General features: G+C 37.1%; 3 protein-coding genes across 3 annotated transcripts in view; 1 reads left to right on the top strand and 2 right to left on the bottom strand.

Annotated features, from left to right (window-relative positions):
- Positions 1-8226, bottom strand: part of LOC134853713 (interaptin-like) — a 9793-nt gene extending 1567 nt beyond the window's left edge. The window contains exons 1-6 of the mRNA XM_063869713.1: positions 7996-8226; positions 7551-7688; positions 7016-7172; positions 6576-6729; positions 2076-5117; positions 1-1894 (exon numbers count right to left, since the gene is read on the bottom strand). The exon at positions 1-1894 is cut by the window's left edge and continues 160 nt beyond it. Of these exons, the coding sequence (XP_063725783.1) occupies positions 1-1894; positions 2076-5117; positions 6576-6729; positions 7016-7172; positions 7551-7688; positions 7996-8074 (5464 nt within the window). The 5' untranslated portion in view covers positions 8075-8226. The remainder of the gene's footprint in view (positions 1895-2075; positions 5118-6575; positions 6730-7015; positions 7173-7550; positions 7689-7995) is intronic.
- Positions 8227-22927: 14701 nt separating this feature from the next.
- LOC134852857 (alpha-1-antiproteinase-like) lies at positions 22928-25200 on the top strand. The gene is made up of 2 exons (XM_063868691.1): positions 22928-24210; positions 24437-25200. The coding sequence occupies exons 1-2, from the start codon at positions 23275-23277 to the stop codon at positions 24623-24625; spliced, it is 1125 nt and encodes a 374-aa protein (XP_063724761.1). The 5' UTR covers positions 22928-23274; the 3' UTR covers positions 24626-25200.
- A 4069-nt stretch (positions 25201-29269) lies between these two features.
- LOC134853228 (lactosylceramide 4-alpha-galactosyltransferase-like) lies at positions 29270-44760 on the bottom strand. The gene is made up of 6 exons (XM_063869189.1): positions 44658-44760; positions 39594-39729; positions 39064-39205; positions 30326-30452; positions 29808-29993; positions 29270-29520 (listed from the first exon to the last, which is right to left on the bottom strand). The coding sequence occupies exons 1-6, from the start codon at positions 44758-44760 to the stop codon at positions 29381-29383; spliced, it is 834 nt and encodes a 277-aa protein (XP_063725259.1). The 3' UTR covers positions 29270-29380.
- Between the last annotated feature and the right edge of the window lie 27329 nt (positions 44761-72089).

The raw sequence follows: 72089 nt of genomic DNA, 5'->3' as shown, positions 1-72089 counted from the left end.
TGGCTATCTGTGCGTCTCTAAGTGCGTTTTTCACGTTATCAATCTCGTCTTCAAGGTCGTTGAGTTTATCGTTCAACATTTTATTTTTCTCAACCAAATCTTCGTTTTGAGACAGCAATCTATCCTGGCTTTTTTCGGTTTCTTTTTCTTGGTGTAGCAATGACTTTTTCAAGTCCAAAACATCGCGATCACGCTCAAATTTCACTTTCTCGATTTCCTCGCGAAGTTTATCGACTAACTCGTCGCGCTCGGCTTTCGTGTTTCGGATCTCGTCTCTTGCCGAGTTCAAGTCGTCTCGGATTTTACTCAGGAGTTCGTCGCCGTCGGATTTCGTTCGTTCAATGTCACCGCGAAGTCGTTCGGTTTCCATCTCTCGCTCCTTCTTTATCAACCTGTTATCTTCTTTTTGTTGTTCCAAATCGTGTGAAATACTTTCCAGTTTCATAGAATTTTCCGCTTTAATTGCGTCCATTTCCGATAGTAACTTTTCTCGTTCGGTTTCAAGCCGGTCGTGTAAATCAACTCTGTCGGCCCGAAGTTTATCCAGCTCAATTCTTTGCTCGTCAATTTCATGTCGGTTACTTTGAACTTCGTTCGACAACATTTCAACCTCTTTCGCTCGGTCGTCTAACTGTCGTTTCGCTTCGGCTTTCAACTCTTCCAATTCGTTTTTCAGTCGATCTTTCTCGTCTTTGAGCTCATTTTTTGTCATTTCAAGCTCGGCCTTGCGGATTTTTATTTCTTCGTTCGCTTCGGTTAAACTTTTCTCGTTTCGGTCGCGTTCGGAGCTCATTTCGTTTTTCAATACGCCGAGCTCGTCTCGCATTTCTGCGATGATTCGAGATTTTTCATCGGAAAGTTCCGAGAACGATTTTCTTTCTCCATTTATTTCTTCTGTAAGTTCTTTAATCATAGCGCTGTGATCTTTTTGAAGTGCGCTAATTTGATCCTTCAACATAAAATTTCCTTTTTCGAGATTATTGATTCTGGATTTCGCCAAAGCTCTTTCTGTTTCCAGCTCGTTATGAAGATTATTGATTTGTTTATTCTTATTTTCTCCGTCTTGTAGCGCGTTTTCTCGGTTATTTTCCAGTTCGGTTTGCAAAGCATCAACTTGATTTTGCAACGAGTCTCGTTGCGAGTCGTAAGTTTTCAGCAAGTTGTCGCGCTCTTCTTGGTTCGCCTTTTTCAACTCAGAAATTTCCTTTCGCGAAGTTTCTTCCGATCTTTCTAAAGTGTTTCTCAAATTTTTAGCTTCTTGTTTTGTGTTTAATAGTTCGCTATGCATTGCTTTCGCTTTTGTGTCCGCTTCTTGTTTTGATGATTTCAGTTCATCTTTGAGCCTTTGTTGGTCTTGAATCCGAGAATCTTCAATTCTATGACATTCGTCTCTGAGTTTCGAAATTTCGTCATTCAAATTAGTTTTCACAATTTCGTTTTCTTCTTTTGCGTTTCGAATTTCATTATGAGCGTCTTTCAGTCGATTTGTCAAAATTTCAGCATTTTTTCGATCTTCTTCTTTAGCATGGCGAATTTCTTCTAAAAACTGACGCCTCTCATCGATAAGTTGATTTTTAGCTTTTTCAATATCGCCTCTCAATTTCGAAGTTTCAGTATCGTAGCTTTTGCGTACATCTTTGTTTTCAGTTCTAAGCGACTCCAAATTCGAAGCTAGAGAGTCGTTTTCTTTTTGAAGCCGATTGATGACTTCTCGGCTTTCGTTGATGTTATCTTCACATTGTTTTTGGAGGAGTTCGATCGATTTGGCTTTCTCGTTTCGTGTGTTTTCCAGTTCCTGGTAGAGATCTTCTAGTTCGTTTTGTTTCTGTTCCAGGTCATTTTCTTTTTCAGTTCGCAGTTGTCGCAAGTCTTCTTTCAAACGAGACCTCTCGTCCTGAAAATATAAAAAATATTATAAAAAATATAAAAAACAGTTTTTTGAGGGTGAACAGAACTCTTCGTAAATGGAAAATGATTAAAATTGTAAATAAATTTTGCTAGATTCAAAAAAGGTTATTTCAAAAACCGAAGATCATAATTAACAGTGAAAAAATTAAGAATGTGAAAAAGCTCACCTCATTGTCGTGTTGCATCTGTTCATGTTTTCGATTCAAGTCGTTCAAATCGGCGAGAGCCGACTTCAATTCCGACTGCAAGTCGCCTTTCGCATCTTCCAGTTTTCTCGTGTCCCGCACTAGCTCTTCGTTCTCGATTTTCAACTCTTTTTCTCGTTCGTTGGCTTCCTGTCGGAACTTATCCGACTCAAATTTGTGATTCTTAAGTTCTTCATTCAAGTCGTTCTGCATTCGTTCGTGAAACTCTTTCAAGTTCAAGATTTCGTCTTTGAGCTCTTTTATTTCTTCATTTTTGACATCTTCGATCATTTTTGACCTTTCTTGGCTCTCTTTCAGATCAGTTTTCAAATCTCGAACTTCTTTTTCATAATCGGTTTTTTGATTTTTTAGTGAGTCTTGAAGCAATTTAATATCTTTATCTGCTTCTTTTTTCAGCTCTCGAAAAGCCGAGTCTTTTTCTTTAACATCTTCCAAAGCGGCTTGTAATTGTCTTTCGTAAGTATCGCTCAAGCTTTCCAGTTCTTTCAAGTGAAGTTCATTTGAACTCAGCATATCGTCACTATTTTGCTTCAGAAGTGAGTCTTTGTAGGCCATTTGGTCATGGAAATCGGCTTTCAATTTACCCATATCCTGGTTTTGTGTTTTCTTCAAGTTTTCAACCTCTTTTTGATGTTTCGTTTTCGAGGTATCAATTTCGTGTTTGAGACCTGAAATCTCATGTTGAAGTTGATCTTTTTCATTTTGAGACGCTTTTTTGAGCTTATCAAAGTCTTCGGACATTTTAGCAAATTGATTGTCCCGTTCTTCTTTCAACCTTTGGATTTCGTCACTCAAGCCTGATTTTTGCTCGTCTCTTTCCAATTTTAGAGCTCTGACTTCATCTTGAAGCGCCAATTTTTCCTTTTTATTTTCTGCAGTTTCCTTTTGCAGCAACTTTTTCAACTTTTCAATTTCTGCTTTCAGACTTTCGATTTCTTTTAAGAGTTCTGAAATGAAATCTTGCTTTTGTCCAATTTCTGCGATCAAATTTTTCTTGATTTTATCGACTTCGCTTTCGTGTTTATCCATCAAATCTTGGATTTCATGGTTTTTCTTGTTTTCTAGATTTATCAAATCTTTTCGAAGTTGTTCGATGGTTTTATCACGTGCCTCTTTTGCCAAAACTGCTTCGTCCATCATTCTTTCCAAGTTTTCACGCAGTTGTTTTAATTCTTCGTCTTTGGCCATAAACTGTTTTTTCAACTCTTCATTCAGTCTTTCAACCTCCCGCCTTTTTTCAGCCTCGACCTTTTCAAGTTTTTGCTTGTGATCTTCAGTCACTTTTTGAAGTTTTTCACGAAGTTGTGAAATCTCTTCGTTGAGTTCGTTTTCACATTTCGCTTTATCGGCTTTGAGTTTTCCAAACGTGATCTCCGAATCAGTTTGCTGCTGCTCGAGTTTTGATTGGGCATCTTTAATCTCTGCGTTCTTATTGGTCGTTATTCGGTAAATCTCATTGGTCAATCTTTCCGTATTAGCTGAAGAATCATTTCTTAGCTCGCTATTTTCTTCCTTCAAACTAGCGATTTCATTTTTCAAATTTTCGATATCGGTGTCCGATCTAGTTTTCAGTTTTTCCATTGCTCTATTTTGATCGTCAATTGTTTTTTGAAGTCCGTTTTTGACACTTTGCAGCTCTTGTTGATGATTTTTGGCTATCTGTTTATTTTCGTTAGTCAACACTCGAATTTCAGAATTTGCCTCTTCTAACTTTGCCTTCAAATCTTTTTGAAGATTTGAAACTTCAGATGCGTGTTCAACTTTCATTTTCTTAATTTCGTCTTTCAAAGATTGGATTTCTTTAATCAGATTACCTTTTTCATTGTTTGTCATTCTTTTCATCTCATCGAGTTTTTCTTTATTCGAATTTTCCGCTTCGTGAAGTTTTTCCTGCAACTCTTTCATTTCGTTCTGTCGAGCAGTTTCAGAACTTTCTAGTTTTTTGGTCAGATCAGCTATACTTTGATGTTTTTCATTCAAACATTGGTCATATTCAGCGTTGATTTTGTCACACGCTGATTTAAGAGAAGCTATTTCGTAGTCTTTTGTTTTTTTCAACCTTTCGAGCTGAGCGTCAAAGTCTTCGTGAAGTTTTTCTTTCTCAAGCTTCAGTTTTGTAGTTTCAGCAGCGCGCTGATCTTTCGAAGTTTTAAGCTCTGCTTTCAACCGATCTAAATCTTCGTTGTAGTTATTTTTGTTTGTTTCGTGGTCGAGTCTCAATTTTTCGAGATAAGCTTCGTTTTTCCTTTCGGAATCTATCATCTCACTTTTAACTCGCGCGTAATCCTCTTTCCAGTTTTTAATTTTAATTTCGTAATCCGAAACTAACTTTTCGATTTCTGATTTTTGTTTGCTCGTACCTAAATGCAGCTCATCTTTCAGACTATCTCGCTCGCGTTTCACCTTCTGTAGTTCTTCGTTTAGCTTTGAAATATCACGATTTTGAGCCGAATTCGCTTTATCTACTTTTTGTTTCAGTGAATCAACTTCATACCGGTGGTCGGACTCCTGTTGCAAGTTTTTTGCGTTAAGTGACTCAATTTTTGCCTCTAAAACTTTTTGAGCATCTTTCGCCTTTTCTGTTTCCTGGTCTATCGAGCGCTTCAAATCAGCCAATTTCGCCCCATTTTCAGCCAAAATTCTGTCTTTTTGACCGGTTAAATCTTTCAATTCACGATTTAACTTGTCAATTTTACTGTTCAATTCTTGTTGTGTTTTGAGCATTTCGTTGCGGTTGCGTTCGTTTTCATCTTCCAAATCTCTGATTTTTTGGTCTTTTTGGTCCGCATTTTTTCCTAATTGAGTTTTCAGTTTTTCGTTTTCCTTCTTCTTCTGATCCAGATAGTCGTGCAAACCCTGCACTTCGTTTTTCATCTTTCGTGCTTCTTCGGCTTGGTTTTGCAGTCGTTTGTGTAAGTCATCCAAGTCTCGTTGCATCTCGGCTTTTTCCTTTTCGGCATCGCGTGTTTTCTGTGCCAATTGTCGCAATTCATCATTTTGGTCCTAAAAATCCAACTCATATGTCATGAAAAAATAGTTGAAGCTTGCCATCGAATTGGAAATTTGCACAAGAATTACACTTTAGTTTCATGTCTGGCTCGGAAAAGCCGCAAAAAAATTCTGAAAAAATAGAAATTTGGTTCCACGGAAAACTTTCATGAAAATTGCAAAAAATTTGATTATTTGCCACTTCTTATGCATGTCAGATAAAAAACTTCCTCCCATTGCATTTTTGTTCCGACTTTTGTACGGAAAGTAACGGAATATTTGTGCTCGTGTGTTTTTTTTTATTACTTCAGACAAATTTCAACTATTTAGCTAGCCATTTTTGACAATGTTTTTTTTATCATTCAAGAAATCTTGTTGTCCTAAGCTTAATTTTGAAAAGCCATTTCACCTGTGATCTTTTTTTGTAAAGTTATGGGAGTTTAATGATTGCCATTTTGGCCAATTTGGGACAAATAAATCGCGATATATTTTGAGCTAATAACGCGTAAGCGGAGATTTATTAAGCTTACGATATGCAAGCGATATCAAGTCGGAAGATAGACTTTTTCGGGTTATTAACATCTTTAACAGAATCACTTGAATGACTTGGTATCTTGGCTTATAATAAATTCAAACTTCTATGCCACTCCGGCCCACTTAGTCTGGAGGCAACGAATACGCCTGGGACGGCAAAGGTCCTGGGTTGAATCTCACCAGGACCTGTTTTTTTTATAACTGGAAATTCTCCGTCTCAAAAAAATTGTCGGTTTAATATTTGTTTGCTTATGTTTTGTCGGCTTAATTGCCATTTCTCGGAATTTTTTGCTGTATGCAAAATTCTTTGAGTTGCTTTTTTATGTTTTCATTTACTCCTGCAATTTATAATTCTTTTAAATATCTCAGAATAAAGTTTATAGTTGAAAGTTTCTTATGACAAAAACTTTTCTTTTGCTCCAAAACATGTTTTCGAATTTTCCTTAAACGCCGTCAAATGTGTTTCTGGACGTGTTTTTCGCAACTTGAACATCATTATAAACAACTTGACAAAATTTTGAAGTTTTCTTGCTGTGGTTTCTTCGAGAATTTTTCCGTTTTCTTTGGACTCAGTGGCTCTCTTATCCTTTCCTGTCTGCTAGCTTGCAATGCTATTTTTGTGGTATCGCAAAGGTTGCAAAGCTCCGCTTGGCCTCTGTGTCATAAATTAAAATCTACTCTGGAAAGTAAGAAAGTGGAAATAAAACTATTCTTGAGAAGGCTTTATGAAAAAAAAAGTTTTCTTCAGATTTCATTTTTTACTGGATTTACTTTTTTGTGGATAAACATGACGAAAAAGAGCAGAAAAAATAGACTAGTCCCGCTAAAACTTATACATAAGCAAGTGGCGGTCGAAAAGGACAAAGCTTTTCTTTACATTTTTCAATTGAGAAATGCCTCAACTCCGGTGAACACCAAGTCCATCAAACTTAAATTTACCTTTTCATTTTTGCCGTTCTGGCTGCTGCTTCCGACCAGATCGTCAAAACTTCCCATTGCCCCCGCTTCCAACTGGGGTCGGGAGTCCGATCCCAGAACCACAAAATCATCTCCCTCTTCCTCCTGATTTCCATTCGAAGATCCAATTGGCGGCCTGCTCAAAAGTTAAAACTAAGTTTTTTTTGGGAGATTAATCTAGAATACAGTTTTTCTGAAACAATATCCTGTTGAAAACTGATCTGGGAATGTGTTAAGGGCCAGTCGGCCAAACTGTTGTCGGAAAAGAAGGAGTAGCAGAGCGGGTAAATTAATGGTATCAAATTTCCGAAGAATGTTTTTTAAAAAACCCGCCCTGCACTCTAAATCCACACTGTGTGTTTTTCATTAGTATAATTTAATTTTTCGGCTATTGACATGGTGATAATAAGCCTGTTATTAACCTGCTGATGACAGGCGGTGATGATTGTTGTCTGGGTGATCCGGGAATTGTGCTAAGGGGGGTTTCTGCTGATGTCTTGGGTCTCGGCGAGAGGGAAGTTAGTTTGGGTCCTTTCTTTCGCTTGTCTTTGGGATGTAGTACTGCACTCAGAACTCGAGCTAAACACAGTCGTAATTTTAAAATCGCCTATAGGACCTTAACACAGAGTTCGCTGAAAAATTTGTTTTTAAGTGAAAGGAAGCTGGAATTTAACATCTAATTTGAGACTCGCTCGTGATAAAAAAAGTTGTTTGTTTTTCGGTTGGAACATTCAATCTTACTAATAATTCTATGAAGTAAACAAAGTTAAAAATTCTAAGTTTCTGCAAAACGCAGAGAATTTACCAGAAACTGTTCAGCCTGTCCAAGGAAAGGATCATCCGTTTGTACTATTCCCGAATTTTAAAAGTGAGTTATGTTGTTGAGCGAAGCTCTTTTCTTGCGACTCAAGGCCGTTTGCGTCTAAAATTTTCAACTCGTAGCGTTTAAAAACATACCTCGCATGGCCAAGTCTTTGTACTTGTCTCCTGTTACAGATGCACTGGTCGGGTCCGTCATGTTGGCAGTGTCGGCAGAATCTTCCGTCGCCGTGCCCCCCGTTGCCCCGGCCGAAGAGCCTTCATCGCTCTTTGCATCTTCAAGAAAAAACGATGATCAACTTTTCAAACTATAGCAGATCAAAAATACTTATGAGCTTCAAAATCGGAGAATAACAAAACTTTGATTCAATTTCAAGCGATAAACCGCAAAAGATGTAAAATATAAGCTAACTAGATTGATTACTGATTTGAAACATTTCCAAAATGAAAGAAAAATCTGGCTGACCATCACTCTGGAAATATTTGGTTTTGCGCAAAGAAATTTAAGCTACTTGTGAACGTTATGAGCTCAATTATAGGTTTTCTAGCAAAAAAAAATAAGTATTTTTAATAAAAAACTTACCCTTTGAACCAGTTTTGCCCTTATCTGGACCTCTGTAGTAGGGCTTCTGCTGGAGAAGTTTCTCTAAGTTATTACTCATAGTCTATCATTTATAACTAATTGATAACTACACAAAATGCTAAATCTGAATCAAATCTGGTCTATACAATATAACTTAATCAGGTGTGAAAAGATGCGGTACATGAAAAAATTAATCAAACCACGTTTTTTGAAACTAAAACATTGTCGGCGTAGATTGAAAAGTTGGCTTTTGAAAACGCGTAAGTTGACTAAAGATATTTTCAACTCTGTTGTTTATTGCCAAAAGCTTCTTAAGTACACGTTTTTATCGATTTGAACATTACTTATTCGACTTGTTCTACAAAAGTCAACAAAAAACTAAATTTTAAACAGCAACACCATTTAATACTGCGCTAAAATTATTACACAATTGGTTAAATAACTCGCATTTTGTTACCAAAAGCAGAAAAAGGTCCCGCCTTTCAAAAAAGTTAGGTGTACTTCTGCTTCGAAAAGTACTAGAAAAGATCAGTTGCGTATGATTAGTATTGTTCTGACGGGAACACAAATTCGTAAAAATCCAGCCTGAGTATGAAAATAAGAAGTTAATAGCAAAGAAAAACTAATTTCTAGACCAGGGATGGATATAGGAGGGGCGGATCTAGGATTTTCTCGAGGGGGGGGGAGCGGATTTTCAGAAAACTTTGACGACCTTTTTTTTAGGCCGACCAAATTGATTTTCCAAGCTGTTCTAAAGCAGTAAAAAGACCCTGTTTTGACCAAATTTTCTGCGCCGTAAGCAAATTTTTGAAAAAACTGGTCAAAAAGGCGGTTTTTGGGCACTCTTTTGAAAATTTTTAACAAAAAATTGCGTTTTTTTTTGGCGCGCGTTTCCCCTCAAAGTTAGTGTATATTGGCGCCTTTAGAAAAATTTTAATGTCGGTCGGCCAAAAATGGATTTCTTAAAAAGTATCAAAGGAGGGACCCTTTGGGTTGGCGGGGGGTCGAAAATCCCTGAAAAGGGGCCTCCGCCCCACGCCCCCACCCTCCTTCCCCTAAATCCGCGCTCCTGATATAGGATATTCTTGAAGAGAAGAGGGGTCTGGTCATAAAAATTTCAATTTTTTTTTCGACATTTCTTAGGTCGACCAAACTGATTTTCTGAGCTACCCCAAATGCTATAATGACCCCATATTGACCAAATTATTTGCGCTTATAAAAAATAGGTCAAAGAGCAATTTTAGGCGTTTTTGGAAAAGTTTGACCAAAAATGTTTTTTTTTTCGGTGCGCGCTTCCCGCTAAAATGGAGGTCTTGAAACTAATAAACCCCCTCCTCACTCTAAATCCGCAGCTGATGTAGATCATCTAATGTTGTAACAGCCAAACGGTCGACGAATTATAAACCGGTCATCAAATCTCAACAATATTGTTTGAGAGAAAACTAAACTATTCGACATAGGAGAACCATTTTTGCAAAACTTCAATTTCAGAGTCACTTTTTTCTAATCAGTGAGGGTTACAAGTCACTGATTTTGCCATACGTTTCACATGTAGTGCCCGCATCCAAGTTTAGGCGTAAGTATTCGATTATAACAGATTATTATGATGATTTTTTGACAATTATAATTAATTATAATTACCAAAATTAGGTCTTTAAGAGATTTATAAGTGATTATAATCGTGATTTTTTCCAAGAGATTATAATCTCTTATAATCGATTATAATTGATTATAATTGATTATAGTTCTTACTAAAAACCCTTAAAACCAATTATGATCGATTATAATTGATTATAATTGATTATAATCTCTTATTTTGCCGAAGTTTTCCTATACTCGAATTATATCTTATGGGTTACTATTTTTAATTCAATAAGAAAATCTCTAAAGGAGAGATCTCTTGAACACTTTGGCTCATCTGAACACAAATTTTTACCACGAGACAAAAACTTACCACGAGATCCTTTCATATGAGTGGAAAGGTTCCCGCGGTAGATGAAAAATAAATTTTCCGAATCAATCATGAAACTAAATCAATTTGCTGATGTTTTGGTATGTAAAAGAGCTTAAATTATGCATCACAAAACAACTCTAATGGGGAAGAAATGAAAAAAAAACTCATAAATTTGAAATAATTGGAAAACTTTAAAAATATTTTTCTCATTTTTTATAGGAACCAACGTCCACAAAAGCAAAAAATATAGGCAATGTAGATGCAATTTCGAAGACAAAAATGGACAAACAAAAGGGATTATAATCAATTATAATCGATTATAATGGATTTTTCTGCAAAACTAATGAAATAGAAATTTGAATAAAAATAATTGATTATAATCAATTATAATCGATTATAATTGTAATGAAAAATAGACCACTAAATAATCTTTTATAATCGATTATAATGGATTATAGTTAATTAAAATTTGATTTTTTAAAAAAAAGATTATAATCGATTATTAATTGATTAAAATCGATTGTTTCTCAATTTTAGTAAGACTGGTACTAGATTCGTAATATAATCGATTATTAACGCTTGAAACTGGATGCGGGTGACGTTGCACTGAACAGAATGAACCAAGAGTAGAAGACGTCTAATAACTAATGCAAAAAATAAAACTGGATAATTGAAAAAACAAAAACTGTTTCCAATCGCCCGGAGACCGGCGGGAAGTGTCGTCCGGCTGGATAATGGCAAACCTCTAATATATTCAATAAGAAATATTGAATATATATATTTCGTCATACATTTATACTGATCCAATGACCTGATATATTATGATGGTTTTTACGCATATCTGAGTGCTTTGGCTTTCACATCCTGAGAATTGACAATTACTTTTCAGTAGTTTCTGCGCACACATGAATTTATTCAGTTTGCTATTCCGCTCGGATTCGAAAAATTAGCTTATTCAATCCTTGCGGTATGACAGGGCGCAGCCAACAGGATCTAAAAACCCACTAAGCAAAAGGGCGTCAGAATATGAAAACACTCTGAGAACTTGGCAAAGGGCGAGAACTGAGCCACCATTGCAAAGGTCAGGGGGCGGTCATCATGTAGATGGTTATTTTCGCAAAAGATGGAATCGAAGTGAGAACCTGTTATGAGGCAAACTTGTACTACTAAAACAAACATCAACTTATGAAAAAAAATCACGGGAGAAACCACAACATCAAATAAAACCGAGACACACAAAATCAGGAGAAAAAAAGGGGTTGGGAAAATAAAGTCATTGAAGCGAGAGAATTTTTTTTGTGAAGTTCATTGGTTTGGGAGTAAGCAGACGCCAAGGTCAAAAATTACACAAATTCGTGTCTGAATTAAAGCAGAAAAGGCCTGGGCTACACCTACAATCAATTCAACGAATGAAACCTTGAGAATACTTTTATCATCACGAGGATAATTGCAAAGATAATTGCAACAGTGAAATATATAATTTTATGAGCCTTGAACAGAAAAAAAATCGCTAAACCATGTTTACGCAGATTTTATAGAAATTTAGTCACGTGCAGGTTGAGAAGATCGTGAAAAAAAGTGGGCCATGGACATTTTCACCGCTTTCGTTAACAGCGAAAAAAGCAGAGGAACTATTGGCACAGACGAGTTCCTCACAAGTTGCTTGCAAATACCGACCAGAAAAGAGAAACGCTTCAAATATAGCAGACTGACAAAAACAACCCAATTGACCCATAGGCCTCCACACCAATCAAACAACAACCCATGGGATATATTCTGCAGCGAGGACGGGGTTGTTAAAATAATTATCGAAACAGAAGTTCGACCGACGAAATTTCTAATATGGAATCGTAATTTAAGAGGACAACAAAATCTTAAAATGAATTTGGTCAATTTTTTGGACCAAACCACTTGCAATCATGTCGCGCGAAAGTTAAAAATTCTGCAAAATGCTCCAAATAGGGACAATTTACGAAAATGTGCAAATGAGCAATCTTTAACTATCTGTAAGAAGTAAAAGAACAGCCAAACAACGCAAAAGAAAACACTATTAAAAGACAGCTAAAATTCGATCAATTACACATATTCAAGTCTCTCATTTATTTTGTAGATCAATCAAGGTATTATAAAGTTACTATTTACACCAGTAGACGACCATTGTCAATAAGATAATTGAGGGTATGACTCAATCACTAAACAATAGTCTACAAAATAACATCAGGCTTAGCTGAAATCACAAAAACACTCACCTTTTCAAACCCACTTGAGACGAAAAACAGCACACCATTATCCAACATAGCAACAACAAGTTCACCAAACAACGATAGTTGGGAAACCGCAAAACACTGATCTCTAGAGCGAAAAAAAAGATGCACCCCCGTCACTGCCTCGGAAGTGATGCGCAATCTATAGAGAAGGTCATATGACAAAGTTGTGGTGAAATAAAGATCAGGGAGAAATTCCAAGAACTGATTAACACAGCTACTACATCAAAAACGTCAAGACAACAAGGGACATTTGTGAAAACTAGACAAGCTTTAGCTAATGAACGAGAATCACTCAATATAGCATACAAAAGGAAACAAACAAAAGTATCAAAAAATAAACGAATGTAAATAGAACATGTTGAGAGAAAAACAGTACGCATTGCTGCAAAGGTACAAGATCCAAAGACTTTCGAACAAAAATACAAAACAACAGATGGAAAAAATCTATCATATATTCCTCAATTGGCTTGGGTACAAACACTTGTTACTCGGCTATTGAAAAACAGCGGACTGGCTTTTGTCCCAGCCCAAAAAAAAATACAAATCATGTAGGTCATCATTAAGAGGTTAAAATGCATGTTAATCTGCAGGAGAGCAGGACCATAATTGCGTTTTTAGACATCGAGAAACCAAACGCAAGTGAACATTATATGTTCAAAAAGGATAAGCGAACAAGCTTTTCAAAGAAGCTGACCAAAATTAAGGTCTAAATTGCAGGTAAGTCCAAAAATAGGACAGGAAAGACACCAGGAGGAAAACGAAAAGGAGAGAAACCAGTCACGGATACTCCAGTCACGAATGGTTCACGGAAAAAGACATATCAGAATCGGAATCAGAGCAGTCAATATCATCAAGTGACGATTGTTCATCAACCTTAGAGGACACCAAACACCAAACTACCTTCAAAACGGATGGAAACCAAGAAGACGCCACCACAAGTATCGAGAATTTCGGTATAAGCGACTAGGATGTCTCTGAGAAATCGTCAATCGGCCCTAGCGGTTGCCCTAGGTAACCCGGTTTTGGTTGATCTGATTGGAAACAAAACAGATCAGTCGAAGCAGTAAGGTAATTTTGAGACACAAGAAAGGCACGAAGGCAACAACGCGATCAATAAAAGCCTCTTTTTGATTGAAAAATAGATTCAACAAAATATCGCCAAAATTTCAAGCATGCGCGAAATTCTTTGAAGCCATAAAATCAAAACAACCGAACAGGATTTTTGACATAGTTGAGCTTGTTTTGTCAATCAACAGCTCAAATAGAGAAGTGCTCCTTGTGATAGATACAGGAAACAAATACAAACTCAATAAAATTAAAGGAAAAAGACAGATAAAAATGAGAATGACCAGAAAAAGTTTATTAGCAACAAAAAACACAGAAAAAGACTCGATTGATGCGACCGAAGAACATGAGAAAAACTAGGAAGAAGAAAAAAAACAACAGACAAATGCCTAAGCTGTTTTTCTGAACAAAGGGGCAAACAAGATGAAGCCAAATTCCTTAACTTTAACGGGGACTACTATACTCATGTCCCAAGGAGACTATAAAACTCAAATCCTAAGGGGAATTTAAACATCAGAAGTTTGAAAGAAGGGAGAATGTCATCCGGCCGGATAATGGCACTCCTCTAAACGGTAACTTCCCAAATGGCATAAATTTCAAGTTTTCATTGTAAATTAAACGTTTTCTATCAATTTATAATTCTAACATTTTGTCAGGAACAAAAAAATGTTAACAAGATTTGGAACTAATTGCTTCCAAACAAACGTAAAGCGACAAATTTGTTTTAAAAATTGACCATAAGAAGCTTATTAGTAACCGCAAGCGTTTGCTTTTCGCTTTTGATAAAAAATTCTACGAATCTTTCAAGATTAAATGTCAATCAACATTCGAATTAACAAGTTGACTAACTTTCTCACATTGCTCACGAAAAAAGTTTTCTCTCGATGTTTTCAAAGCAACTGTTGCATGAAAAATGTGCCGTTTGGAAAACTTTTCATTTTTATGCCATTTGGGAATTATGCCATTTGAGACGTAATCCTCTAAACTACAATTGTTTTCCCATACATTTATACCGAATGACCTTGATTTCAAAAGAAAATATTGTGCACATGTCTGAGAGCTATGGAGAGCTTTCAGAATGCGAGAATTAGCGACAACCTTTCCGTTGATTGTGCGCACGCATGAGTTTATTTGGTTAACCAATCCGTTCCGATTCGAGAATATAGTTTACTCATGCCTTATTGCTTGATAATAGGCTTGCTGGCAGTCTAAAGTTCAATTTTCTCAACTGGCAAGCACACGCAAACAGTGTTTTAGCTTAGAAAGCAAATTAAAACAGCTGGTAAAAATCTATAAACTTTCAGATGACCACCTTCGAAATTTTTCGGCAACCTATGTCTTTTCCCTACCAAAATGAAAGAAACAAACTCTTTTTTCTGAAATGATGCTTCATGAATACGACTTATGAAATAAATTGGTGAAGATAATGGAACCTGATCTAAACTACATTTTATAATTGGAAAAACTGGATATTTTACCACTGTAAAATATTTAATATTAACCAATCATAGTCCATCTAACTAACAACCCACTTATTTGTAAGTGCTGAAATTACTTGTAATTTCAGCACCAGAGAGATTTGAATTTAACTTAGAAATTAATTGCCTCTCCAAGAGAACTTCAGCAGTTGCAATAAGCCAGTATACTGTAGATCTATTGAGCCTAGCAGAGACTAGTTAAACACCCTGAGACTAGTAGATATAAGAGTAAGATTAGGATCGGTATTAGACTAAGAAGTTGCACGAATCTATCCGGCCGAAAATAAGATAGCGTGACGAGCAGACGGTGTACCCTATCCGAAATTACTCTATGAGTTAACCAAAAACAACTTAACTCATCTGGTGCGACCATAAGTCTCGAATAAGACCTTAATAGCTTAGAATTAACCAAAAATAGATTAGAAATTAGACAAAACATTTTCAAAACGTTACACGATATTAACTTAATTGAAATGTCTCTACGACTCAATAGATCAGAGCCGATATTCCGCACAATACTAGAACTACCTGGTATTGGAAGAAGGCCTCGGACAAGAGACGATATACGACTAAGTAGAAACTTACCATTTAGTTTTATGGTTGTACGGCAAAAGCCAACACAAACTTTTATATTTAGAATCTTATTAGCAATGAATTTAGATTTTCATTTGCAAACATAAAATTTTGAAGTAAATCTTCATGATCATTTCAGGCGCTAAACAAAATTATTAATGTACAATAACGATTGATAAAAAGATCTCAGATTGTTTTCTTAATTTCTGCAGTATTATATAAAACATATTTGAAAAATATTTATTGAAAATTAAAATAAAAATTAGTAGCATGACAATAAATTGTTAGTAATCATAAATCATCCTGTTGTTCCAGCTCCATCACCTAAACATAACAGCAATCATAAGCTCACTAGTATCATTGAAAAACTAAATCCTTTTATTAAATAAATTTAAACCATTTTAAACTTAAAGATTCACTTAATTTTAAAAATCAGATCATCAAGGCTTATCCTTGGATCTTAATAAATTTTCTATCTCACTCAATTTAAAATCTGATCATCAAGGCCTATCCTTGGATCAAAAAGAACAATTTTGTTCTCCCCCACCCACTTAGCAAGTGTCTAACGACCTCAAACGTCGATTCACTATCCAACCTTTCCAAAAGACCCAGGACTAATAGAAATTTTTAAATAAAACTAACCATTCAAATTAAGATAAACAGTGAAGAACTTCGGTTATTCATCTTTCACTTGAACCCTCCTCTTAACAGACCCAGGATAGATCTTAGACTTAGTAAGTTTAAAATAGTATCCAACGAACTACTTGCGTTCTAATTATACCTGAACCTTGTGGATCGATTTACTATTCTCCAACCCTTGAACACAATCACTACCCCTAAGTAAGATTAAGTAAGTTAACACCTTAACTTAGACTAGCCACGAGAAAGTAAAAAATCATTCTTCGGAATCAATATACTTTTCTCTCCAACCCTGAACAAAAAGACCCAGGTTAAGCTAACCAAAAAATCGTAAGGACTAACAGTCTAAGGAAATAGAAATAACTAACAACTTCTTGCATCCCTCATCCTAAACCTTATGTCATTCAAAAATGTAGGAAATAAACAAACAATCGTTTTACACAACTGTGAAGTAGATAACAAAAAATACGATCTTGTAATCACACCTAATACACAAATAGTTGGATACATTAGAACAAAACGACTAACAATAAAAAGGAAAATTATAAACAAAAAAAGAAAAAGACAAATCACACGAAAAAAATTTTCAAAAAATAGAAACGCATTTTCTGAATCAGAAGTCAATAGTTTAGACGAACTATACAAATTAAAAGAATCAATAGATAAAAATTGTCCCATCCATGATCAATTATATTTTTCCGACTCAGAAACATCTTCAAATTCATCAAAAAGAGGAAAAAGAAGAATAAAAAAGCAATGCAAACACAAACCAGTACACTTGTATAATTGGAATCAACCAATTAGACACATCGATAGTTATATATTAACAGTCATCAAACGAAAAAATGAGCCACACTCAAAGTGACAACTTAACTCAATAAGCAGCAATTGTTCTAACAAATTTCTTTTTCTTCAATATATAGAGAACAAACAATCTCAAGTTATTATAATTGTTTTCAAAAAGCAAAATATGTATTTCAACACCAATTTGATTAAAAAAACTGAACTTTCAGTTAAAATTCAATTTTCAGAATTGAGGAATCCATGCAAAACTTGAGTCAATATTGATCAGGTTTGTTTGTTCCAATTTTTTTAGGTTATAGTTTCTAACAACATTGAGGGAAAAGGCTACATAGTTTTAGACAACTGATAAGGTTGCTCTTTGCTCTTTACAAACTTTGATAACAACTTTTCAAGCCGTGACTGTAAGCAAACAGTGATGAATTGCATATCGTTTTTTCTTTCTGCAACGGCGATTTTTTCTTTTTTGTTGTAAAAATTATGCCTTGTGATGATTCAAAATTGAGAAACCAGGCCAAAAAAGATTAGTTCAAAAGCAGTGATTAAGATGCAGCTCAGAAGGCGTAGAAAGACACCGATAAAGCAGCTGGCTGATAAGTGCGGCAGGTAATTCCCGTTTAAGAGTTTACAAAGTGAATAAAATTAGCCCTAATAGTTGTTCGAACCGAGCACCGCACTGATGCGCATGAAGTGCGTCCAACGTCAGGCCAATTGTAGAGAGTCTTCAAAGGTACAGTTTTTCAGTTATAATTTTCAGTTGCATTTACTTTCAGAAACTTGTTTTGTAGGATTTTGTTGATTCCGAATTGATGACAAAACTGAGGAACATGAAGATTTTTTGCTCAACAAAATGTGCCGTTTAGAGTGATTAGAACTTCGGCAAGGCTTTCAAGTCCTCAAAATAGCGTACAGTGCTGATTTAAATTATCCGGACAAAACGAACAAAACTTGAATTTTCAAACGCGTTTTTTCTCAAGTTGGGTTAAGATTAGACAAAAAGCGAACAGAACAAAAGTTGCTTAGAATTTCATCAGAATTAATATGGTGTAATTTTTTCTCCGAAATTCTCAACCAAAATTTTACCTCAAAAAAAGTTCATTTTGGTTTTTTTCCAATTAATCAAAAAATACGCTGAACCTACTTTTTTTAATTGAAAAAAAAAATTATATCACAAGAAGCCTCTTACGCAGCACAACAAAGTTTAAGAAGGGTTAAATCTCCAAAAAATTGTGCAAATTGTTTAAAATTTGTTTTTAAACAGTGGTTCTGGGTTTTATATAGTAAAAATCACATTTATTGACTATCAAATAAAAATGTTTTCTCTTATACTAGTTTTTAGAGATTTAACCCTTCTTAAACTTTGTTGTGCTGAGTAAAAGGCTTCTTGCGATATAATTTTTTTTTCAATTAAAAAAGTTTTTTTCAGCGTATTTTTTGATTAATTGAAAAAAACCAAATTGACCCATTTTTGGGATAAAATTTTGGTTGAGAATTTTGGAGAAAAAAAGCACGATAATAAGTCTGATGAAATTCTAAGCAATTTTTGTCTTCACTTTTTGTCTAATCGTAACCCAATTTGAGAAAAACGTGTTTGAAAACTGAGGTTTTGTTCATTTTGTCCGGATAATTTAAATCAGCACTGTGCAAAGATCAATGTTAAAATAAGCAGCGTCAGTTTTAATGATTTTGCTCAGGATCCATAAGCAAAAAAAAACAGAAAAATGACAACTAGTTTAGTTTGGTTTTGAAAACTTAAATCAGATATACTTTTGAGTCAAAAAATTTTAACAAAAATACTAACTACAGCTGCACACTTTGAAGCCGGATATGTATTTTGCACTCTTTTAAAAAAAATCACAAGACTGCTCGTATATCAGGGCGAACTCCTAAATGTTCTAACTGCACTTTAAGGACAAGTAAAAAGTTTTTTGGTGGAAAAATAAACAACAGTAACACAACGTTTTTCCCGCACAGGCTATCAAGGGATGTATTTAGCGTCTTTTATCAAAATAATGCGACTCGGATGACTCTCTTCAATTGAATTTGGAACGCATCATGAATTTATTACGCATGTTATAAGAAAGCAATATATCGCGCGTTAGTTTTCCCAAATTGGCATTTTTCAAACCCATAACTTTAGCGAAAATAGTCACAGCTAAAATATTGATTTTTTTGAGCCCAAAACAACAGAATCTTTCAGATGGTATAAAAAGTTTTGGCAAAAGTGGCCAATGAAAAACGCAAAACTTGACAGAAGAAAACAGGACTGCTTGAATCAGGGCGAAGCCCTGAGTATTCCGACTGCCTTTAAAGGTCTATGGAGCAGTAAAAACAAGAAAAAATTAATTGTAATAAAGTAACATGAAACAGAATGAAAATTTGAGATTTTTTTGAGAAAATCATCCCCCCGCACGCCATTTGAAATACAACAAGATAGATTTTGCTCCTTAATTAATTAAGGCAATAAAGCTTCCGTCAAACAATTTGGAACAATTTTTGAGACTGATTAAATCTCTGCTTACGCATAAATATCGCGAAATGTGTTGCGCGTTAATTGTCCCAAATTGGTCAAAATGTCAAAATGGTAGTCTGAAAACCCCCATGACTTTACAAAAAACAATCACAGGTGAAATATTTTTTCAAATTTAAGCTCAAGACAACAAAATCAGTCAAAAATGGCCAGTTAAAAAGTCGAAATTTATCCGAAGAAAAACAACCACCCCGAGCACAAGTATACCGTTACTTTCGAAAGTCGGAAAAAAATTACAGCAGGCATGAATATTTCGCTTGTTATTCGAAAGTCGGAACAATATGAGAGGAACCTTAAACACACCGCATTTCAGCAATTGCGGCGCACAGGCTTATTAATATTGCCTACAGCTTGGTCTCTTTTTAACAATAAGAAGCTAAGGCTGGAACTTGCAAATTTAAAAGAGCAATCAGACAATTTCGAAAGCTCTTTTGATTAGGACCATGAATCAAAACTAGAACAATCAAAACTAGAACATAGAAAAATTTGTCAAAACATGAGCATTGCAGTTTATTATATTCTTTCTGTTTATAGTCTAGTTTATTAAAATTGAGTTTCAAAAAAGTATTCGTATTGACTTTTATGAAGGCGAACTTCTTCTTTAATGGCATGAATCAACTTTTGCTGGTAATATTCTTAGTTTGATGTGTTACAAAATCAGCAGCCTCAATTATGTCAACAATTTAGTCTTAAGTTGGTGACAAATTTACTCTTTAGTTACTTATAAAAAAATTTCTGCTGCACCACCACTTTTTGGATTGATTTGTTTTTTATTGTTAAAGCCAAGTTATTGGTAATATCGGCGACCTTGCTCAATTTAGTATTTAAGGTTTAATTAGTTTTTTTGAACTTGGTTTTTTACCTGAGGAAATCAGTGATAAATTGAAAATCGGCTTCAAAATGATCAGTTTTAGTTTAAATATCTGTCTTCATATTCGTTGACCGAAAAAGATAGCGCCAAAAATTTGGCAGGCGATATATATTTTCGAATGAGTAACAATTTGATTTCCTGAGTCAAAATAAGCAGTTTTTGGTTATTTAACTTCATTCAAACTCATTGATGGAAAAATTTTGTCAACCATTTGATCTCAACCGTATAATTTCAATTGAGCAAAAATTAGACATCCCTCGTCAAAATGAGCAGTTTTATCTATTTCAGACATTTTTTGCATGCAAAAGCTAGTTTTTCAGAGAAAAAAGATGTCTCAAGACAACTACATTTACTGTTCTTAATTAATTCTGCTAGATCAAAATTTTTGCAATTCTCTATATAGTTATTTTTAACAAATTTATCTGACAACTTCTTAATTATTTGGAAGATAAATTGTGCCAAATTGTTGGCAATATTGGTCATCTTGACCAATTTTTTTGGTCAAAAACTAAAGCATTTAGGTAAATTAGTTTTTGTAAACAGTTTTTATCGATGAGAATCAGTGCCAAAACAGTCCGACGTCAAAATGAGCAGTTTTTAGGTTAATTAACTTCGTTCTAATTTGTTGGTCGAAAAGTCTATTGCCAAAAATTTGGCAATTACAAAAATTCTGACCTTTAAGTTAAAATTATTTCGAACAATATCTCTGAAGTTTCTAGTGTGCATTTTTGTGGCGTTTCGTGATTTTGTTTTCATTAAGAAATTGCGTGACCGATAGCTGATCAATGAAAACTGTTTGATAGTTTTGGGCTTCAAGTGGTTCAACAGATTGACGACTCTGAAAAGCGCAATAATTTTGAACTGCTCTTTTGATAATTCAAATGTGCAACTTTGAAGTTTCTTTTTCAATTTTAACCCCATTTTTGTCTGAAGGTCAGAGTCGTTTCAAAAATTTAAGATATTGTCCGATTTTTTTTGCCTAAAAAATTATATTTAGTTAATGCCGAATTTTTTGGTCAAATAAATTCCACACGTAAAAACCGTTTACAAAAATTAATTTACCTAAAATGCTATAGTTTTGATCGGTTAAATTGCGCATGGTCAAGGATTTAACCAACATTTCGGTTGTAACTATATTTCTGATAGCAATTTAGAATATCAACGCTCAAAATTTATGAGCTAATTTTGACCTTGCGGCAATGAATGAAACAAGTTGTGAAAAAAGCAAGGAAAATTAATTGCGCTTCTTCAAATATTTCAATTTTTTGAATAATTTCATTCAACAATGATTTGTCATGCAATTTGTTAGAAAAAAAACATGAAACACCGAAGAAAAGCAATCATAAAAGTTCAAAGAACTATTTCGAATTCGTTTGTAGCTTGAAGGTTAAAACTGTTTCAAAAAATGAAAATTTGATCCAATAAATTTGTTATAACTATAAAAACTTTTTTTTTTTAGTTATAGTATAACTTTTTTATTATAACTTAAAGTTATATATCAAAAACCATTCTCAATCAGATTCAAGTTATTTTTGTTCCGATTTTCGGAGAAAGTAAGGAATATACTTGCTTGGTGTGTTTTTTTTGGCTCTTTTCCAGCTTCCCACCCCCCTCGTAAAATAACAAAATAAAGCTGTTTAAAGATTGTTCACAGGTAATTTTGCTTGTAAGAAATGTTGTAAAAATTTGTTCACCTGTTCATGCTGACATGATTTAATGCAATTTATTACTTGAAAAGTTCAAGGAGGGAACTGGAAAAGAGCCGTTTTTTTTATTCAGACCAATTCTCAAAAATACTTGCCTCGGAGGATCGATCCATGGGTCTTCGCAATCCCAGAAGGGGCGCGCTCACCAATAGACTTTCCTGCCTAGAATAATGCTGTGAAACGCTTACTAATAGACTAATGTGATAAAAAAATGGGCTCTTTTTCCTTCCCCCCCCCCCCCACCTTCAAATTTTTACATGTATATTTGTTGACCACATTGTCCGATTGTTATGAAATATTACATACAGACTAATAAGGCCACGACAAACATATTTGGTCCTCATACTCATTTTCATAAAACCACTCGTTACACTAATATATTGAAGCTCGTGTGAGGTGGGGGGGGGGTTGTTGTAAAGGAAAAAGAGCCAAAAAGCGCTGTGATATTTGGATGCCGAAAGTTTAATGCGCATTATTTATGCGTGGCGAATTATCCTTCAGCACAAAATCGCTCCAAATTTAATTGAGGCAGGCTAATTGGTCTTTTAATTCCATTCACGATTCCTAATGTTCAGCTTAAACTTCATTGTTTGTCAATATTTCTTTAACCAAAAACTATTCGAGACCAGTTTAGGGACAGTCGGAACATTCAGGGCTCTCCCCTGATACGAGCAGTCTTGTATCTTTTTATATTTAATTCCAAATTTTTGGAATCACCTTTTCGGCGGTAAAATCTAGTGAACCTGATGGAGGATAATTTTGACGCTGTAAACCAATTTTTACCCATTTCACATCTTCCATTTCAAAGTTACTAAGTAACCTGAAAATCTTTGATTGTTGACAGATTATTTATTTGCTCAAGGTCCTCGACATTTTCATAGCATTTTGTCATTAATTCTACTTGATTCTCCCTGATTCAAGTGGTTTCAACTCTCTTTTCAACTGATGTGCACCAATGATTACTTGACCTTCCTGAAACTACTTGTAATTTGAAGGTCAAATTGAATGCCAATGAGACAACAAACGCGGTTTAGGCTTGAGCATATTTGCCATAGCTATTGGTTAAACTACAACCATAGACTTGTGTGGTTTGGCGATAGTGACGTAAGCTTTTTGTTGTTGATTTGCTCGAAGTTCAAGCAAATCAACTCAATTTGCTTGAGCTTCGAGATAATACAAATCTAATCTAATATTGTTGAATACATATTTGAACTTGTTGATCTCGGAAACCTTATTTGAAAGCTGACTAATATCAATAACCTAGTTTTTAATATTATCATCCGCCCTAATTTCATTTTGGTAAAGCTAAATTGAGTATAAGCTTAGCTCAAAATTGTTAATTTTTCAAAAATTTTCGGAAAAATACAAATTTCCAAAATCTTAGGTAACAATTTCATGGATTTCTTTGCGTCTTTGAATTTTACCCAAATTCTGTTGAGTACATACTTCAGCAACTTAGGCGAAGATGCTAATTCGAACTTCGTCTTATCGCCCGTTAGTGCTTTTATAACCATGTGTATGGTTAGCCATGGAGCACATGGAGCCACTAGAGTTGAAATCCACAAAGGGTTGCAATTTACCGAAACGAGCAATTATTGCCAGGAAGCCGAAAATTTGCTCAAGCTCTATAAAAACGAAAGCAATTCTGATTTTACATTGAATATAACAAACGGCGTTTTCGTGAATGAGAAGCTTGAAGTTTTACAGCCTTTTCAAAATATTCTGACTGAAAATTATGAAGCGGGTTTCGAAGCTGTTAAATTTGGAACTCACGAGGGCGAAAAAATAGTCAACGATTGGATTTCGGAGCAAACGAATGGAAAAATCACAGATGTTCTGAAAAACTCAGAACCTGAAGACTTGATGGCTCTGATAAATACAATCTACATGAGGGGGTTTTGGTTCAATCCTTTCGTTAAAACATATAGAATCAACGGAACTTTCTACTCTCCACAAGGCGAAAAACAAATAAAATATATGACAACTACTGACTTTTTCAAAGTTTCCAAATCAAAACTTGACTGTGGAAGCAAGTTTACGACTTTCTTCATGCCTTACCGACAGAATAAAACCGAACTAGACTGGGGTATGTTTATAATTCACCCTCAAGATAAGAAAAACCCCGTCGAGTTCAAAGAGGTTATTTCCGAGAAACTCTTCGACATTCATGAGAAAAGTTACCAAAGGTACGTGAACTTTCGTTTGCCGGAGAGCAGAGTGGAAAGTGAAGTTGACCTTATTCCCCTTTTGGAGAAAATGGGGATCAAGTTGGCCTTCTCGGATGCGGCTGATTTCTCGGACATCAGTGATGTGCCTTCAAAAATATCACAAGTATAAATTTAAGAGTTTTCAATTCATGCTGCCAAGAAAAATTAAATTAATTAGGATGGTTTTCGTCAAATTTTTTCTAATACATTCTGAAGAAATGACTCAGTAAATTTTATCAAGGAGCTGAAGTTGTATTTGAAGGCGTTTGAGTTTTTAATTTAACCAAATAGTACCATGAGACAAAGCTTCCACTAATTGAAATAGAATTGAATCTTTCTTGCGCTCTTAGGTTATTCAGAAGACGTTCGTAACAGTTGACGAAGATGGGACCGAAGCAGCTGCAGCCACCCTGGCCAAAGTAGCCCCAAGAATGATGCCCCCGAAATATATGGTGGACTCGCCGTATCTATTCGCCATTGCCAACCCCAAGTTGAGGGTGATTTTGTTTGCAGGAATAGTGGCTGATCCCATGGTTTGAGAGAGAAATGGCGGCGGAGTATATAATGAACGAACTTATATTATTTTCGCAAAAAAAATGTTGAACTTGTTTAACTTGACTCTATAGTACTATGCTAAATGTGTCAATTATTCCTAGTATACAGTTCCAGACTTATGACTCGGATAATTACAGCCCACTTTTAAAAGTGTCATAATTGCTCGGTCTTTCGGAGAAAAGACAGAATAGTAGTGCTCGGGGTGTTTTCTTCTTTAAACAAGTTTTGCTTTTTCAACAAGTTGGTTTTGCAGGGAACTTTAAAATTTATTTGAAAAGCACTTATCTTCTGAGCTGACAATTGAATATTTTTGAGATATATATTTCACATGCGATTTTTCTTTGAAAAATTTCCGGTGTTGTTTAAAAACTGCAAATGTAGCAAAAATGAAAGGGTAACGGGCGACATAATTCATCTTATGAAAGTGCAAGCGGCTAATTAAATCAATCCAGTTGAATTGTAGGAATAATTGAATTGATTTGAATAGAACTTCAAAGCAATTTACTCTTATTAGTACGTTACCAGACGCAAAATATGTCACTTTTCACTTTTACAAAGCGTACAGAGAAGGTAAGACTATAAATCAAAACGTTAACAATTTTTTTTTCAAATTTTGAACTCAGAAAATTGATAAACTCATATCCGATATATCGCAATACAATATATCTCGAAATATTTATTGACAAGCTTTTAAATATCGCGATAATCTATCGACTGGAAACTCGATGTTTTCGATAAATTCCAATCTTTATTTTGTGAAATATGTTTGCTAACTGTCCTAACTTTGAATAAGAGCCGCGACATTGACAAATGCTACGAGTTTGCATTGGGGTACCATAAAGTTGTAAATGTGTGGCTTCTTGGATGGACGACCACTAATACAGATGTATATAGAATTCCGATAATAGTTTCTCAGATAAGCTATCGAGAGGATTCAATGTATCACGATAATCTATCGACACCAAAGTATCTATCGACGTTACGATTCTTCACACTCCTGTTTGAACTATTTTCTGAAACCATTTTTTTTATTGTTATTGAAGAGCAGTTGAAGCAGTTTTCGCCTAATCTGTTTGCTGAGATTTTTTTCAGGCTATTTATGGCAATTGAATTAGAAGTTAATCAGAAAATTTTTCTGTCTTAGTGATAATCCATTTCGAAAAATTGATTGAAAAATTGACTGTCACCAATAGCCCAATTTCCCAAATAAATCACCAAGGCACAATTATTCTTACCTAAAAGTGCTAAAATTGACAAAAAAAAACAAAATTTGGGGTTTATTAAATTAAAATTGTCATAAGTAAACGGAAAATAGCATGTTTAGATGGGCATCAATTTTCAACTCAATGTCAGCTGTGATACAGACAATTTATTTACGGAATTTGCGCTCCAAATTAATGACTGTATTGATGTATCGTTTTGAGAAGTTCTTAAAGGAGCTTAAAAACAGCTTATACAATCTCAGTTTCACGTAAACTCAAATCCTCACAGAAAAAAAAGATGAAGAGCATGAGAGCATAGCTAACAAAATTTGCTTTCAATTCTGATTTTAAACATTGATTCGAACTATCAACAGCAGGAGATAAATTGCTTGAATTATTGAAATTTTGAGCAATCTTATGCATTGGACATAACCTTACCCAAATTTTGGAAAACTGCATTGAGTCCAAGTTATGGTAAGTCAATAAAAAATCTTTTTTTTAAAATTTCGTTTCATTTTTTCTGTTTTTGGTCTCTCAAATAACAACAAACTTCAAAAAAAAACTATATTTGCGGACAAACAAACGGAAGTTTTTAGAGTAACATATTCTCGTAGATTACATAAAGATGTTAGTCTTCAATTCACAGATAGTAGTGCAACCTCTAGTTCAGCTTCGTGTTAATTTTTCTCAGTCATCGACAAGAAATTGTCGAAATAATTTAAATTGTTATTCTGAACAAGCCTGTTTGTATCAAAAAACTCTGATATAAACCGGAAAACTGAGAGCATCAACTGCAAAACTGATTAAATTGTCCAAAAATACTTGATTCCTTCATAGTTTCATAGTCTTTGTTTTTATAGTTCAATTATGAAGTATTGCCAAAAAAAATGTGAGCTTAACAAGGAATACTTCCTTACTGAAAATTACCAATTTTTTTTTTTGATGCTGTTCTTAAAGCAGCTAAAATATTTACAAGCGCTCTCCTTGATAAATCAAGACCCTGTGCTGTCAAAAACTGTTTTATCGACATCGAAGTCATTTCTAAATTAGCTCTAATTTGACTTTTCACCAACCAAAAAAAGAACAATTATACAAGCTAATCAGTCTCAGAAAACATCTGCTGTAAAGCTCCTGCTCAAATGTTAAGTATTTTTTTCAATAGCTATTTTTTGAACATCGGTGGTGAATTTTTACCTCAACCTCAGCCAAAAAGCATGGAATATGATGATCCTTGAGCTGACTTTCCAATTGATGAGCAAACCGTTTGACTAATTTTTTGCTTCTAAATCGAACATGATCATCTATCAACTTTATTTTGCCTACAAAATTTCAAGGTACAAATATAGTCAGTTTGTTTATGTGATCAGTTTTCAGAATGAAGTGAGAAGATCAAATATATAGACGGTTTTTTGCTACACGTAATTCGTTGATAGAAATATCACTTACTTGTGTTATAACCAAAGATATCCACCAAATAGTCGGTAAACTGTCAATGAAGGGAAGGAAACCTACTTTAAAAACTAAATAGGTTTCAAAGGAAAATGTTTTTTAAAGAAGACAATCACTTTTTGATTTACATGAGTTATTTTTTAACAAATCGATCTGATAAAAACATTATTTAATTGAATTTTTATGAGCTGAAGTTAATTTGAAATCGGATTAAAACCGGATCAATAGGTGTTTTTTACTCCGCTTTTAAATCTAAAAATTAAAATAGAAGAGCGTCAATTTTTTTTTCACCGCTTACACTTTTGGTATTGTTTTTCTTTTCACAAATTAGATCTCAAAAAGAAATCAAAAAGCAAATCCCAAAAAAATCATACTCGAGTGTAACAAAATTATAAAAAAGTTTTCTTGAAAAATAGAAAAAAATCAACACGGCCTATATAGATGTCTTCATAACGCTCATCGACCTTTTCAAAAAAATTTAAAACTTAATCTCCCCCTCTTTTTTCAGCTAAACACTTTGCTAAATAATGATTAATTAATTACCACTCTATTGTCCTTTTACAGAAATTTTTAGAACTTTTAGATATACATTTTTCCATTAACTAAAATGTGTTTATTTAAAATAATTTTTTCAAAAAGTTTCTGGGGTGTGTTCGTAATTGAACACAAGTGACAGAGGACCTAATTACAAACAGCTTGAATCACCACAGATCGAGTCATCTTGCGTGTACAATTCAATATAAACGATCTCAATAAGGATGTCTTACACAAGCAACATTACGAAAAAAAATATATCAATAATTAAATAGGGGCAAACGCTCTAAAAGAATCTCATAATTTAGTCCGTTTCTAAACTTGAAAATTTGATTTACTCTATCATCACCCAAGGGCATACCAACATTTGCAATACAAAAATAGTATATTTGAGCGTATTCGAACAAGTTTTTCAGAGAAACGGAAAAGTTATCAACTTTTGTGTATCCAGGACTAAATTATGAGCCCAAAGAAGTTGCATGCAAAACAAAATGAAATCTGCTAAACGTTTGTCTTATCACAAATTTCGTTTTTCGCTTGAAAAAGCTGTTTTTTTTTCAATTTCGAAAGTATTGTATAAAATTTTTGGTGTCGCCATCAAAAAAAAGTTAGTCTTACAGTTTCCATTTATGCAAATTGTATAACTTGCGATTTTTGCCAAAAATTTTTTAGTTTTTATTCTTAACAATAGAACAAATTTGATGCGAAAACAAGAAAAATGTTTTCTTATTAAGACTAGCAAACTGTATGAAACCTGAATGACTAGCATTTTGTCAAAGACTTAATTTGGAATTTTATGATTAGTAATTAAATAATTAGACAAAAAAACTTCGTTTATATATCCTGAAAACACATTAGAATATCATATGTTCTTAATTGCTCTACCAAAAACATTATTAACGTAAATTTGAATTGAATGAATTTATACTTTAGTGTAACGGTTAAATTACTCAATACCGTACTCAATGCAAAACAAGAGTTCTCGTCTATTAGGGCGAGGTCTTGAATGTTCCGACAGCCCTTTTAAGCCTATAAAAAGTTTTTTGCCTGAATAATTGACAAAATTATTGAAAAAAAAACAATCTTTCTTTTTTTCTTCATTTTGTCTCCCCGCACGCTATGTAAAATGTAAATGATGCATTTAGCGTCTCGTATTGTTTTATTATTATTAATATGCTGGCGCCAATTCAATTTGAAGCGCAATAATTTGCCGCCGCGTACGCATTTTAAAGAACTCAATATATTGCGCAATAATTATCCCAAGTTGACCAAAGTAACAATTTTCATTCCCCGGTAACTTCACAAAAACAATCACAGGTAAAGTATCTTTTTAAGTTTGAGCTCAAGACAACCATGTCCTTCAGTTGGTGTAGAAAAAATCCGTCAAAAACGCTTAGTTAATAAGCCAAAAATTGACTGAATTAAAAAAAAAAATACCCCACGCATAATTATTCCGCACTTTCTTCAAAAGTCGGAACAATTGCATTCCAACCTCATGTGTTTGAATGAGAAAAAAGTTTTTTAACCAGAAAAAACTAATGTTGTAAGCTTGAATTAGACGAACTCATATTTGAGTGTAATGAATGGGCAGTGTTTCCTGAACATCCTGGCAAAAAGAGAGTCGCTTTCCCTCACGTTCATCTTGGTTCTGTAGTGGCCTTTCGAGTTCCCAGCATAGTGCAGCACCGTCGGATCTTAAAATGGGTTACAAAAAGTTAAAATGATTTGAAACAACAATGATTTCAAGAACTTGATAGCATTTTGAATTTAAATTGAAAAAAAAATATCTTCAAAAAAATTGCAAACTATTCTTGAAATTTCACAAAAAAAAACATTGTTAGAAAAGTTTGTCAAGTTTCGTGTTAGGTTCTAAATGGGATGCTGCGACAATAACCACAAACATTATTTATTCAATTACCTTTTACTTTGAATTGTATAAAATTTAAATTCAGTGAGCCTTGTATTTCGGATGCTATTTTACCTTTTGCTTTGAGAATAGACTCGAATACTTCCCCGTGTGTCTCGTTGAATATGGTGTCGGATGCTTCTGTGGTCTTGAAGGGTTCAAACAGTCCCGCATTCACCCCGAATATGTTCACACCGTCACAGAACTCCACCACGCCTTGGGTCTGCTTACCATATGCGTCTTCAGGTATAATATTGATTCCTAGTAACATTATTACAAATAGCTTTTCACATAAGTACTACAGGAAAAAATATTCCGATTTTTTAAAATTAATTTTAATAATATTAAGCTTTCAAATAAGTTCTGGAAAAAATATTGATTTTTTCCTAAAAACTCAATAAAAACTGTTTTTAATCTATCAAATAGTCTGTCGAATGTTGTGAAACAAAATACATGAATAATAAAAACTCTGCCAGGATCAAAAGTTAATTGTCGTGCCCTTAAGACACCCATTTCCATATTTCGACGATCCACATATACTGAGGGGTGCACAAGCATTGCAAACTGCATGTTGTTAGACAATGTAAGACAACCTTTTCTCAGGCAATGATTGTGAACTGTTTCCAGTAGGACGTAGAACAGTCTGGAGTACTGGTCGGGGTTGTAGTCTGTCCAAATGTTAGACAGATATCTCATCAACATGGGGCTGTGTGCGTGGAACTACCAGCAAGTTGCGGACTCTTTTTCATTCTGTGTTTTAAATAGTATTCTATTCAATTCGTTTTTAGTTAAAACTTTTTTCTCCAAAAATCGTAGAATTAAAAAATGCCAGAAGTTAAGATGTCTGTATTTGTGATAACTGACAAAACCTCTGAGGTTTATAATGAAAATAGACTTGGTTTCGAAGAGTTAATTTAATGATTGAAACCGTGTTGTTTTTCTAATAGTTTTCTTATCTGTGTTCAACTGTGCACCGAGCCACAGATCTGAGAGTCAATCTCTCTTCTTTTCTCTCAATAAAGGTCACACATTATTGACCTTGATTTACATAATAAGATAATATAATTTATAGATAATAATATGACCAACTGAGTCAAGGCCACAACATGGTTACTGCAAATGCAGTAGCAGTTGCGGTACCACATACCCGGCTCAGCCAACAAAATTTTACAATACTTTATCAAATTTTAATAATATTGAATAGGAGTTTTGATACTCAGTTTAAGGAGTTTTGGTTTTCTTGTTGCATTTGAATTTCTAATTCATTTTCCGTCTTTTTCTTCGTGTTCCTCATCAATTGTAGAGGAACCCGCCACTCAGCGTTCCAAGATCGATTAATGTCGAGGGCCTCGCTGCCGAACTTCCTTCTGAAGAGATGTTTTTCTAGCAGTCCAAATTTCGTTTCCACCGAATTCGACGCATCTGGTTTGAAATTTGCTAATTTTATTCGGTATGCTTCAAGTGCGGCCTGATTTAAATCTAAGAGATCGTTATGATACGAAATTGATCTTACCGAATGTTTAATCGGATTACCGTATCTAGTCGGACCTCTCTTCGACCTCCCGCTTTTTCTAACCGATGTTTCTTCTACTTCGGATTCGTCCGAAAACCCCGGAGGATTATTACATTCTTCCCCCTCTTCTACAATTTCTTTAAGAGTGCAAGATATCCGCCGCCGTGCGCTGTACTCCTCTCTCCAGGACCTGATATTACATTCTTCCTTAATGCGGACTCTTTTTCATTCTGTGTTTTAAATAGTATTCTATTCAATTCGTTTTTAGTTAAAACTTTTTTCTCCAAAAATGGTAGAATTAAAAAATGCCAGAAGTTAAGATGTCTGTATTTGTGATAACTGACAAAACCTCTGAGGTTTATAATGAAAATAGACTTGGTTTCGAAGAGTTAATTTAATGATTGAAACCGTGTTGTTTTTCTAATAGTTTTCTTATCTGTGTTCAACTGTGCACCGAGCCACAGATCTGAGAGTCAATCTCTCTTCTTTTCTCTCAATAAAGGTCACACATTATTGACCTTGATTTACATAATAAGATAATATAATTTATAGATAACAATATGACCAACTGAGTCAAGGCCACAACATGGTTACTGCAAATGCAGTAGCAGTTGCGGTACCACATACCCGGCTCAGCCTAGAAAATTTTACAATACTTTATCAAATTTTAATAACATTGAATAGGAGTTTTGATACTCAGTTTAAGGAGTTTTGGTTTTCTTGTTGCATTTGAATTTCTAATTCATTTTCCGTCTTTTTCTTCGTGTTCCTCATCAATTGTAGAGGAACCCGCCACTCAGCGTTCCAAGATCGATTAATGTCGAGGGCCTCGCTGCCGAACTTCCTTCTGAAGAGATGTTTTTCTAGCAGTCCAAATTTCGTTTCCACCGAATTCGACGCATCTGGTTTGAAATTTGCTAATTTTATTCGGTATGCTTCAAGTGCGGCCTGATTTAAATCTAAGAGATTGTTATGATACGAAATTGATCTTACCGAATGTTTAATAGGATTACCGTATCTAGTCGGACCTCTCTTCGACCTCCCGCTTTTTCTAACCGATGTTTCTTCTACTTCGGATTCGTCCGAAAACCCCGGAGGATTATTACATTCTTCCCGCTCTTCTACAATTTCTTTAGAGTGCAAGATATCCGCCGCCGTGCGCTGTACTCCTCTCTCCAGGACCTGATCAGCCAAACGGTTCCAGTCCGCTGCTGTTAAATCTTTGCTGTTAAACGTGTCCAGGATTGTGTTTAGGGATGTATTGCGTGATATTTTTTTCCTACTCTTTGTACTAATGTGAGGTGTAGAAGTCGACTTTGGTGCTCCCGCTGAGTTTGATGAACACGCCTGAGGTTCTTCTTCGACTGCCGTGGCAGCACATTTACTCTGTAAATTGGTCGGTCTAGTTTTCTCGCTTGTACATCCTTTTGATTTCGATGTTTTAGTGAACGGTCCGGCCATATTGGGTTTGGCCCTTTTCACCGCTAGATTCAAACCACCGCCTTGTAGAATATCTTTTGACGTGACCACTGTTGGGTTGTCCTGGAATTTTCGCTGCGCTTCTACTGGATCTATGCTTCGCTGCTCTAGCAGTATATCCTCCTCAGACCCACTATTCTCATCATCCTCTTGATCATCGGACTGCCGTTGCGACTGTTTTTGTTGCTTCTTTTTAGGTTCTTCTCCTGTTGGGGAGCGTTTATGATTGTTTTTGTCCTGCACAGCAACCTTAGCTTTGGCAATGTCACTCTTCCGGTATATGGACCCCGCTGATGTTTTGACCGTAGAAGGTGTCTCTGTCACTACTTTTCCTTTCAGCGGCTTTGTGAAAGCGTTACCGCTTTTCCGCCCCTCATCTTTTCTGAGTAAGATAGGTGACGATTGACGTTGGTTGACTATATCATCCGGTTTGTCCTCGACAAAACCACGTTTCCACGAGTACAACATCTCTTTTCGTAGCTCGGGGTTAATTGTACTTGTCTCCTCCACCGTACGTCGTAAGTCGTTCGCAGATGTATCTCGTCTGGTTTGATTGCACCTGGCGTTAGCTTCCAGAAGTTCCATCAGTGCCCGCGCTCTCGTTGGATCCTCAGCCGACTCAACCTGTTGTTTAAACAGAGGACTCACCTCTCTGCTGTTTTGTCCTTTTCGGACAATTTTTAGGCTATCGCGAGACTGGTCAAAACGCCTTTTGAGTTGCGAGGCGGTTAGCGCAGAATGTTCCAGGTGTTGTTTATCTAAATGATCAGAATTACGTAAAAATCTATCACTTAGAATTTTGAATTCGGTTTTTGGCAGTCTACCAAAATGGGCTTCAAAGGGCGACATTTGTATTGTTTTCTGTTTACTCCACCGGATATCACGAAGTATTGTGCTATGACATTATTTTATTGATGTTACATTTTCATCTAGTAACATGACTCCCAATCTTCTTTTGATTGTTTGTATAGTACGTTCAACTAAACCGCATCCGCGATGGTCTCCAACTGGACAGAATTTTTGTTCAATGTTATTGTCAGAACAATATTTTCGCATAGTTTTGCCTTTAAACCCGGAAAATTGATCGGTTCGAATTGATTCGGGTATACCATGGATATCAATGTATGAGCGAAGAAATTTCGTCGACGATTTTCCCCTGTTGATTTAGTGATTTTTACCGATGGAAACTTAGAATACCTGTCTACTGCCACCAGCAAGTATATATTTTTTCCTTTATATTCTTCGTGTGGACCAGCGTAATCTAATTGAACTTCCTGACCCGGCTGCATAAGCAGTGGAAGATGTTTGGTAGCGTTTTTCGGAATGATGTACTTTGCATTCTTACCATAGCGAGTGCAGCTTCTGCATTCCTCCGCAAGGTTGACTATGTCCTTGTGCATATGCGGCCACCACAGGTATTTCGAAACGTCTAGCATAGCTTCCTGGGCTGGGTGACCGCGATAAATTCTCTTTAATACTGCTTGGCGCAATTGCCCCGGAACAGCTAGCCTGTTGTCCACCAGTATGCAGTCATCCACCACAGAAAGTTGATGCCAGAGAGGATTTGTGTACGGACCCATCAACTCGAAACTATGACGATCGTTTCTTTCGATCACACGTCGGAGTCTATCCATCCAAGCATCCTCCGAAGTCAACTCTGCTAGCAGACTCCTATCGAACAATTTGGTGAGGTTGTCCAGACTGTTTTCCGTGCTTAATTCCCCTTGGCGAGGATCGTCTTTTCTGGATTGTGATTCGTTTTCTCCTTTTTGATCACGCTGACTTCTGGACTTTCGGACGGGCTTTCGACGGTAAGATCCACTTCTATGATTGATGGTTTGGCATTTGTCACCAATTCCTGTTCACTTCTGTTCCTGTTTTCCAGAATTGTCCTTGCTTCAAGTTCTAGTAGACTTTTCGGGTTATCTGATTTTTCGGCCCCCATGAGATCCCAGAATGACATTAGATTTGTCTCTCCTACTTTGCCCGCTGTTATTTCTTTGGGTTTGAATGATTTCTTTACTGTCCTTCACTCAACCTGAGGCACATCAGAATCTGACGTATCTGAGTCCTGCCTGCTGCACGCTGCTCCTCTCTTCGCCATGCGTGTTCGGGAGAAAGTAGTTTCTGTCACCTGTTCTGTCAATTCGTCCCCCCTCCGAGCTTCGTTCTGTTTGTTTGTTATCTTCTTCGACTTTCCTGATTTGTTGTTTTCCATTTCTTTCATAAACGCTGCTTTAGTAAGTTCCGCCGGATGTTTGAAAATTTGAATGCAATTTTTATCGTTTAGGTTTGTAGTAAATTTTAAGTTTTCGACCGACTGTTTCTTGTGAGCTATCTTGAACAATGTGTTTTTTTGACTCTGTTCTTTTTGAAAACGTGAGCTTTGACCGTTTTCGTTCCGGTCGAGCTTTGTCCAGTTTTGAACAAACTGGTTACCATAGCAACCGTGTGATGAGCTGTCTTTACAGTGGTTAATTTCTCGCTTTAAACCAGAATGTTCTAGAACATTGATGTCAATGTTTTGGTTTGTTTCACTAAGCCGACTGCTCAAACAGTCGAGTGCTTTGTGAAAACTTTTGATAGAAGTCACTACAAATCTCTCATCTAATTCCGATTCTGGCCATGGTTTCCATTGGGCTCTCTCAATAGATAATCAACGATGCCCATATCCCTTCCTGGAATATGAATAACTTTAAAATGGTACGGTAGTAATCGGTCCTACCACCTAGTTAATCGGGATTGGTAAGTTTTATTCGATCTGTGCTCCCCCAAGGCAGACGTTAAGGCTTTGTGATCTGTTGCTATAACAAATTTTTTTCCCAATAAATAATGTTTGAAGCGATCTACAGCCCAAACTACTGCTAGCAGTTCGAGTTCGTTAGTAGAATATTTTATCTCCTGGGAAATTAAATACCGGGATGCGAATGCAATCGGTACCCATTCATCCCGATCAGACCATTGATCAAGAGTAGCCCCTAGTCCGCTGTGACTTGCATCGCACTTTACTCGGGTTTGTTTAGATGGATCGTAATAGTTTAATAAAGCGATGTTGGCTACTGCCTTTTTGATTTCCTTAAAGACTACAGAAAGTTGGTCTTCCCACTCAAACTTTTTCACTGGCAGTCGCACATTCTTGATTTTCTTTTTTTCATTTTCTTCTTTCAGTAGTGGTCGAAGTTTATCCGTTAAACTAGCCGCGTTTGGGATGAATTTGGATAAATGATTAATACTACCCATAAACGATTGTTTCAATTAATACTACCCATAAGTTGTTTCAATGACTTAGGGGGTTGTAGATTTGCAATAGCTTCAGTTTTCGTAATTTTTGTTATTATACCTTCAGCCGACAAATTATGGCCTAACCAATTCACTGAGGGCTGAAAAAACTCACATTTTGTAATTTTTAATGCGAGATTTTCGTCATTCAATTTTTGCAACACGTCGCGGACCAATTTCTCATGATCCGTGGCTTTCCCCTTGGAGTTGATTAAAATATCATCCAGGAAACAAAAGGTATTTTTGGAATGGTTTAATGTTCTATCCATTGCTTTCTGGAATTCGGCGGGCATGTCTGCCAGCCCGTAGAAACCTGTCAAAAACCTATATGTTCCCGTTGCTTGGCCCCCTACGATGTTAAAGTTGCATTGTTTTGCTGTTTCCGCAGTTAGTCTTATTTGACTGTAGGCATACTTTAAATCCAACACGGTGAAATACAGTGAGCCTTCCGATGTTGCCGTGATTATTTGGCTAACACCATCTATCAGTTCGTCCACATTTGGCATCTGATATTCATTTTTATACAGTTGTCTAATGATAGGTTTTGCGTCCAAAGCTAACTTAATAGAGTTGTCTTTCTTAACTGTGATAACAATTGGAGCATTAAAACAATCGCTTGTGCTTTTATCCAACTTTTCGATGTGTCCTTCCGAAAGTAGCTTATCTAATTCAGTTTGTACTTTATCCTGAATATGTATAGGAATTCTCCTACCTTTTTCTTGGATCGGACATAAAGGATATTTTAATTTTGTATTCACCGTATGATTTTTTGACTCCCCTTGTCTATCAAAGAGATTTTTAAATTCTTTATAGAATTTTTGTTTCCAACCTTCTGACTGCTCGCACAGTAGCACGTCGAACCTGGATTTTCGTGTCGGGGCTGCTTTTTGAGTGGTCTGAGTTCCCAGTTTACTTTTAAGATCCAGACCCAGTATGCATCGCATGCGTCTTTCTGTGACTAGTAGCATCGCCCCTAGCACCTCCCAGCCCGCTGAACGCACATTCGCTTTTAACGCTCCTAATATCAAAATAGGTCGTTTATTGTAATCCACAAATTGCGCGGACAGGTTCTGCTTCTCTACTGGAATAAATTTTGAATTCGTAGGGCCTTCCAGAAATTGTTTTGTTGTCGCCCAATTCAGAAGTGATACTGGACTACCGGTGTCTATAGTCATATTCAAGATATGACTATCAATTTTCACTAAAGCCTTCGGTGCTTTAACTTGATGAGATTTTGGATTTCTACGAATCTCGATTTTCTCAATATTGTCAAATTTCTCCGTCGACACTTTCATTTCATTGTTTTTCTCTTCGGACACATTCGCTGATAAATTCGCTGATATCCGTTTGTTGATGTATTTTCTAACATTTTCGATGGAAGTAAAATCTTCCTCCAAGGCCATTATCTCAAATTCATCACAAGAATCGAAATTTTGTATTAAATTGCATTCCTCTTCTGAACTAGAATCTTCATTTGCGATTTCGTTAACTTGCTGTGATCTGCACATTTTAGCAAAGTGATTGGGTTTGTTACATTTCTTACACGATTTACCCATTGCCGGGCAATTTTTCAAATGGCCTTCTCCAAACACTCTACCACATCTCGTGCATTGTTTTTGATTTCCTTTAGATCTTTGAGTTTTCTTGTTTTCATACTGCTTTCTTCTATTCTGATGTTGACTTTGTCGTTTAGGGTTATACCTCTTGTTTCCAATTGCCATAACCGGTTCTTGTTTAATTTTCATTTGTGAATTTGAGAACAATCCTGAGTTGTTAGTATTCGCCGACGACTTTTGAAATGCTTGGGTAGTTTGTTTGCTTTGTTCGAATTTTAGTGCACGCTTTAGAACTTCTTCGGGAGAAAATATTTCAAAAGTTAATGTGTCTTGAAGAACGACATTTCTCATCCGGGAAATAAATAGATCTCTCACCAACTCTTCTTCCAGTCCTCCCAACTCCGCCTTTGCTGCTTGTGCAGTCAATGCCGCATGAAAGGACTCGAGAGTTTCATTCGTTTCATGAGATCGTGTAAACAATTTGTATCTCTCATAAGTAATACATTTCGTCTTTTCAAATGAGATTTTTGCTAAACGCACTATGTCGCGAAAATGCAGTTTGAATATCTCTCTGTGAGGATTCTTTTGGATAAACTTTTTCTTCCCTTCTGCGCCCAAAGCGAGAAATAATCTTGATGTCAAACGTCTTCCAACTTCATGATAAAATACGTTGTGTCCCATTTTAGGTCCTCTCAAAACTCGCTCTTCATTTTCTAGAGCCACTCTGTCCCGTGCCAATCTGTTCCGGGCTTCTCTCTCTGCTACTGCAGGCGCATCCTCATTCTGCACTGGTGGTTCCGGAACTGGTAGAGGTTCTTCCAGGACAATTTTGGGTTCCTCTAACATTACTTCTGGATCCACGTTCTCTTTGACCGTAACAGCTAATAGGAACTGATCGAACCATGTTTCGAAAATCCTGGGAGGATCTGAATTTGCAGATGCCCAGAATACTGGGATTCCCATATCTGTCCTGATGTCTTGAGCTATAAAACCGGATCCTGCTGGCTGCGCCATGTGATAACTGACAAAACCTCTGAGGTTTATAATGAAAATAGACTTGGTTTCGAAGAGTTAATTTAATGATTGAAACCGTGTTGTTTTTCTAATAGTTTTCTTATCTGTGTTCAACTGTGCACCGAGCCACAGATCTGAGAGTCAATCTCTCTTCTTTTCTCTCAATAAAGGTCACACATTATTGACCTTGATTTACATAATAAGATAATATAATTTATAGATAATAATATGACCAACTGAGTCAAGGCCACAACATGGTTACTGCAAATGCAGTAGCAGTTGCGGTACCACAGTATTATTAATTAAACTTGTACATTACGTCTAATATTCAGGATTATTTCCGGAAAATCCCATAATAGGTCTTTCCTACTCCTAGTTTCCGAAATACGGGTGCTTGATTAGGGTGGAAAATGTTAGAACTTCTAGGTTCATTTGATGAAAGAAGCGAAAAAAGAAGAAAAGCGAAAAAGAAAGGAAGACGAAGAAGAGCCTTGAGGATTCCATTGGCTATTCCCCCGTGTGGAGTGCGTGCCACATACTGGGGGGCTCTGTCTAGTGTCTTCAACACTATCACATCCAAATCCACGTAGACCCCTCCAAACTTCCACAGAAGACACGCTCTCCCTATGTCACTGAAAACGGCGCAATAAATCAATACACCTTCATTCAAACTCAACAGTAGGGGGGGGGGGTGAAAATCTCAATATTCCTGCTTTTTTTTTCGAGGTTCCTTCGACAATTAATTTCGACAACAGTGCAAAATCAGCTAAATAATCAAAAACGAAGAGGCAGAAATATGTTGATAATTATATGAAAGCACTCGATAGGCAACTAACTGGCCTCGTTGGTGTTTTTCCAAGATGGGATTCTTTAAAAGCATAATTTAATTTGTAAATTGTACACAAATCATCAGAAAGGCTGAAAAATGCTCATTCGCTCATCGAAAATGAAATCTGATATTTGTGGGAAATGGTAAATTGGAAGTGAGTTTGCTATTTGAAAACGTTTGCTGAGGAATACCTGGCGTGTACTGGCATGTTGAATGTGATTTTGCTGGACAGAAATCTCTCCGTGTGGAAGAAGCCTTCAAATGGAGTGTCCACCGCCAAATCATCGATGTCGAGATGAACTATTTCAATATTCGGTAACAGGTCAACTAAAAAAACATACCAAAACATAGAACAGTAAATTTGGTTTCTGTAAAATGCAGAAATTTTGAAGCACCTCATTATCAAATGGTATTCATTTACCTTTCGGGGCTATTTTTATAGACAATATCCACTTTTTCGATACAAGCAAATATTGCAACTTTGATATAAAAAAATTATACGAGACTTCAATTTGCGATTCTATGGGAAAACTCAAAAAAAGGTGGACCGTTAAATCCCAATGGTGGAGGTAATTTAGTTTTAAGATTTTTTCTTAAATCTTTTATGGATTCTTTCAAAAAGTTTTATATCAAAAAGTTAAATTAAAAGTAAAAACATTTGAACATTTTCTTAAATTTGTTGCTTTCTTGATTCATCGTTAGAAAATGATTGAAAGTGCGGTTACCAAATTGAAACATTGATTTTTTCACTAAAACAACCTGTTGACTTTTTCATGAAAATAATGAATCACAGAATCATTTTCACAATTTTTTTTTAAATTTAAAAACCAGTTTCCACAGGTCGAGAAACCGTCCCACAGTTGAGAAACCGTTCCAAAGGTCTAGAAACCGGACTTGAGTCGAGAAACGGTCTAACAGGTCGACAAACCGTTCCAAAGGTCGATAAATCGTCCTACAGGTGAAAAAAACGCCTAGGCCGAGAAACTGTCTCACAGTCAACAAACCGTCTCACAGGTCAAAAAACCGTCTCACAGGTCGACAACAAACCTCCCACAGGTTGACAAACCTTTCCAAAGGTCGACAAACCTCCCACGGGTTGACAAACCTCCCACAGGTTGACAAACCTCCCACAGGTTGACAAACCTCCCACAGGATGACAAACCTCCCACAGGTTGACAAACCTCCCACAAGTTGACAAACCTCCCACAGGTCGAGAAACCTCCCACAGGTTGACAAACCTCCCACAGGTTGACAAACCTCCCACAGTTCGAGAAACCTCCCACAGGTCGACAAACCTCCCACAGGTTGAGAAACCTTCCACAGGTCGACAAACCTCCCAAAGGTTGACAAACCTCCCACAGGTCGACAGACCTCCCACAGGTTGACAAACCTCCCACAGGTTGAAAAACCTCCCACAGGTTGAGAAAACGCCCAACAGGTCGAGAAACCGTCCCAAAGGTCGACAAACCGTCCCAAAGGGGTCGAGAAACCGTCCCACAGGTCGACAAACCTCTCACAGGTTGACAAACCTCCCACAGGTTGACAAACCATTCCAAAGGTCGACAAACCACCCACAGGTCGAGAAACCTCCCACAGGTTGACCATTCTCCCACATGTCGAGAAACCTCCCACAGGTCGACAAAACTCCCACAGGTTGACAAACCTCCCACATGTCCAAAAACCTACCTCAGGTTGACAAACCTCCCACAGGTCGAGAAACCGTCCCGAAGGTCGACAAACCTCCCACAGGTTGACAGACTTTTCCAAAGGTCGACAAACCTCCCACAGGTCGACAAACCTCCCACAGGTCGACAAACATCCCACAGGTCGACAAACCTCCCACAATTTGACAAAACATTCCTAAGGTCGACAAACCTCCCACAGGTCGACAAACCTCCCACACGTTGACAAACCTCCCACAGGTTGACAAACCTTTCCAAAGGTCGACAAACCTCCCACAGGTCGACAAACCTCCCACAGGTCAATAAACCTCCCACAGGTTGACAAACATCCCACAGGTCGACAAACCTCCCACAGGTTGAGAAACCTCCCACAGGTTGATAAAACGCCCCACAGGCCGAGAAGCCGTCGCAAAGGTCGACAAACCGTCCCAAAGGTCGAGAAACCATCCCAAAGGTCGACAAACCTCCCACATGTTGACAAACCTCCCACAGGTTGACAAAACTTTCGAAAGGTTGACAAACCTCCCACAGGTCGACAAACCTCCCACAGGTTGACAAACCTCCCACAGGTTGACAAACCATTCCAAAGGTCGACAAACCTCCCACAGGTCGAGAAACCTACCACAGGTTGACAAACCTCCCGCAGGTCGAGAAACCTCCCACAGGTTGACAAACCTCCCACAGGTTGACAAACCTCCCACAGGTCGACAAACCTCCTACAGGTTGACAAACCTCCCACAGCTCGACAAACCTCCCACAGGTTGACAAACCTCCTACAGGGTGAGAAAATGCCCCACAGGTCGAGAAACCGTCCCAAAGGTCGACAAACCGTCCCAAAGGTCGAGAAATTGTCCCAAAGGTCGACAAACCTCCCACAGCTTGACAAATCTCCCATAGGTTGACAAACCTTTCGAAAGGTCGACAAACCTCCCACAGGTCGACAAACCTCCCACAGGTTGACAAACCTTCCACAGGTTGACAAACCTCCCACAGGTTGACAAACCTTTCCAAAGGCCGACAAACCTCCCACAGGTCGACAAACCTCCCACAGGTTGACAAACCTCCCACAGGTCGACAAACCTCCCACAGGTCGACAAACCGTCCGAAAGGTCGACAAACCTCCCACAGGTTGACAAACCTTTCCAAAGGTCGACAAACCTCCCACAGGTGCACAAACCTCCCACAGGTCGACAAACCTCCCACAAGTTGACAAACCTCCCACAGGTTGACAAACCTTTCCAAAGGTCGACAAACCTCCCACAGGTCAACAAACCTCGCACAGGTCAATAAACCTCCCACAGGTTGACAAACCTCCCACAGGTTGACAAACCTCCCGCAGGTCGACAAACCTCCCACAGGTCAATAAACCTCCCACAGGTTGACAAACATCCCACAGGTCGACAAACCTCCCACAGGTTGAGAAACCTCCCACAGGTTGATAAAACGCCCCACAGGCCGAGAAGCCGTCGCAAAGGTCGACAAACCGTCCCAAAGGTCGAGAAACCATCCCAAAGGTCGACAAACCTCCCACATGTTGACAAACCTCCCACAGGTTGACAAAACTTTCGAAAGGTTGACAAACCTCCCACAGGTCGACAAACCTCCCACAGGTTGACAAAACTCCCACAGGTTGACAAACCTCCCACATGTCCAAAAACCTCCCTCAGGTTGACAAACCTCCCACAGGTCGAGAAACCGTCCCGAAGGTCGACAAACCTCCCACAGGTTGACAGACTTTTCCAAAGATCGACAAACCTCCCACAGGTCGACAAACCTCCCACAGGTCGACAAACATCCCACAGGTCGACAAACCTCCCACAATTTGACAAAACATTCCTAAGGTCGACAAACCTCCCACAGGTCGACAAACCTCCCACACGTTGACAAACCTCCCACAGGTTGACAAACCTTTCCAAAGGTCGACAAACCTCCCACAGGTCGACAAACCTCCCACAGGTCAATAAACCTCCCACAGGTTGACAAACATCCCACAGGTCGACAAACCTCCCACAGGTTGAGAAACCTCCCACAGGTTGATAAAACGCCCCACAGGCCGAGAAGCCGTCGCAAAGGTCGACAAACCGTCCCAAAGGTCGAGAAACCATCCCAAAGGTCGACAAACCTCCCACATGTTGACAAACCTCCCACAGGTTGACAAAACTTTCGAAAGGTTGACAAACCTCCCACAGGTTGACAAACCTCCCACAGGTTGACAAACCTCCCACAGGTTGACAAACCATTCCAAAGGTCGACAAACCTCCCACAGGTCGAGAAACCTACCACAGGTTGACAAACCTCCCGCAGGTCGAGAAACCTCCCACAGGTTGACAAACCTCCCACAGGTCGACAAACCTCCTACAGGTTGACAAACCTCCCACAGCTCGACAAACCTCCCACAGGTTGACAAACCTCCTACAGGGTGAGAAAATGCCCCACAGGTCGAGAAACCGTCCCAAAGGTCGACAAACCGTCCCAAAGGTCGAGAAATTGTCCCAAAGGTCGACAAACCTCCCACAGCTTGACAAATCTCCCATAGGTTGACAAACCTTTCGAAAGGTCGACAAACCTCCCACAGGTCGACAAACCTCCCACAGGTTGACAAACCTTCCACAGGTTGACAAACCTCCCACAGGTTGACAAACCTTTCCAAAGGCCGACAAACCTCCCACAGGTCGACAAACCTCCCACAGGTTGACAAACCTCCCACAGGTCGACAAACCTCCCACAGGTCGACAAACCGTCCGAAAGGTCGACAAACCTCCCACAGGTTGACAAACCTTTCCAAAGGTCGACAAACCTCCCACAGGTGCACAAACCTCCCACAGGTCGACAAACCTCCCACAAGTTGACAAACCTCCCACAGGTTGACAAACCTTTCCAAAGGTCGACAAACCTCCCACAGGTCAACAAACCTCGCACAGGTCAATAAACCTCCCACAGGTTGACAAACCTCCCACAGGTTGACAAACCTCCCGCAGGTCGACAAACCTCCCACAGGTTGACAAACTTTTCCAAAGGTCGAGCAAACGTCCCACAATTCGCGGAACCTTCCTACAGTCGAGAAACCGTCTCTAGGTCGACAAAATGTCCCACAGTTCGACAAACCGTCCCACAGGTCGAGACAAAGATAATAAATTTTTGGTAGATCTATTTTTTGACGTTTTTCGATAGTTTGGACTTGGCAGCTGTCATCGTTTTTTTGTCACTTCAATTTTCTCTCTATGTTTATGTGGTATCGCATGTGGTGCGAGGCTCCGCGATGTTTCTGTCTTAGGAAAATATTCCTGAGAAATATCTCTTTACTTTTTTTTTGCGCCGGAGCTGAGAAAATTTGCTTCAAAGCTACGCAACAACCAACTTGCGCTAACAGCAAATCAGACAAAATTTATGTTACAAATTCAAGAGAATCCACAAAAGTTTGATAAGACGATTCTACTGTTTTGTATTTAACATAAATGAAGGCTTGTTATCTCTGGATTTTGCAGGCAGACAGACACATACAAAACACTGTGCGTCTAATAAGATAAGTTTAAATTAAGAAATGAAAAAAAAAATTAGATTTTTTGGTCTCACCTAATTGGCGCAAAATGGGCAGTTGTTCATGTGGTGGATCATGGTCAACTATCATCAGCGTCACACAGAAATCCTTGGCAGAAATAACAGGCAGAGTTGTCATCAAATTTGATCAGTTTTTATACGATTTTGAAAACTATACAATTTCATTTTCTGCTAATCGACGCCAAACAAGGAGAGAAAATTTTTTGATTGACTATTGAAACGGTAAAATTTCACGGACAGTAACTTTTACTCTATGATTTGTGTTTTTAACTTCTTTGTCATTATGATTTCTGGTAGGCAATTCCAAGTTGATGATGGGGTCTAAGAAAGGCATTTATAGGGATTTTAAAGTACTCCGATTCTTTCCAAGATTCTATGAAAGTTTTTTTTGGATATCGAATAAGTTTTTTGTACCCAAAGTAATTGATTTTTTTTTTAAACTCAAAACTCATGGAAGGTTTCGCCAATCGCTTTTGAGACATTTTAAACCATGCGTTTCATAGAAAATTTCTTTGAGAAAAATGAGAAAAATGAGGAGTACTTATGCTCGGGCGTTAATTTGTTCCCCTAGATCATTTTTTGTCCAAAAAAGTTATTTTTGATGGCAGCTTTTTTTTTAGAAAAAGTATAGATTCGTTCAGCTTCAGAGCTTTACATTTCATCTGCGATCGATAGTAAAGTTAAAGGTTGTAAGATTTTACACAAAAAATTCATGTTAGTATTTCTGAAATTTTCTATCCTCAGTCAAAAAATTCTCTTTTAAAAGTTTTGTTTTCCACAATGATTGGAAACAACATTCAGACAGTTTCAATCTTCATACAGGTGTTTATCAGAGGAAATGGTTTTTCGAATTTTTCTAAGGTTTTATACTTCTGACAAACTGTCGCTTCTGACAAACTGTCGCCAGCGTTTTCATTCGCCGTTACAAAAGTATAGTTTTCTGAACATTGGCGCAGCTCGTTTTATAAATGTCAATTAACCTAAAACTGCTCATTTCGATGTCGGATTTTATTTTTTCACTGATCTTTACCGTGTGCAAAAAAACCGTGTGCAAAAAAAAGAACGAATTAACCTAAATGCTATAATTTTCGACCGTTTGAAATGCTCAAGGTCACCGATATTGCCAACATGGCACTATTTCACTGTATATGAAACCAGTTATGATGACAATAAGCCTGCCTTGGTGTGTCTGGCTGCACTCTCTAGTGTACAGAGTATCTTTGGGATGGCAAAGTTCTTCACAGTCTCAATCAAGAACACATTCTTGTTCTGACTCCGAGGCCACGTGCACGGTCCATCGTACCCTTTCAGAAGTCATCTCTGTATTAATCCAACCAAATAAAGGAACAAAAAACCTTTTGCAGATCAAAAAACTAACCAAGCAAAAATTCAAATCTGAGTTGATGAAACTGAATAAGAGTTTATTGAGTGTTTAAAATTAAAAAAAGTAAAATGCATTATGCTTAGGACTAAATTTATTTCAGTGTAGTATTTTTTAAAGAAGCGATACTTTTATCACCGCATACTTTTAAAGAAATAGATGACCGTCAACTATAGAGAGGACTTCCCTGTTGATCTGTTTTGGAGTATGTTCACGTAGGGGCGGATGAAGTCACTGGCACAAACTGTTTTCTCCCTAAACAAAATGAAAACTCCAAATATAGCATTTTAAAAGTTGGTTTCAGTTTTGTCCCGCGTGTTATCATTTTTTTCCCATTCGCCTGCTAATTATGTTTTAAAAATCTTTTAGAATTTCTTATATCAACTTTCTTGCGAGCTAGAAACGATCACCCTCACTCGAAATTTATGGAAATGAGAAGTAAAAACTTACGGCTTAGAAGCTGGAATTGAGTCCTCATTAAAAAATGCCGTTGAATCATTTCCAGCTGCTGGACTTCGAATTAAAAACTGTGAAACTGCAAAAATTAATAAATTCAAAATCAAAGCAATCAAAATGGCATTCGATTTGAGGATTGTAACAGCATTTGATTTTTTTCTTGCTTTCATTGCATTAATCCACTATCGTGAAATAGTTTTTTTCTACTGGTATACAAACGTGAACAAAAATGAATGGCGAAAAACTTTATTAAAAATTAATGGCAACACGATGTGTGCACAGATTTGGAATCACAGCATGAAATTTGTCAGATTCTAAATATTGAACAATGTTTTTTTGTTGTTGAGAATTCCATCATTTAGCCAGAACTGACTTGGTAAATGATAAACGAACGATAAGTTTCAAATTTAATTGCATCTTCATCTTTCTATGATTCTGCAAACTTCAAAGCCAATGAAGATTTGCAATTATGATCTTATGCACTGAACGGCACAAAATCAGTATTTTTACATCTTGAAGTGAAATTAAAGTGGTTTGAAACTGACTGGCTCATGGTTCAGCAAATTTCAATTAAAATTTCGGGTTAATAAAACATGCTAGATGGAAAGGCCGAAAAGATAAAACTTTTGTTCTGTTGCAGCCTTTTTTCCGAATTTTCCTGTCTGGGCGAAGTTTCTCAAGTCACCTGAAAATAATTTGATTATTTGACCAAATTTGGCGTTTTAGGTAGTTTTGTCTAATAATCGTCTGGAAATTTTGTTTGAAATACCTGACCGTGCTGCTTGAATTTGGTTTGATAAAACAAGCCAATCAAATACGATCGCATAAATTTCAGTTCAAGTATTGTACATTTTGATTTTGGGCCGACTTGTGGACAAGACCCTACAATTTTGGTGTACCAGTCAATGAGCAGAATGGCTCAGATCAGAAAGGGTCTAAGACCCCGGTTTGACAAAAAATGCCGATCATACAATTTCATAATATATAAAAAATGCTTGTCATACAGTTTTATGCAATTCCATGGCATGAAAAAACTGTATGAAACGAGCAACGTAATCTTTTTTTCCATAATTTTTTCCACACTCTGGAATTAAACATTATTTATTTTGCCATATTTTTTATCACAAGATCATTACGAGGCCAAACTGTGCATTTTTTGCATTGTAAGCGGATTCCGCATCATGGACGCTCCCTTTGTTCTTCTTTTGTTCTCTAATTTCCTTTGATGGTTCCGACATAATTTTCACATGTTTAAAGACTTGTCTCTGGAATCCAGGAACATACAGACACAAAACTGTGCTCCTATCCAGTGCACAGTTTGGCCTCGTAATGATTTGTATCGAAATTGTATGATAAAAGCATTTCTTCCAATCTGTTAAACTGTCTGTTGAAAACTTGTGTGATGAAAATTACTGTTAAAATTTAGGTTTTGAATTTTTGTGTTTTATAGAAAATCACATAAACAATGGGTTTTCTATCATAAGAAACGCATAGTGTAAGCTACAGTTACACCGCTGATTAACTGCATTTGACGATATTGATCATGTAAGTTAATGTTAAGATTTCCACGCAAAAATTTACCAAAAAATTTATTTTTGTAAAAACAGAAAAATTCACTTCAAAATTTTAGGTGATTGAGAAAAGAATCCAGTTTTGTTTCAAAAATAAGTTACTTCCTGCGTATGAAAACCAAAATCAAAAATTGTGTTCTCAAAATAAAAACTTGCTAGTGGTTTCTGTTTCTGTTTTTGGTGAAAAACTCAACCTGGAACACGTTATGGACACAACATTTCAATTTTTGTATAGTTTTTTTATTAAATGATCAAATGTGCACAGAACCAAATTTTCAATTAAGAAAAGAACAGAAAAATCTTTGCCTCATGTTTGTATTTTTTGATACTTTTTCTATCGTATGACCTGAATATCATAATTTTTCATTTATTAAAGTGTGCGTTAAGCAATTTTTCAAAAAAAAAATGTTTGATGCCAAAATTGCTTTCATATAACAAAATTGCCACCAATTTGTTTTTTCTAAGTTGTAAGCCAATTTAAGATAAATTTTGACAAAAAATTCGATAGAAAAATTGCTTATCATAAAACCTTCTTCAATGAAAACTGCATGATAAGCCTTTTTTCCATAGATTCCATTTTTGAAAATGTACGGCAGTCATTTTTCTTGCATGGACGACAACCAGTAAGCAGAAAAACAAATATTGATATACACATTCTAATTGATAAAGCAAATATAAAAATGAAATTTAATAAACTTTTGGAAAAATTAAGATCAAGTTACCCAATTTGTGCATAATCTATTCGTTTCTTTGCGAATATTGAGAGGTCCATTAGTTGTTTTTCTCCTGATTAACTATGACTTTTCAGTTTTTCTACATTTGGAGCTTTTCTGCTCTTAGGCCATTCTGCTTATTGCTCAGTCTCCCACAATTACGGTTTAGTTAGCAATTAATTTTCATGCTAAACCTTAAAAATCTTTTAGTAAAGAATCGAATGATTTTTTGCTAATTTTGTCATAAAAATCATTTCTAAAAATTTGTTCAAAATCCTACGAAAAGCATTCCATAAAAAGTATTTTCTTGGATCAACCGTACAATATTGCCCAAACTGATTTAGGGGGCAGAAATTGTTGATTTTTCAGGAAATAACTTTGAGTATAGCCTAGATTTATAAAAAAAAATAACAGTTTTTTTGAGAAAAATTGATTGAGAATTCAATAATCTAGGTAATTAACATCATTCAAATGCCATCCTTCAAAAAATTGTGAAAACCAATTCTGTTTTTGAGTTGATTCGAAAAGCATACATTACACAGAATTAGTTTCCTAAATTAGCACGTGACTTCCGAGGACATCGTATGGCTGGTCAGTTAAGGGGGAGGGGGATTTATGGTTGATCCAAGAAAGAAAAAGGTTTTAAAGAAGAAACAAGTTTAACTGTTTTCAATTTGTCTACTATTTAAAAAAAAGTTTAATTTTGCATGGGATAACTTCCAAGCCATCGCTTGAAAAGTTTTCTTCCCGATACGGTTCAAGAGAGTAGTGACTTAAATGTGACTCACAAAATGGTTCAAATTCGCAAGGATACTTTTGAGGAAAAATCCGAACCTTAATAACGAGTTTTGGATTTAAAGACTCTCAGAATATTCCACAATTTAAAATTTTCAAATTCTCGATTTGGACTGGAACAGTTCTGAAAAATACAAGAAGCGGCCATTTTGACATTTACAAAGTGTCAAAAAGATAGCAACCGATTGCGGGACTGAAATTGGTCGAAAAGAGAGGGAAAAAACAGAAGAAAGACGAAGCTTCTTATCGTGACACGCAGACACGATAACGTGCTCACATGTAGAAAACAGCAAGAACGGCAGGAGAGTGGGACATTCGGCACAGCTCCGATTCTTATCGTGCAACAGAAACTAAGAGATAACGACTCCATCTCTAGGAGACTTTGTAATCGGAGTTCCGGTGCCCAGAGACACTTCTAACAAGTTTGGCTAATTTTTAGTGGCTGTAATGCCCTGAACTCTTTTAATATATTTCGATATTGACTTAGCATTTCAGAGAATGAGCAGTTATGGGCGGGAAAAGAGTCAATCCGTCTCCTAATATGTGATTTCAAACCTTGATTTCACTAATAACCATGTTATGTTGTCTGGGGATCCGAGACCCAGCTATGAGGTTGTTTTTGCATGTAAACGAAATCTGAATTAAAATAGTAACAGGATAGTTAGCCCTCAAACAGATCAGAGAATCAACTGGCAAGTTCAAGACAATTAAAAACGGGCAGAACTAAGTTTACGCTCCGTCACTGTGTAATTTCTGAGCGTATGTTACATAGGCGCAATCATGTTTTTCTTTCTTTAGTTTTATCCGCATCATACTTTACTCTTCCATATCTAAAAAATTCCGGGGTTTTTGACTGGATGAAGGGACGTCTGACTGTAGCCTTGGTTACTATGATACTTTCAACCTTCTGGTTATTTAAAAAAAAACTAATTTTTCAGTGGACCAATGCTAATAGTTTAAGATCGAAGAATTTAAAGCAAATTTTTCGAAATTAGGTTACCAAGTTAAATTAACGTTCAAGCAGTTTTAAGCACAAGAAAACTACAATCATGTTTACCATCGCTGAAGTCAGCATTCTCAATGACCTCAACTCAAGTGTGGTTTGTAAACTGTCATGCACTGGATGTACCTCTACTTATGTTGGACAAACTGGTCGGCATTTGACCACTGGAATTGAGGAACCTAAGAAAGCAGACTCACCTGTAGACCTTCACTTTCAGCAACGCAGATTTGAGGGAAATAGAGCAGATATTATTTGGCAAACTGTAGATAGATGGAATGGAAAGAGGGAACTATATTGTGGCTGTGTTTTTCCCCAGTTTTGATTCCCTCGAACAATCTTTTGAATGGTCATTTTTGATATCTTTATAGCTTTCTTTCAGCGGTTATTGGAAGTCGATAAAAAGTTTCGCACAAGTTGGCTCAGTTTTGAGAAATTTTGAGAAAAATTGGTCTCTTATATCTGCAATTTTTGCCCAATGATAACACAGACGGAAAAAAGCACAATCGCACATTGAAGTCTGGCTGATGTCAGTTACTCAATTCCTCGTGTTTTTAATTTCCGATTGACGACTGGTTGATGTCAGTTACTTGACTCCACGGGTCTTAAATTAGCCGGTTAGTGTTGGTATTTGTAAGGGTCATCGAATGCATTTCGATTTTCAAACTATCCACGCAACGGAGCTTGCTTAGGTTTCGTCTACATGTAGAATTAACACATAACTGGGTCTCTGGGACAATGTGATATGGCTAAAACTGGGCTTTAAATCCTTATCAAATTTGCGTTCAGTGAGAGTTACATGTTGAATCCATAGGATTCCAAGTCCCATCGCCTCAATCGAATGGTGTCGTTACCTTCCTGATTTCGCATGTATCAGGAGGTTTCAGATAATACTCCTAATCAGAACCCTCCTGATGGGAGAGGAAAGTTCAATCCATCTTTGATAATGGTATTTAGACCTCTTTTTGTCATAACCAGATTGTCTCTAGATAGGGAGACAGCTATAAGATCATTCCGCATGTAAGCGAAAACCAAGAACCTCCGATCTGTTCCAAAGCAGTCGCAGAACCTTCCTCTACAACACAACCTGGAAGCTATCACTCGTGTCGTACGAGTGTTCTGTGCTTAGATTTTCTAAACTTCCAATGGTTTTCGATACTAGATCTAGATATATCTTCTGCAGATTTTCTACACTTCCAATAAGGGGATAAGCCTAATTGTTGTGATAAACTTATTAAATAGATGTGATATGTTGATGTTTGTGCCTGTTTGACGAGCGCCCTTTGAGGGATTTTAGAGAAAGGTCTTTCAAGTAGGTCTCTGTCTGGGAAAGGAGTTCCTGGAATAGGGAGTCTGGTGCTGCGCCACCGGACCTTCTGAGCTCGGATGAGATTTATTTCCAGCGAGTTTTATTGATTTTATATTTATCTTTGAATTAAATTTGTAATAATTTTTCCTTCATCCATACAATTCCAACCCTGTTATTATGGGTTAGTTCAGTCCTCTTGTGTCCAGACAAATTTCTTTTTTTATCCTTGCGCCGCGCTGTCAAGATGAGGAAAACAAGAAGGCGTGTACAAGCAAAGAACCTTTAGGACCTTTAGGAAGAACCCATAAAGAACCCATAAAACCTTTAGGACTTTTAAATTGGATAAGATAAGATTATTTTTCTAATTGAGGTCATATCAATTGTGTAAATATAACTCTCAGCGACTGTAAGAAAATCCAATGGTTTCAATATCCTATGTGTGTTAATGTGAAATCTGTCAATAATGCTTGCTTCAATTGGTGATTAATTAGAGCTAGAGAGTTATGGAAACACTGCTATTGATGTAGATACTACTTATTGATGCAGAAAACGCCTTCAACTCGCTCAATACGGAAATTGCTCTAAAAATGTAGAAACCCCTTATCCGGCACTACATCTTGCGCTGGCCAACCCATATAAACAGCCCTCAAATTTATATGTCAAAAACACGGTTTTGACATCTACCGAAGGCACAACGCAAGGTGATCCCCTCGCAATGGCTATGTACGGAATTGCGATAATCATTATGATTGAGCTCCTGCTAAAACCAAACGTCAAACAAATGGTGCGCAGATGACGGATGCGCTGCAGATGTTCTTAAGAGTCTTCGGCTACAATGTGAAGCCTCCCAAATGTCAATTCATAATAAAGGCCTTCGGCTACAATGTGAAGCCTTCCAAGTGTCAACACATTATGAAGGAAAACTGTCGGGAAAGCGCCATAAAGGTATTCGAAGACACAAATATTCCAATGCTAGATGGTTTTAGATTCCTTGAATTGGTTATAAGTACACCATCAGCATGCGATAAATCATGGAAAGCGAAAGTGAAAAGACAACTACCCCAACAAAAAATCTTTCTAAAATAGCTAAGACACCACCACAAAATGCGTACTTCTGCTACTCAGAGTGAGTTCAAAATAAATAAGGCTTTCTAACCAGAATAACTCCGGAAGCATTTAAGGAAAACAAAATGGATGAAATTGAGAAATACATAAGACAGCAGCTACTTAGTAAAAACCATATAACCGTTGAAGATCGCAGTTTTTTTTGCGCTACCACTAAGAATGGAAGGATTGGATTCCTCATAAACACGGATTTTTCCACCAATTATGAGTGATCACGAGCCAATTGTGATCCCTTAGAAAGTAGTGATCTACAAATAGCTGAAACGGAACAAACTCTGATAAATAGAAACATCAAAACTGAGAGACAGAACATAAGTTTTAAGAAGGCTATAATTATGGAAAATTGCTCATCAGAAAAAAAGCTAACAAAAAATCTAGCATCAGGGAAAGGAGCATCGAACTGGCTGAGAGCGCTTCCCTAAAAAAGTACAATTTTTCCTGAATAATACAGAGTTAAAGATGGTCTTTATCTGAGATATCGAGAGGAACCACCAAACACTCCGCATACATGCGCATGTGGACAACCGTTCTCAAAAAACCACTCTCTACACTGCGCCAAAGGTGGATACTTATGATACCAGTAAGACTCGTGTAAAACTTGTGATACCCTTGCGAATTCTGGATGTGGAACACAGCAGCTTTTTTTCCACTGATTTTTTGCGTGAACTGGAGGAGTACACCAGGTTCTACAAAAAATTTCCAGAAACCAGCAAAAAACAGATTGAAACGAAAAACGGAACGGATCATAATCCGACACAAAAAACTTATAAGAACTAAAAAAAGTTTTGCACTTCTGAGGGGTGCAATCCTCTGCCTCAGGGGGTGCAAAAAACTTGAATATACATATATACACACATATATACACAATTCCATCAGTACTATTATCGAGGAGGGTAGATTTTAATTAAAAATTCTCCGGATGCTTTTAAATTGACTTGATTTTATCATAAAATTTTGCCGATGTATTCATACAGGACGGAAAGGCCCTTTTTAGTTGACCTGGTTGTTTTTTTTTGCTTTTTCTAAAATTCGAGTGCTCAAGAGAGTACATTAGGACTCGCGAGTTCCTTTGGCAGAAATTCTTTTGGATAAAATGAATGATATTTTCTGAAATGTACAAAATATTGCTCATTGGCTGTTTTTTCTGACTTCTTTTTTTTTTTCTAGAACAATCCAAGAGAAGTGGTCGCATGACAGCTATGAGCTCTATAAAAAACAATAAATAAGAGTCAATATTGTTTCACTGCCCCTAAATCCCTTCCCCAAGGGTCAAGCCCGCCCCAGACAGGTATTGATTGGAGAATAAAGTTAATCAGTAGCAAGCTCCATGGGGGTAGTATTAAGGGAGGAATTAGGCTGACCGCTTCAGATGACCTAAGATCGCAATTTTGTCGATTTGTACCTATAAACAATTGGTATCTAAACACCCAAAAAGAGCTGATTTAAATGGCTCAAACCGGGAAACGAGAATTTGAGGTGTACAAAGCAATTATGTCTTTTCCAAATTTTTTGGGAGCCGGTTCGGACAAGGTGGTTTCCCAAGTTTTTAAAGACCTTATTAGTAAATCAAACGCACCCGGGCACAATTTCTTGAAACCAATTTCTAAGCTCACTTTTTAGTACCCGAACAGCTAAGATTATTCTTTTTTGGAGCAAAACCTATCGCCACCGTAGAAAAAAGAAGGAGGTTTGCGACTGACTGTCATCGGCAACGCGCTCCGACGAATCGCGTCTAATTGCGCAGTAAGCAACGCTCTCGTAGAAGCAAGGATCTCCGAATTGTACAAATATACTCATTGCGCCTACAGTAAACCGAGTGTTTTTTCTTGTACGGAAATTCCATCATTATGTCTGAGGACGGAACACGTAAAGGGATCCCGAGGCTCAAAAATTCAGACAATGGTAAAAAAGCTTGAATCTAAAATCAACGTTTGGTATTTAGATAATGGAAACCTAGCCGACGACTACAAGATAGTGCTCGAGACTTTAAAAACATAATGAAATCCGAAAAAACTATGTCTGAAGTCTAAAAACTCAAAAAAAAGTGAGCTACGTTTTGTAAGACAGACCACAAGTCCGCAGTACAAAACAATTGTAAGTCAATTTCAAAAAGTATGTCAATAAAAAAAATCAAATCCAAGAATGAACTTGTAATCTTGGGTTCCCCTATAGACGAATCTTGTCGAACAAAACTGCTAATGAAAAAACACCTGAGCTGGAAAAGTTGGGTGGTTATTGATAAGCTGGATGTACATTTAGGTTTTTACCTCCTAAAATGTTGCCGAAACTCCTATATTTTTTTTGCGTTCAAGTCCTTGGTTTTTGCGAAAAATTTTTTTGGAAAAATACGGTGGAATTTCAGAAATTCTTTATGTAGAATGACACTTATAAAAATGAATGATAGTCATTTTTGCTAGCCGTTCTCCCGGCATCCAAAGGTGGCTGGGGTAAAATCTAGCGCTCGCCTATTAGTTTTACCCGCTTTCTTAGCCTCAGCAGTTGAAGCGAAAGCTACCTTGAAGTGAGATTTTCGGTTTGGAGCACGAGAATGGAACAGATAATGGTGCATTAGAACTTTGGTTTGATTCGTCAAAATGTAAAGTAGCTCCGGAAAACAAAATCCAAAAGAATTAAACGGAGCTTATTTTTGATAAAGAAATTTCTGAAATGATTTATAAACTGAAATCTGATAGAAGAAAGTTCAATGCTTACCAAGATAAATTCGGATGGCAATGGTTGAAGATCATACAGTGTAAAAATCTATGATTAAAAATGTCGAATCAGCAACTTAGAATTTCCATTGGACTCCGCCTAGCTTCAAAACTTGTGGAAAACTTAGATGCGTTTGCGGAAATGATATAATCGAAGACTGATGGCATGGCCTATTTTGTCTCAAAAGTGCGGGTAGATTCTCTAAGCATTCAAACTTAAATACCCTTATAAATCAAAGTCTCGCCTCCATTCACATATCTTCCGTTTTAAAACCAAGAAACTTTCACAGGACAGATCAGAAGCGAACATACGGTTTGTTGCTCGTCCCATGGGCAGCTCCTGTGGAATGCAACTGTAGTTGACTCCATAGTCCCTCGTAGAAAAAGCGCAGGCTCGGTTTGTAACCCCAGAATTGCCGCGGCAGAGGCGGAAGATCAAAAATCTGACAAATATAGAGTTTTAATTAATGATGGATATATTTTACACCCAATAACTTTTGAAGTTCAGGTGCCACCAGCCCTAGCTAAGACCGAGATTTTTCTGAATAAGCTTTGTAAGAACTTGTGCACGTGTAACGAGGAACCCAGGACAGGTAGTCTTCTCAAGCAGATAATCTCCCTCGTAATACAGGTTGCGAACATTGCCTATGTACTCGGCACTTTTAATGATAAAGCTACACTCGAGGAAATTATTCATTCATAGAGCCAAGGGAACAAAAGTGCAGTTTTATATAAGTATTTGATTGACCCTTAGCCTCAAATCAGGTCAATTGGTGCAGCTGTTTTTTTCATAATCTGGTTGGCTTGATTCCCAACCAACTGACTCTCTTTACTTCTATCCACATTATACTTTAATCTTCCATATGTATAGAACTTTAAATTTTTTTTCAAACGTTTTCGCACATTTTGTACATCACCAGGATTAAAAGTTTCTTGATAATATTCACAAAACGATCAAAGGTCTGAAAATGACAATCATGTTTAAAAATTCTTAAAACAATTTTTTTTGATCAATCAAATTTCAACAACTGTAGTTACATAAAAAATTACGTAACCACTGATAACATTTTTTTGTAAATTCTGAGATTTTTACTTTTTTTTTGTTCTTTCAGTGTTATAAAATTTCGATTTGGGAGAATTTTCCAATTCTGACATGTCAGTTTTCTGAAATTTAGCCAAGTTTTACATGGACTATAATTTAAGTGTTAATTCCCGGCTCTTGAACTCATCGCGCGTGTTGATTCTAGTGTGAGTAGATTCTGAGTGTTGGCTGTTTGGTCTATAATCTCTGACTTCAGCTCCGCAGTACCGCCTACCTCCTTATTACATTCTAACGAATGTTGCCCTCCTTGGATCCCCCTTTGCGGTGTTCATTAACCCTCGAGGCTACATGTCGAACTGTCTGGCCGACATAGGTGGAGTTAATCTCACTACATGTAAGCTTATACACCACTTTGGATCTCAGTTCACGAGCAAGGAAGTTTTGAGGGATGGCAAGCATGTAAAAATTATTTGTGCCCGATATCTAGAACATTGTGAGGATATTATTTTGACCTGAAATGTAATGAAGGGCTCCTGGATGTAACCTCGGTTACTATGATACTTTCGACCTTCTGATTATGTTAAAAAAAGTGAAGAAAAAAAATTATAATTTTTCTGATTTTTCTCAACCGTTCCTGGCTGTTGTGTGCCTTCGCGTTTTGCTTTCTAAAATGGTCACTTCCAACATTTCTGAGAAATAGTTGATCGCAAATCAAAATTTCGAAAAATTGAAGTCTTTATCATTCCAGAACTTCTGTTTTCTCAATGTTCAAAGTTAAGGCTTTGTTTGCTGTAATTCCTTCATGCGGAAAATTTGCATGCACCGTCGGGTAGAATTGCACAGTTGCGTTTTTCAAGTGAAATGATACAATTCATACGAATGACACAATTGAACTCTCGATCTCATTGCTGTGAATATGTTTTCTACTCATTAAGCTAGTATATGGCAGGTATTCACGTTATTCATAATCGACCTGAACAAAAAGAAAATACATAAACTTTACAGAAAGTTTGAGTTTTTGTTTTCGTATATGTTTGTGTTCCATTATAAGTTTCCTCACTTCTAAAGAACATTTTCCCTGTTAATAACTTTGTTCACAGAACAGTCAATGCTAGAAATGGTAAGTTTAGGTTCAGTTCATTAAGAATTCAATTTTTCTACTTCTCCGGCACACCTCGTCTGGAGGTAACAAATTTGGCAACGAATTGAACAAAGATAACTTGCTGAAAATCTATTGGCATTTCACTACTCCGAGGAAAACAAATGCAACTGGAGAATAGTATGCAGATGTGGAAACTGTAACATCACATACAAGATCAAACTAAACTGATGAACTTGAATCTGGGTTCGAACTCTTGAGAACTGTCTCTAAATCTTTTATTTCTACTACTACTACTACTACTACTACTACTACTACTACTACTACTACTACTACTACTACTACTACTACTTCTAAATGCGCCTGGGACTGCAAGAGTCATGGCTTTGAATCTGACCGGACTGTTTATATATAAAAAAGTTTTCTGCTTATGTTTTGTCATCCTAGTTGCCATATTCTAGAAATGATTTTTCAAGTTTTGTATCCTGTATAGTTGCTTTTGATGTTCTGATTTGTCTCAGCTGTTTGTAATTTTACTAACCTTGACTTCGTTTACTTTCTTTTTTTTCTGCTTGAAAACTTTTTTCTGCCCAAGTGATTTTGGCCTGTTCTTTATCGGTTTAGTGTTCTAACTTCAAATAGTTTCAATGGAAACATATTTTTAATGGTCACCATCTTGCAAATTGCTAAAATCTTAATTGAAAATATAGTTCAAGTTTTCCATGACAATTTTTTGTTTTGGCTTTTTTTTCGTTTTTTCGGCTTGATACGTTTCGGCCTTAATCATATTGGCCTCATACTGCGTCTTATGGCGAGCGAAATTACTTCCTGTGTGCACCTCTGTGTTTTCTGAGTGAGGGGGACTTATTAACTTTTCATAAGTCTTAAGTTTTGTTGTTTTATTTCCGTCTGAAATGGTTTCAGACAAGGTATTTTTGGCTTTGTTACCGCTGGGTGCATTATCTTCCGATGTTTATTTCAGACTCGATTGTCTTGGCACAGATTTCTTTCAAAACTAGCCTTGTGTATGTTGATAGATCTAGCTTTTTCGTCCTCTTCGATTTTTTCCATTTCTTGTTTTGTATCGTAAATGGTGCCTCTGTGTTGTAATATGTTTCGGGTCTATTTAATGAACAATATTGCGGGAGTTAAGTTCATCTTGCAAAATGCATAGCATTTATTGCATTGTCACATGAAGTATTTACTTCAACCGTCCCTCCTCTACAACAGCACTAATTGAATTGTCTATGAATTGTGTGTTACGCAGTGATCTGCCCCCCCCCATATACAAAAGATAGCGCTCCTGAGCAGCGCGAAGCTTGTCTTAGTTCTTATATAGTTTATTGTTTCTGAGTAGCTTTCATGCCTTTTTCACTGAATTTTTCAGCTATGCGCTGCATTTTCCGAATAGCTGCTTTCGCGGCACGGCCTGTGCAGTCAAAGAAGAGCGGGCAGAAGCTGCTCTGTTCGACTTGTAGAACTCTCTGTTGGTATTTTGAGTTTTTTAGTGATTCGTGGTTCTTATAGGCGTCTTTCAGTAGTCTTCGTGAAGTTTTTGCGTGCGGGTTGAAGACTCTGACATCAAAGAAGGTTCGGCTAAACCTTGAGCCCCATAATCCATTCGCTTTTACCTCTAGTAGAGCGTCTTCATCAGTTGTGGTTGAATTGTTGACAAAGATCCCGCCTTGCAACGACTGAAAATTCGGCTTGATTTCAACATCAAACCAAACCTCGCTCATGAATTTATCAAAGGTATCTCTGTTTCGTTGTGCCTCATGTGGGTGTATCTACCCTTTGCACAGTGAAGAGCGTGGGTAAGGTCAAAAGATTGACCAATTACACATGTGAGTTGAATGTTGTTTGGTTCCCATCCGTATCTGAGAATTGAACAAAGATACGGATGGTATTCAAACCCAATTCAAACCCAACTCTGTTTTTTTGCGAGGATCATGAAGACTGGTTTCCAGTGCACCACCTGGCTGTAGATCGTTCTTATTTTATCTTTTAGTTCAAGTGCGGGGTTTGACCAGGTTTCGGGTGTGGCTGTTATAGTTTTGTTGCTGTTTTGATGTCAGGATTTTGATTGTTGGTCGAAGGAGCTTGATGAGGTTGAGTTCAGGGGGCTTGAACGTCAGTTGTAGAGTTGTCTGTAACAAGGGAGGTGCAGCGAATGCATCCCGGAATTTGGGTTTATTCAGGTTAAACTTATATCTGCTAACTGGCAGTGCATTTAACCAGTTGGCAATGCACCTTTTTTGGAGGCCAGCTCAAGTGCGTATTTTTCATTGTCACTCAAGTTTTTCAAAATGTTAGTTGTCTTTTGGTTTGTTGTTTCGGTTTTAAGTGTTTCATTTTTTGAATAGATTTTTTCTTTTGCCTAGATGTAGCTGTTAATGGGTCATATGTGTCCAGGACTGACGATGTCTTAATTGACCATTCTAGAAAGTTCTCATAGTCAGAATTTAGCTTGATATTTAGACCACCTATTTTCAGTGGCAAAGAAGCGATGTCTTTAAGTTAATGGCTGAGATTATGTTTTCCATTTAATTTTGAAATGAGATTTTCCTGCAGTATCTAATTGCAGGTCGGCATGTTTTCTGGGATATTGGGGTAGTTATAGCTAAAAACGATCATTTTTTTGTACCCTTTTGGTGTAACAGGATTACACATTTTGTCGTGATGTTTCTCGCGATCTTGTCAATTCTTTCCAGTTTTTTCTCATGTTCTTCTAACTGAGTTTCTAAGAATTTTTTACATTCAGTCTCAGATCCTATGACAGAACCAGGGCCGCTTTTTTCTTTTCAATTTCGGTATTTTGGAATACTTTTATCGCCTCTTTGTATTTTTCATCTTTTACAATGAGCTGGCGTTCCGATGCTTTTTCATGGTATTCAAAATATTTTCCGTGTTTGATAATTTTGTCATGAACTCATCGCAGGCTCTTCAACTTTCCGACTGCGTTCCCATCGTCCGCATACCATTTCTGAGTTAGGCTGTTTTCGTTGACTAGTTTTATTTAAGAAAAAGTGGCTAGCCCTCACATTGCAATTGCTTATGGGTCTCCTTGTGTGGTTCCTTCTCTGGGTAGGATAACATTTTTATTTACGAAGAGTTTGGATGGATTAGAGTATGAGTTTGTATAGCGGGTAGTGTAGAAGGGCATATATTTGCTATGTTTTTTTTTCAAAGCCAGTTTCCGGTTTAGGGAGTTAAACGCATTTTCCGCGTCTATCAGTAGTTTTGCATCGGAATCTGTTTTCTCGTATTGCTTCCTAGGCATTTGAATTGCATATTCAATGCTACTTTTTTGGCCAGGGCATAGTTGGTAACTCGATCCGAGTACCATAAGTTCTTTTTTTAAGCACTTTGTCATCGTACTACCTATTATTGTGCGGATGATTTTGCCTATGCCAATTGGCCTAACTCCTGGGTTTTTATCAAGTGAAATTAGTCGCCAGACATTATATGGTTCAAGAAGCTCACGACTTAGTGTTTCTGTCAATATTTTCTGTCCGATTTTGACTAGTTTGTTTGATATTTCAACTGACTGTTGACCAAAATGCGTTGGTATGCGTCTCCACTCATTTGCATCCAGACCTGAGAACCATGGGTTGTCATGGCAGCCTTCCTAATTTTTTGGGCCTTCATTTGCTCGTATGTGGATGAGTTGAAAGGGGTTGAATCTTGGGAGCATGATGTTATATAGTGCTGTTTACTGGCTCCGCGGGAGGGTGCTTATCGATGAGGATTTGCTCAACAGTTTCACCTTTGACGGTTTCCTCGAGTGAGAGAACTCCCTAAGCAGGTATCAGTTATTTTAGCAATAGCACTCGATAGTTTTCCGGTGCTCATTAATTTATTTGATTGCTGTGCTTCAGTTTCTACTTTCTTTTTCTTACTCTTTGCCAAGCGCATTTGCAGCGCTTTTCCCTCGTTGAAAAATTCGTCCAGTTCGCCCTTATGCCATTGCTTGAGCCTTCTTGCTTTGGTTTTCGATTTCGAACCATCACTCTCTGATTTGGTTTTGCATAGCATGAAGTGAGGGAATATCATTGTTGCGTTTATTGCGTATGTGGTTTCTTGCGTTTCAATTAACGAGTTGAGGGTTCTATTTAGAGTTTCTACAAAGTTAAACCCAACTCTGTTTTTTTTTTGCGAGGATCATGAAGACTGGTTTCCAGTGCACCACCTGGCTGTAGATCGTTCTTACTTTATTTTTTAGTTCATGTGCGGGATTTGACCAGGTTTCGGGTGTGGCTGTTATCGTTTTGTTGCTGTTTTGATGTCAGGATTTTGATCGTTGGTCGAATGAGCTTGTTGAGGTTGAGTTCGAGGGGCTTGAACGTCAGTTGTAGAGTTGTCTGAGGGTTACGAAGAGTTTGGATGGATTAGAGCATGAGTTCTGTATAGCGGGTATCATAGAAGGGCATATATTTGCTATGTTTTTTTTTAAAGCCAGTTTCCGGTTTAGGGAGTTAAACGCATTTTCCGCGTTTTTCAGTAGTTTTGCATCGGAATCTGTTTTCTCGTATTGCTTCCTAGGCGTTTGAATTGCATATTCAATGCTACTTTTTTGGCCAAGGCATAGTTGGTAATTCGATCCGAGTACCATAAGTTCTTTTTTTAAGCACTTTGTCATCGTACTACCTATTATTGTGCGGATGATTTTGCCTATGCCAATTGGCCTAACTCCTGGGTTTTTATCAAGTGGAATTAGTCGCCAGACATTATATGGTTCAACAAGCTCACAACTTAGTGTTTCTGTTGATATTTTCCGTCCGATTTTGCCTAATTTGTTTGATATTTCAACTGACTGTTGACCAAAATGCGTTGGTATGCGTCTCCACTCATTTGCATCCAGACCTGAGAACCATGGGTTGTCATGGCAGCCTTCCTAATTTTTTGGGCGTTCATTTGCTCGTATGTGGATGAGTGGAAAGGGGTTGTATCTTCGGAGCATGATGTTATATAGTGCTGTTTACTGGCTCCGTGGGAGGGTGCTTATCGATGAGGATTTGCTCAACAGTTTGACCTTTGACGTTTTCCTCGAGTGAGAGAACTCCCTAAGCACGTATCAGTTAATTTAGCAATAGCACTCGATAGTTTTCCGGTGCTAATTTATTTATTTGATTGCTGTGCTTCAGTTTCTACTTTCTTTTTCTTACTCATTGCCAAGCGCATTTGCAGCGCTTTTCCCTCGTTGAAAAGTTCGTCCAGTTCGCCCTTATGCCATTGCTTGAGCCTTCTTGCTTTTGTTTTCGAGTTCGAACTATCACTCTCTGATTTGGTTTTGCATTGCATGAAGTGAGGGAATATCATTGTTGCGTTTATTGCGTATGTGGTTTCTTGCGTTTCAATTAACGAGTTGATGGTTCTATTTAGAGTTTCTAAAAAGTTAAACCCAACTCTGTTTTTTTTGCGAGGATCATGAAGACTGGTTTCCAGTGCACCACCTGGCTGTAGATCGTTCTTATTTTATCTTTTAGTTCAGGTGCGGGATTTGACCAGGGTTCGGGTGTGGCTGTTATAGTTTTGTTGCTCTTTTGATGTCAGGATTTTGATCGTTGGTCGAAGGAGCTTGTTGAGGTTGAGTTCGAGGGGCTTGAACGTCAGTTGTAGAGTTGTCTGTAGCAAGGGAGGTGCAGCGAATGCAGCTAAAATTTTAGTCGTGGTCGCTGGCTCGGTTAAGGTTGCGGCATTTTACATGCATGTAGGCTGCGCATGTTGTGCACCAAATTCCACGGTCATGTAGGTGGTTGTTGCATATGATACAATGTGTTTGATCGGACAATATTTGAAGAGGAACGGTATCGTCAGATTATCAAGAGAATTTATAAACAATATAAGCAAGAAAATTTGTAAAGAATTCATCAGAAATCGAGAAGTGGATGTCACCTCGGCAGAACATTTGAGGGGCTAGATTTATGTTAAGATTGGGCGAAACAATGAGTGTGTGTGGGTGAACAAATTTTTTAAATTAAGGTAAACAGCACATGGTTATGAATGTAGAGATTGCGATTAACATCATTGTTATTGGAGCGTTGGATTGTTTTGGGGATAATTAGGGTTTTGGGTTGGAACTTGGTTGTATTAAGAATGATTAATTTTTTCAATTTTTGCTCAATTTCTCGTGGATGCAGCCTATCATCACTAAGCCCGGCGATAATGGTAACTGTAGTAAGGCGCTTTTGTCTGTATTGTAATACTGTTTCACACAGATCTTGGGGTGTGGCGCCGCGGTAAGAGTGAATTGTGAATTGTGGATTTTACTAGAGCTAGTTTGATAACGCTTTCAAGAATTCGAGAACGCTTTTAAGAAAAGCCTGGACAAATATTGGAAGATAAGCGGATTTAATAAATTTGAGACGAATTAATCGAAAAAGATTACATCATGAGCTGATCGATAGAGGCAACAAAACACCTAAAAATCAAAAAAACAACTGAACTGAACTAATTTGGATATATTTTGTCCTTAATTTGCCCATTACAAGCTTCTGTCAAAATTCAGGTATGCGCCTTGCCTGGAATTGGGGCATACACCTGAAACACAGACAGCGAAGGCAACGGAGAAGCTCTTACGTAGAAAATTGGGGAGATGGTTGGGCAATGAATCAAAGAGTTTAAATTAAATCTGAGAGTTTAAAAAAACCAAACGAAAAAGTGATTGGTAGGAACGGTACAACCTGCGGTGTCGTTGAAATGTAGTTCGACCTGTCCAATCCTTCTTGCGTCAAGTTATGCAAGGGAAGCTTCACTCGCGTACAGCTGGGACAGCGAGATTTGTTAAGATAATCAGAAGAGGAAAGTCCAGCGCGCATATGATATGAACAGAAAAAAGCGGTAAATTTGAACAAAGACTATTCAATTAGTTTATCACAACAATTAGGCTAAACCGGCACTTTAATCAAATACTGTTTTTTATTTATTTAACAAGTTTATTGAATCAGTTAGTCTATCACAACAAAACAGTCTATACAATTCCAAAATTTGGACTGGAGGACGTGATGACTGACGCTCAATCAAGTCTTTGTTTCCTAAAAAGGAAGTCAGTTAAAATGGGCTCTTCGGTCATGCGGCTGTACGTGCACAGGTTGGATATATCCGTACCAATGCTAAATAAATACATCGGAAATTTTTTATGAATAAATCAAGTCAATTTTAATGCATCCACAGAACTGTCAATTAAAAACTACCCTCCTCGATTATAGCACAGATAGAATTGTCTCTGTTGGATGTGTTTTTAAGATTCTTGCACCCCCTATGGCAGAGGATTTCACTCCTCAGAAAAGCAAAACTTATTTTTGTTCGTATAATTTTTATTGTTTCCGAGTACGATTCGTTCAGTTTTTCGCTTAGTTTCTTTGCTAGTTCCTGGACGGTTTTTGTAGAGCCTGGTGCTGCTCCTCCCGTACACGCAAAAATTAGTGTCCCACATCCAGAATTCTTTGTTGGTATTTCAAATTTTTGACACTCTCATGACATTTGTAGGCGTCAGATATGGTCTTAGGGCAGGATTTAGCATGGGGTTTAAAGTTTTTACATCGAAAAAGGTTCGGCTGAATTGGCCTCCCCAGAGTCCATTTGCCTTAATGTCAAGTCGAGCATCATCTTCAGTAGTGGTCGTTTTGTTGCGAATGTTTTTGCCTTCCAACGATTGAAGTTTTGGCTCTATTTCAACATCATGGCATATTTCGTCCGAGTTTCCCAATGGTATAATGAATTCATTATGTCTTAGATGAGTTTATCCAATTTTTAGGACAGTGAACAGAGTGGGTCAGTGTGAATACATGGGCATGTATGGGGAAGGTTTGGTGGTTCCCGTCCATATTTCTGATGTAATCCATCTTTAAACTCTGATTTGTTGAGGAAAAAATTGTATTTTTTTAAGGATAGCGCGCTTTGCCAATTCGATGCTCTTTCTGTGACGCTAGACTTATTGTCAGTTTGTCATTTTTTTCTGATGAGTAATTCTCCATAAATTTAGCCTTTTTCGAGAATGAGATGTTCTGTCTCTCAGTATTGATGTTTCTCTTCATCAAAGTTTGTTCCCTTTCAGCTATTTCTGGATCACTGTTTTCTAATGATTCACAAATGGCTCGTGACCACTCATAATTTCTTGAAAAGTCCTTGTATACTGAGGAGGTCTAATCCTCCCATTCTTAGTGGTAGTGCAAAAAGACTGCGATCGTCTTCGGTTAAAGAGTTTTTACCAGTAATACTAGGAAGTAGCTGCTTTCTCAAGTTTTTCTCATTTTCATCCAATTTCTTAAATGTTTCCGGAGTTGTTCTGGCTAGAAAGCTTAGTTTTTTTTGAATTCCCTTTGTGTAGCAGGAGTATGCATTTTGTGGTGATATTTTTGCTTTTTTGGAAAGCTTTTCAGTTAAGGTAGTTGTTTATTTAATTTCGTTTTCAATGTATTTATCGCATGCTGATGGTGTGCCTATAACCGTTCCAAGGACTCTTTACTATGAGTTGACCTTTGGAAGTCTTCACATTGTATCTGAAAGCCTTTCCGTGCACATCCGGGTTGTCCAGTTTTGCTCTGAGACTCTTAAGATCACCTGCAGCGCTTCCGTCATCTGCAAACCATTTTTGGGTGAAATTTGGTTTTTGCAGGAGCTCAATCAAAGGGATTATCCCAATTCTGTACATAGCCATTGCGAGGGTATAACCTTGCATTGTGCCTTCGGTTTTTGAATATATAAATTTGTGCAACCGTGTTTTTGAATATATAAATTTGAGGAATGTTTATATGAGTTGGCGAGCGCAAGATGTAGTGCCGGACAGGGGATTTCTAATTTTTTAGAGCAAGATCTCTATTGAGCGAGTTGAAGGCATTTTCTGCATCATTAAAATGTATGGCGTCCGTTTTCGGTTTCTCAAATTCGTTCCTCAGTTGTGGATAGCATGTTTGATTCCACACGTCTGGCCTCAGGAGTGTTGGAAATTTTTTCCGAGGTTTTTAAGGTCTGATTGTATACATTGGGTTATTTTGCCAATTATTCTTCTCATAATCTCGCCTATACCAATGGGCCGTACCCCTGAATTTTTGTCAAGAGTCATCAGGCGACACGAGTTGTCCGACGTTAGGTTTTCATGGGGGAGAACTTTACTGGCTGTTTTATAGGATAGTTTAGCAATTGTTTTGCAAAGCTAAATGGATGTCTAGTTGAAGTGAGTTAATATTCTTCTCCATTCGCACGCATCTAAACCTGAGCGACCGTGGCTTCTGTGCGTTTTCAGGGTTGATTTTCGAACTGTCGTGGCGTTTATTTGTTCAAAAATAGAAGGAAGGTATGGCATTGTGTCTTCACTATCTTCAGTTATATAGTTAGTGTTCGCTGTACTGGCTGGCTGGTGTTTTTCTTTCAGGATACTATGGACTGTTTTTCCTTCATTGACTTAGTTTAGAGGAAGCACTCCTTTTGTTTTTTTGTCTGAAAGGCAGTCAATGGCGGAAGATATGTTGCATGTACACATTGGTTTATCGAATTGCTTAGCTTCCTTGTTTACTTCGCACTTCTTCTGTTTTTGATGTCTAATTTAGAGAGCCTTATCTTCAGTGAAAAGTTCGTCTTGTAGGCCTCGCTTTCATAAAATTATGCGGCTGCTCAGAGTTTTAGAATTTGATCCGTTTGTTTCTAATTTAGTTTTGGAGAGCAGCAGATGTGGGAGAATCATTGCTGCTTTCATTGCGACGTTAGAGTTTGCTATTTCTTCTACTAATGACAACAGCTGCTAGTTCAGTAATTCTATGATTTGGAAACCGGGCTTGTTCTTGCTTAGAACTATGAAGCGCGGTTTCCAGTTAACGATATTTTTTATATGTTGTTTATTTTGAAATGTCGAATGAGGATCGAAGCTACCCTCTAAACAATTATGAATATGTGGTTTCAAAGACTTGCCAATATAATCTTGGTCTGAAATGGTCAGTTCCATAAAGTTTTTCAAACTGCGTTTCAAACAAGCCTTCACTCAGTCTTTGTTTCCTCAAAACTTTTTTCAATAAACTGGTTTCAATAAAATGTAATCAAAACAACTAAAGTAAACAAAACAAAAAAGTGTAATAAAAAAAAACAAAGTTCAACAATTCAGATTATTAATTTTTATCGATGAAATTGGATATATTTTTTTAAGATGAAAAAGATAAGCATAAAGTTTTATGAGTTTCTTCGAATATTTCATAATTGTGAAAATGAGATTTTGGGAGTAATTTTTTCGAGATATGGGCTTAAATAAATATCTTTCACTCTTTCTGTATGTATTAATTCGATAAAATAAAATTAGAATTGAGCTGTTATGCACTATAACGGACCACAATAAGGAAAACAAATGAGCGCAAATTCAGTTTTGTACTTATTTTCAACGTCCCTTTTTGACAACATCCAATTCGATTTTCAGCCAATTTTTTTTCATAAACCAAGATCGAATGATCGGAGCTACCCTCTAAGAAATTACGAATAAGTGGTTTCAAAGACTTGCCAATATAAACTTGGTCTGAAATCGTCAGTTCCATAAAATTTTTCAAACTGCGTGAAAATGCAAGAAATATCCGAGTATCGGTAAATTTTCACACTGATTAATTCATTTTCCTCCTTCAAAGTATTTCAAGTCGCATAATTAAATTTTTTAAACTTTTTTGAGGAAGAGTTTGCTCGGATGCAAAACTTCATGCAGATGAAGCACTCTGGCATTTTCAGAGTAGCATTGTATTGGTAAGTCTTTGAAACCACTTAATGATATTCTCATCGAGTGTAGCTTTGATTTTTTGGCTTTTGGTACATGTATAAATTCAGCTGAAATTCGTAGTCAATGTTGTTCAAAATGAACATTAAAAACAAGCGTTTTAGGGATTAAAAGTCTGAGTTTGCGCTAAATTTTGTCCACTAATGTAGTACTTCAGTGAGAGCTCTCGGCTCATATACTCGTTTCGGCTATTGGGGCTTGTTTTTCTCTATATGAACAGCCTCTAAGGTGAATTCCCATAGGTTCCAACGTTCATAGGTTCCAAAATAATAAATCGGTCGCATTAAATCCAAAATAAATAATCTGTCGCACAAGTTCCAATATGGATCGTTAGTTTGAAGGTAGCATATTGGCTCAAAAAGCGGTAGGTTGTCGGATCGACTCTCGATTTGGAACGTATTTTTTTTTGTTCGTAATAATTAAGCATGTATTAAACTAAACGTACAGCTTACATTATAAACCAAAAAGGTCAAGCTTAAATTGTTACCAAATGTAATTAAAACAGGTTATTTACACCATAAAATCAAATGGAAAACCAAGTTCAATTAATATCCTCAAAAAGAGGCAAAATGAAAATTATCGATATAATATCAGTTGTAAGACTTCGAAAGCCGTTTACTTGAAATGCTCATCTTACAAATCCTCAAATTGTATGGTTCGTTTGCTTACATCGACAAATTTCAAAAAGATCAAAAAGTATCCTGGAGAACACAATCACAACGATGAACAAACCTATATTTCTATGGAAAAATTTCGGCAAAAAATTAAGAGAGATACCAAACACGATCCGACAAACCTCTTAAGAAATATATACGACAATGCCCTCGAGTATATACAATTAGTTTGCCAGAATTACAGCGAGGGACGCGCCCATTGCTAAACCATCAACTTGTACATACCATGAATCATTGCACTTGAAATATACTTTGCTGACCGCCATATTCAAAAACCTTTTCATGGTTGCTCTTTGAATTTCAGGAGGAGACTCCTGGCTGTACAGCTTCTGTAAAGCAATTTCAATTGCCTCCTTCAGGGGAACGTTGGTGTACAAACTTTTCACATCAAGAGATATTATGGTTTCATCCGGATCTAGAGCAATGTTTTCTATTTTTTCTCTAGCCTCTTTAGTATTGGTTTCTATATTTGCTCCATCGATGTTGTCAAAAAACTTTGCAAGCATTTTGTTAAGATTCTCATACGAGCTGCCGGGAAGTGATAGTACAGGTCGTAGGGGTGTCTCATCCTTGTGTACCTTAGCTAAACCGTACAAACGGGCGGGTTGCCCCCCTGTTGATCTCATCTTAGAATATAACTGATCACTTATCTCGTCTCTTTTGTTCATGGCTAGTAATTCTTTGTTAAGTTCTTTCTCAATTTTCAGTATCACCTCATCAGTGTTTGCATCTTTTTTCACAAACTGAGCAGATTGCAACAAGGATTCCAGCTTTGATTCATATGTTTGTTTCCTCATTATGCAAAAACCAACCCCCTTATCAAAAGGCACAGCCAGCAACCCATTATCTTTGAGATATTTCCTCGTTTTTTCAACGGCTTTGTCTCTTGGGGTTTGCCGTACGTTTTTTGCATATGCCTTTGCCGCGGCTTCTATTTCACATAACGTTTCACCAGATGTTTTTTGATTTTTCAATTAAGAGAGGAAAATGTCGATATCCGCCAAAAAATGTGTTTCGTTAAATTTGTCTCTAATTGGATGCTTGGGGCCCATTGATAGCACTTCATATACCCATTCAGGCAGTTCAATATTATCAAGTACCCTAACTGATCGCTCATTTCTCCCCCCAAAAGGTTTATCTTGTCTCTCGGACAGTTTTTCTAACTTTTTTCTATGGTTTTCTGATGTTGTATTTAAGCTTGCCTCAACTTGACGCCTCACGAATCGGAAAATGGATGCCCACCACTGTTTGTCAATTTCTTTTTGCACCAGTGATCTTGCTTTCCTTAGCATCTCCTCGTACCTTTTCCTATCCTCATTTGCCCTAGAAGTTTCAGTCCTTAGTAGTTTCAATTGAAAATTATGCACAGCTTGGTCCGAAAAAAAACCCGTTCTCGGGGACCCTAAACTTCAAAAAGTCCGGTATTAGATCGTTTTTCAGACATTTTCTCAGAAACTTCAGTCTATGTACAGATACTTGAACTTTTTTAAAGAATTTTAAATAGTCTAACACAATTTTCCAAGTTAGTTTCCTTTTCAAAATTTGTCTGAGCCAAACAGCAGGCAAAAGTACTGTGGTCCTTGTTTTGCAGGCCACGAGTAATGAAACTCACAAGGCACAAAGCAAAACAAATCACACTCTTCTCACCCCTGTCTTTGAAGCGCAGACACTTCCTCTGCCCTCAGCTTCTGCTCACGTCTTGCTTTCGCCTTCCTCCTTGTCTGTGATGGTCTCTGTTGTTTGCCCCTGATATTGCCAATCAGCTCTGACAGCCTTTCTTTGTGTGCCACTACCAATCGCAGAGATTTCAGCTCCAAATCAGCACTCTGGTGCAGCTTCAAATATTCCTTGAGCTGCTCCGGGTTGTTTTGCTTGCTCTTGGAGAGTAGTAGTTTTGTAGCTGGAACAATGAGCACCCCTGTGCCGAGAAGCTGACTAAACAAGTCGGGCGTTCCTTCCCTTCTGCAATAAACGATCGCCAATATCTGCTGCTTCTTCGTCTTCAAATAGTTTGTCAGCTCCTCGACACCGGCTGGGCGATAGTTGTTTGTTCTGTGGCTGCTAATGGTGTTGTTCACCACGTCGTTCCACACAACCACTTTTTTCTCCTTCAGTGGACTGTCTTCCAGTAGTCGACGGAGGTTCTTTCCTTGGTTCAGCAAGTTGTTATTAAGGGATAGGCCAGGAATTGCTGTAACAAGGCTCTCGTATTGCTTTTTTCCCCCTGTGTTAAGGGTGTTGATGCTGTGGAACAGGGAGCTAGCTGCTACAATATGAAACATTTCGGTAACTCAAATAAAAATCGGCCATTTTTTACGTATCGATAAAAAAAACACTATAAAAATTCTCATTACATTGATGAAAATCATTCAAAAATTTTATACTGGCCCTTTAATGGGAAAACAGTTGGAATTTCAAGCTCTTCGCTTTTTGGTTTATCACGAACTTACAAGTAAAATTGAAGAAATTTTTTAAAATTGAAGAAAGCTTTTCAAGACTGAACTTGGCTTGAAAAGCTTTTATTCTAAAGACCCTGGGCTGAAAAAATTGTATGAATGCCTGTGGTTTTGGCATATTTGCCAGAAGAGCAGATTTTGCCCATGTTTATCGAGCTGTTTCAGGAACTTGATGTTAAACAAAAAATTTCGCAGTACCCAGAAATGACCAAATTATTTCAATATTTTCACAAAATCTGGATTTTGACTTTTCCCTAAAAAAATGTGGAATGTTATGAATAGGCCACCACGACTAAGGACTACAAATTTTTGCGATGGCTGGAACAGCGTATGGAATCGGAAAATTCAACGAAATTCGTCAAGTTTGT

Source organism: Symsagittifera roscoffensis, chromosome 8, assembly GCF_963678635.1.
Source record: "Symsagittifera roscoffensis chromosome 8, txSymRosc1.1, whole genome shotgun sequence".
Classification (NCBI taxonomy): Eukaryota; Metazoa; Xenacoelomorpha; order Acoela; family Convolutidae; genus Symsagittifera; species Symsagittifera roscoffensis.
The sequence above is the reverse complement of the archived record's forward strand: the minus strand, read 5'-3'. Positions and strand labels throughout refer to the sequence as shown.

Coding starts and splice junctions, on each gene's coding strand:
- LOC134852857 (XM_063868691.1), top strand. CDS start 23,275: ATGGATTTCTTTGCGTCTTTGAATTTTACCCAAATTCTGTTGAGTACA. Junction 24,211..24,436: donor TGCCTTCAAAAATATCACAA/GTATAAATTTAA, acceptor TTGCGCTCTTAG/GTTATTCAGAAGACGTTCGT.
- LOC134853228 (XM_063869189.1), bottom strand. CDS start 44,760: ATGACAACTCTGCCTGTTATTTCTGCCAAGGATTTCTGTGTGACGCTG. Junction 39,206..39,593: donor AACATGCCAGTACACGCCAG/GTATTCCTCAGC, acceptor CGCCGTTTTCAG/TGACATAGGGAGAGCGTGTC. Junction 29,521..29,807: donor GTCTATTCTCAAAGCAAAAG/GTAAAATAGCAT, acceptor ACCCATTTTAAG/ATCCGACGGTGCTGCACTAT.